This window comes from Equus asinus, unplaced genomic scaffold, assembly GCF_041296235.1.
Source record: "Equus asinus isolate D_3611 breed Donkey unplaced genomic scaffold, EquAss-T2T_v2 contig_176, whole genome shotgun sequence".
In the NCBI taxonomy this organism is placed as follows: domain Eukaryota; kingdom Metazoa; phylum Chordata; class Mammalia; order Perissodactyla; family Equidae; genus Equus; species Equus asinus.
In genome coordinates this window covers 42,895-114,983 of record NW_027224823.1, presented here as the reverse complement: position 1 = coordinate 114,983, position 72,089 = coordinate 42,895, and the positions used below count along the sequence as shown (strand labels likewise).

Sequence of the window (72,089 nt, the reverse complement as noted above, 5' to 3'; positions counted from 1 at the left end):
GCCCCTTTGCCCCAGCAGTGGCAGGTGGAACCTGTGACCAGAGGCTTCAGGAAACACAGCAGATCTGGTGACCTAGCCCCCACTGGTGGCACCCCCCAACACCAGCTCAGCAGCAGCAGGAGATACATATAGTTCTCCAGGTCCCTGGCAGGGATAGTGACACCTGTGAACCCAGCACCCCTGGCAGCAGTGCAGTGAGCACCTTCAGACAACCCAGGACAAGCATCACCGGTCATGATGGGGCAGCAGCATCCAAGCCTATGGGAGCCAACAGAAAGCCAGGGGGGTCTCAAATAGACCAGCCTCACTATACCTGGAAGACCTAGAAAAAGAATAAACAAAGCCCAACATCAGGAAAAGGAAGGAAATAATGAAATCAGAGCAGAAATAAATGAAACAGGAAGTAGAAAAACAATAGAAAGGATCAATGAAACTAAGAAGTGGTTCTCTGAGAAGATAAACAAAATTGACAATATCTCAGCCAGATTCAGAAAAAAAGAGAGAAGACTCGAATAAATACAATCAGAAATTACAGAGCAGTAACTACAATGGACACTGCAGAAACACATTGGATTACAGAAGAATACTATGAAACACTATATGTCAACAGACTGAATAGCCTGGAAGAAATGGATAAATTCTTAGAACCATATGACCTCTGAAAACTGAATCATGAAGAAATAAAGAATCTGAATACACCAATCACAAGCAGAGATTGAAACTGTTATCAAAAGCCTCCCAAAGAAAAAGTCCAGGACCATACAGCTTCTCTGGTGAATTCTAACAAACATTCAAAGAAGATTTAATTCCTATGCTTCTCAAACTATTCTGAAAAATTGGGAGGATGGGACACTTCTGCATTCATTTTCTGAGGCAAACATTATCCTGATATGAAAACCAGACAAGGATGACACAAAAAAGGAAAATTACAGGCCAATATCAGTGATGAACATAGACGCAAAAGTACTCAACAAAATATTAGGAAATTGAATACAACAATACATTAATTGGATCATAGACCACAATCAGGTGGGATTTACTGTAGGGGTGCTGAAATGGTTCAACATTAGCATATCCATCAATGTGATGTACCACATTAACAAAATGAAGAATGAAAATCACATGATCATATCAATAGATGGAGAGAAAACATCTGACAATTTCCAATATCCATTTATGATAAAAACTCTCAATAAAATGGGTATAGAGGGAAAGTACCTCAACATTACAAAGGCCATATATGACCAACCCACCGCCAACATCACACACAATGGTCAAAAAGTGAAAGCCATTCCTCTGAGAACAGGAACAAGACAAGGGTGCCCACTCTTGCCACTCTTCTTCAACATAGTACTGGGAATTTTAGCCAAACAAGTAAGGCAAGAAAAAGAAATAATAGGTATCCAAAAAGGAAAGGAAGAATTAAAACTGTCACTATTTGTGGTTGACATGATTCTATATACAGAAAACTGTAAAGAATCCAACAAAAAACTATTAGAAATAATCAACGAATACAGTAAAGCTGCAGAGTACAAAATCAACATTCAAAAATCATTTGCATTTCACTCCATAACGGGGGCCTGCAGTTTGCCAGTTGGGATCCTGGGCGTGGACCTACACACCGCTCATCAGGCCATGCTGTGGTGGCATCCCAAATAGAAGAACTAGAACTATTTACAACTAGGATATACAACTATGTACTGGGGCTTTGGGGAGAAAATAAAAGAGGAAGATTGGCAAAATACGTTATCTCAAGGCCAGTCTTCCTCACACACACAAAATCAGTTGCATTCCTATACACTAGTAATGGACCACCAGAAAGAGAAGTCAAGACTATAATCCCATTTACAACTGCAACAAAAAAGAATAAAATACTTGGAATAAATTTAACCAAGGAGGTGAATGCCATATACTCCAAAAACTATGACATTAATGAAATAACTCAAAGAAGACAAAGAAATGGAAAGATATTCCATTCCCACGCATTGGAAGAATAAACACAGTTAAAATGTCCATATTACCTAAATCAATCTACAGATTGATCTACAGATCAACCTACAGACTTAATGCAAACCCGAATGGAATACCAATGACATTCTTCATGAAAAGAGAAAAAAGAATCTTAAAATTTATATGGAAAAACAAATGACACTGAATAGCCAAAGCAATTCTGAGGGGGGAAAAAAGAAACAATATTTGGATGTATCATGCTCCCTGAACTCAAAATATACTACAAAGCTGTAGTAGTCAAAACAGCATGGTACTGGCATAAAAAACCCGGATATACAGATCAATGGAACAGAATTGAAAGCCCAGAAGTAAAACCACACATCAAGGGACAGCTAATCTTCAACAAAGGAGGCAAGAACACACAATGAAGAAAGGAAAATCTCTTCAATTAATAGTGTTGGGAAAATTGGACAGCCACATGCAAAAGAATGAATGTAGACCATTGTCTCACATGATACACAAAAATTAACTCTAAATTGATTAAAGACTTGAATGTAAGACCTGAAACCATAAAACTCTTAGAAGAACATATAGGCAGTACAGATTTGACGTAGGTCTTAGTAGTATCTTTCTGAATACCATGTCTCTACAGGCAAGGGAATCAAAAGACAAAATAAAGAAATGGGATTACATCAGACTAAAGAGCTTCTGCAATGCAAAGGAAACCATCAGCAAAACGAAAAGACAACCTACCAATGGGAAGAAAACATTTGCAAATCATACATCTGACAAGGCGTTACTTTCCAAAATATATAAAGAGCTCATACAACTCATTAACAAGAAAAAAGAATAATCCAATAAAAAAATGGGCAGAGGATACGAACAGACATTTTTCAAAGACGATATCCAGATGGCCAACAGGCACACGAAAAGATGTTAGACATCACTAATCATCAGGGAAATGCAAATCAAAACGACAATGAGATATCACCTCAGACCAGTCAAATGGCTATAATTACCAAGACAAAAAATAACAAACGTTGGAGAGGATGTGGAGTAAAGGGAATGCTCATAAACTGGTGGTGGGAATGCAAACCGGTGTGACCACTATGGAAAACAGTATGCAAATTTCTCAAAAACTTAAAAACGGAAATACTGTATGATCCAGCCATTCTGCTACTGGGTATTTATCAAAAGAACATGAAATCACTAATTCAAAAAGATATATGCACCCGTATGCTCACCACAGCATTATTCACAATAGGCAAGATGTGGAAGCAACCTAGGTGCCCATCAAGAGACAAATGGATAAGAAGGTGTTGTATATATATACAATGGAATACTAATCACCCATAAAAACAGACAAACTCCTCCCATGTGAGACAACATGGATGGATCTTGAGCAAAATAAGTCAGACAGAGAAAGAAATACTGTATGATTTCACTCCTATGTGGAATATAAGCAAACACATAAATGAGAATAGATTAGTGGTTACCAGAGGAAAAAGGGATGAGGGAGGATGAAATGGTAAAGCCACATATGTATGGTGATGGATAAAAACTGAATTATTGGTGATGAACACAATGCAGTCTAAAGAGAAACTGAAATATAACGATAGACACTTGAAATGTATACAAGGTTGAAAGCCAATATGACCCAATAAAATAATTATATATATATAAATACATATATATATATACATATATATATATTTAAATACAGACACTGACCACTAAAAATAGGCACATATAGAAAAAGCAAGTTAAAATGGAATTTTAAATAAATATTATTAACCCCAAAGAAGAAAAAAAGAGAAAGGGGAACAAAAGCCAAACGGAAAAAAAGAAAACATATAGTAAAACGGATGACCTAAATCTAACTGTCAATAATTACATTAAATGTAAAAGGATAAAATTCTCCAATTGAAACTTAGAGTTTGTCATAACAGATAGAAAAACAGCATTTAAAAAGAAACAAAAGAATATCTTAAATACTCAAATTCTTTGTTAAATTCTATCATATGTAGTTTCATTATTTTGAAAAATATTTTGAATGGCTGCATAGCACTCTAACTTATGGTATAATAGAATTAATCATGTTTAGATGATTATGATTTTATACATTAAGTTGGACAACATATCTAAGGTCTTTTCTGCTCTTGCTCTCTGTTAATTTAAGACATGATTTTACTCTCTCTTATGGCCACTAGCAATCCGACTTAGTACTTCTGTGGTTCATGAGTTAGAGGATACTAATGTAGGATGATCCAGAATTATATCAAAGTCATTAAAATTCATCGCATCCTAGTCAGCAATAAAATAGTCATATTTATCATTCAGGAATCCCTTACCAAGGACCATGATCCATATATTTTCAAGTCTTAAATCATATTGCTATTCAATTCCAAAAACCTCACAGAGCATTGGATCTCAGCCTCCAGAGATCGTTCATTGCTGGGCTTTATCACGTGTATCTAGAAAACTCACGTCTGTGAGAATGTCAGAGTCTTTCCCTGCTTGGCCAAATGGGATCTCCATCTCTCATGCAACTACAGTCCTGACACGGGAAGCTCAAATCATTTCTTGACAGGACTTAATTTCTTCATTCCTCCATTATAGCTCTTAATATTACTAAGTTGAACATATAGGAGAGAATAATCTGGTCAGTGAAAACATAAACACTGGCTAGAAGAGACTCGGCCACATAAGGAGGACTAGGTTATTTGGAACCATTGTTCAGTTCACTGGAATGGGAGGAACTGGGAAGCACATAATAACATGGGGTTCTTTTGGGTAGGAAGCTTCAGAACAATTAATGAAAACATTTACGTCCCACTATTTCAATGAGAAGGAAACACTAACTTACACATACCATGGTTGTGCACCTGCCAAAACGGATCAGTCCTCCTTGGGATTCCTCTACTGGGAAAGAACAAAGAGAATCCAGAGCTGGGAAAGGAAAAAGAGACCATGAGAGCAAGCATAATTTAGGGTTACCATGAGAGGAAGTAACATTTGGCTCCTCCATTCCATTTTGCATAATACCTCTAACTGTACAAACATAACAATATGAAAAAATTAGAAGGACTGTAGATAAACCCAAACTCTTCCCCTAATGCCCAGGAAACCCAAACACTTCAGCAGACAGTTTTCTGGCCAGACCTCCACTTTGGGGAAGCTGCTCTGCCCCTGAGACTAGGCTGCTCAGCCCAGCCCTGAACAGGTCCTCCTCCCTCCATTCACACCTTCCAGGACTGAAAAGGAGCCACGCCATCCAGGCACACCTAACCTCATGGCCTTGGGGTCAGGTGAGGTTGAAGAGGTTAGAAAAGACATAGAACTGGTCAGGAAATATTCAGTATTCCAATTCCAGAAAAACTGACTGTGATTAAACACATTACAACATATCCACGTAATAAACGTGAAGTCAGGAAAAATATCGTGAACATGGAAAGCATTCCGGAAACACTGTCAGTAGAAAAATCAGGTTATAAAACTATAGGTACAATATGATACCATTTGAAGAACATATGTGTATCTCAATATCAAACGACTGAAAAATCATCAGACTTCAATAGACAGAAAAAATCTAGAAAGTTTTACATTTACATGTTGACAGTGCTTATCTTTTGCCCCTGATGGGGGATTTTGTTTGTTGAGTATATCTTAACTTGCTGATTGAATGTTCATTTGTTAAAATATCTATGCATGTGAAGATTTGTTGTGTGTTAAGTGGAAGCTGTTTTCCAAAATGTGGAAAGTTCATTCTTCTAAACAGAGTTTAGTTGGTCTTGGGGAAATGTACTAAATTTGGGTTGTTTTATTAAATGGTTTTTGTTTCCTTCAGTTACCAGTGACACAATCTCCTCTCAGGTTTCTAGGCATGCTCATTGCTGGATTACTGTCTAGACAGATGGCTGAAGTCCCTGAGTATAGCTAATATGTATTGTTGCTGGTCTCGGGGCTACATCCTTTTGCAAGTTCTCTTCATGGAACCCGTTCCCATCCTGTTAGCCACGTCCTCCAGAAAGCTGCTCAATTATCTTATCCCATCAGTCTCACTCAGCAACCATCATCATCAGAATAAAAAATGTAAAGTAGGAGTTACCATGTGACCCAGCACTTCTGCCCTTAGGTATATACTGAAGAGAATGGAAATATGCATTCACACAAAAACTAGTACACAAATGTTCACATTTGTCACAGCCAAAAAGTGGAAGCAATACAAATGTCCATCAACAGATGGATGAAGAAAATGCCATTTATGGATATAAGGGAATATTACGCAGCCAGAAAAATAAGGCTATTTTGATACCGGCTCCTCATGGATGACCTTGAGGACACTGCACTAAGTAAAATGAGCTAGTCACGAAAGTATAAATTTTGCACGATTGCTCTACTATGAGGGTCCTAGAGAAGTCAAATTCATAGACACAGAAAGGAGAACAGTGGTTGCCAGGACTGGGAGGAGAGGGGAATGGGGAGTTAGTGTTTAATGGGACAGAGTTTCAGTCGAAGATGAAAAAGTCCTGGAAGTGGGTGGTGCTGATGGTTGTACAACAGTGTGAATGTACTTACTGTCACAGAACTGTACACTGAAAAGTGGTTAAAATAGCAAATGTAATGCCGTGTATACTTTCCAAAATAAAGTAAAAGAATGATGTGCTTATCTACCACATGGACGAACTTTGAAAACCTCAGGCTAAGTGAAAGGAGCTAGACATAAAAGGACACATACTGCATGATTCCATGTAGACTGAATTTCAAGACTCAGCAAATCCATGGAGACAGACGACGTGTTAGTGGTTTCCAGAGTATGGGAGGACGAGGGATAGGAAGTGACAGCTGACAAGGACAGGGTTTCTTACTAAGGTGATCAAATATTTTGGAATTAGATAGTGGTACTGATTTGTACAACCTTGTGAATATAGTAAAAAGTTTTCTTTTGAGTACACTTTTACAAGGTGAATTTGGGGCTGGCCCAGTGGCGTAGTGGTCAAGTTCAGCACATTTTGCTTTGGTGGCCCGGGTTCACAGGTTTGGGTCCCAGGCATGGACCTACACCACTCATCATGCCATGCTGTGGTGGCACCCCACATACACAACAGAGGAAGACGGGCACAGATGTTAGCTCGGGGCCACTCTTCCTCAAGCAAAAAGAGGAAGATTAGCCACAGGTGTTAGCACAGGGCCAAACTACCTCACCAAAAAAAAAAAGGGGGGGGAATTTTATGATCATGTATATATCTCAACTGAAAAAGTAAGGTAAAAATTTACAACATAAATTCCTTACCATCATGGTGCTCTCATAGGTCATCATAGTTTGATCGCAACCCGACAGTGGTGGCTGCAGTCAGAATGACATCACTGCCTTATCAAACACCAAGTCACATTATCTGAATCTCCCTAGTGGCCTTCAATGCATCTATTCCTATTCAGGGTTTACTTTACCTACCAGAAGGAACATAAGAGTATCAACAGTGTCATTTGAGTCTTTTTATCACCCCAAATACTAAGATGGCATGGTCTGGCATATGATAAGCATTTACTAAAAATCTGATTATTTTACCCCAAATTCTAGTTCTAGACATTTCTTAAGAAAATATTGAGATAAAGAAATGCATGTACGAGTATCTTCAATACAGAGTTTTTGACAGCCAAAAACTAGAAACACAAAAATCTAACAGGGAACAGGTTAATTAATTTGGTTCTGCTGTGTGATGGCATGTACAGGATTATTAATCAGGATGATACTGGTCCCAGTGTAAAGTACACACTCATAACCGGGGAATGGTATCCAGTTGAAACTTAAGACATAGATTCTGTTCTCAGATTTTCTAAATGTAACTGCTCTTAGAGTTCATGACATTTTAGTGTCTTGGGTTTTTCATCAGTAAAGGCAAGAGTACGAAGATCACTTACTTAGCATGAATATGTTGGAGAAATATGATCTACATTAAAACTTAGTAATATGTTGTAATCCCATATAAATATAAATATGTTAGCTATTTTTATTGAAGAACATTGCATGTCCCCTAATTGGGTATTATAAAAGAAACGATTCTCCTTCCTAGAGTAAAATTGTGCTTATCAGCCCTGCTCTGATAATGCTCACAAAAATAATGGGCAAAATTAGATCTTTTGCTTGAGAATGCATTTTTAATTCATACATCAAGAGTTTCTAGAAAAGAGGAGGAGGAAATTTCCCTCCCGCCGAAATGCAGCAGAAACAAAGAGACATTTGTGAATCACAACCTGCGCAAAGAAGCTGATGTGATCAAGCGTCTCATAAAGTGAGAACATCAGTAAGACTCTCAGTGCCCTGAAGCAGCAACAAAAGGCATGTGGGTAAATAAAATGATTCCTTATTTTCTTGTATTTCAATCAGTATTTGGAAATCTTTTTGGGAAGACAACTAAAAATCAGATATTATTCCAAAGTTTTGTTAAATTTTTCTTATATCAATAATTTAAAATCAGTGAATTTATGAAAGAAAGAAACAACTATCCTCAATGTTGATTTTTGCATGAAAACAATTCTTTCCCCTCCCCAAGGTTCTTCTTTGGGGTATGGCAGGACTGAGGAGGAAGTCACCAGGCACCAGGCTGTTCTTGGGGCACAGAATGACTCTCTTACACGACACTCTCCAGGTCCACACCCGCCCTGCTCATACACATAAACAGATGGAAAAGACGACAGAGCCTGGACTACGGGTATAGGTTTACAGCACGTTCCTGGGGTCCGAGCTCTGGGAACCCCGAGGCTCTGAGACAGTAGCTGCCCCTCAGAGCTCCCAAGTAGAGAACTCCCCAGGCTTTCCCAAACTAACCTCGGTGCCCCCTGGCTGGAAATCTTCCTTTAGGGCTCAATATCCTACTTTCCTCTTGCAGCCAAGTGGCTGTGAGGAGAGAAGAGGAGGAAGCGCCAGGGAGCCCAGAGCCACCAGACAGTGACGCCACAAAGCCACAGCCATCACACCCGCACAGGTGAAGGACACGCAACCAAATCCCCGTCACCCCAGCACAGCCACTCACCTGTCACAGCCTCGCAGCCACACCCACGGCACGGAGGCGCATCCCACCGCTCACTCGCGTCTCTCACACACACCCCGCCACACGCTGCCCGTCTGTCCCCACAGACACACACCGTCCTCTGCCGTTCATGCCCGAGAGTCCCCTGAGGACTGGCGTCCTTACTACGGGCCTCCACCCTGTGAGCGCTCCCGCTGCCACCCCACCTGGTTCACGTCGGGCTCCGAATTGACTCGCTTCACAGGATTCCCGCATCCTGTGCTAACACATCCACAAACGAGCTCCACTCACCTTGCAAAGAGGGAGAAGCGCGCGAAAACGGAATGGAAGCCGAAGATCTGGCGTGACCGCTGCCCTCTGGCAAGTGTCGCTCCAACCTGAACCTCTCTGGGCGCGGCGGCTCGTCAGACAGGCCGCCGAAGCGCGGAAGTCCCGGTGGAACTGCAGCGGCGAGAACCGCCCGGAGCCCGGCCCCGGAGCGCGCGATGCGAGGGCACGTGCACGGGCAAACGCCGCTGCGCCCAGGAGGCCGAGCAGGGCAGCCCGGCGCTGGTTCTGAGCCTCTGGCCTGTGCACGCAGAGTCGCACTGGAGTGTCGGGGGGCGGCCCCTGGGGCGCGAGCGCACGGCGGGTGTGAGCTCTGAGGGCGGGGCCCCGGGCGAGTCCCCTCAGGCGGCTGCAGCCTGGCGAAAGCATATGCGGAACCTAACTCCTGATACCGCCGGGGGCGGGCTGGTTTATTCAGAAAGCCTGTTAGCTGCGTTTAAACGGTGTGTAGGAGTGAAGTAACACATGTTTACTTAATTCTCTAGGCTAAGCTATAATAATAAAAATGGAATGAATATTTAATTGTAAAGGTGCTGTGGTGAATATTTTGTATATACTTTGCAATATTGATTTAGGGACAGATTTTCCAAGCATACCCAAAGAGAGGAATCTTAGTAAAATTCTAAGAGTTCACTGGATAATTATTGTAATCATCCTAATCACTTGAATGCAAATCAATTAATAAAAGTAAATCCTAGACAAAGATTTGATAGATTTATTTTAACAAATATAATGAGACTGCATTACAGCCCGCTGAATTAGAATCTCTGGAAAGCTTTTGTTTATGTCTGTGGAGGATTTTGACACAGCCAATGCATGGACTAAGATTTGAGAGTCAGTGCCTAATAACAAGTATAATAATGCAAATAATAACTAATGTATACTTAATCCATGCCATGAGCCATGCACCAGGCCAAGCACTTCAGATTATCTCCTTTAACATTCATAACAACCCAATGGTGTAGGTACTGTTACTATTCCTGTTTTATATGTGAGGGAATGGACGTTTAGAGGGGTCAAGTTACCTGCTTAAGGTCACATGGTAGGACTTGAGCTCATGAAACAGACAAACAGCTTTTCAGCCTCTAGCTGTAACCATCAATTATATACAGAGGGCCAAGGAACATGTTAAATGGCACCATGGGGATTCAATCAGAAAACTCCAGAATGTGGGAAATTCCATGACATAAATGACTTGGGTTTTTTTTGACAATCAAAATGGATGAAACAGAGAGGGAAGAGAGACTTGTAGATCAGCACTGTCCTATAACACTTTGTGCAATCGTGGAAATGTTCCGTATCTGCACTATCCATGCGACTATTTGGCACTTGAAATGTGGCTGTTGCAATGGAGGAACTGAATTTTTAATTTTATTTAATTTGAATTAATTTGTGTTTAAATTTAAATGGATACATGTGGCTAGTAGCTGCCATGTTGAACAGTGCAGTTATAGATCAGACTAAAGAGACAGGTCAGTCAAATGCTATGTGTAGACCTTATTTAAATCCTGAGTCAAACAAAATAATTCTAAAAAGATTTTATGAGACAACTGGGAAATGGCCACTGACTAGGTATGTGTTAAAATTTTTAAGTAGCATAATGGCTTTATAGTTAGGCTTTTAAAAAAGAGACTTTACCTTTTAGAGATACACACTAAAATATGTAAGCATGGGGATGATATGACATCTGGAACTTGCTGTATAAGATTCCTTTGGGGGCAAGAGAGAGTACTGGTTGGAGTATAGATGAACATCACTGACCGTGAATGGATGATTGTTGAAGCTGGGTGATGGGCACATGAGGGTACAACTGTCTTCTCTCAACCTTAGAATAGGTTTGAAATTTTCAACAATTAAAAATGTAAAAAGATATTTGCGTAGTGCTTTTCCATGTATTATCTCATTTAATCATCAGAACTTAGGAAGCAACTGGAACGACTGTTTACAGATGGAGAATCCGAGGCTCAGAGAGATTAGGTAACGTGCCTGAGGTCACACAGCTAGTTGAAGGCCTAGACTCAAATCCAAGCAATCTACCTCCAAATGTTGTGATTCCATCTCCTCATACTCTGTGTGACAACCTGTGTCATTGTCACGGGTTGCTTAACGGTGAATGAAGCAGGAAGGGTGAGGGAAACAGAGTAAACACCATGGCTCTCATTCAGAATGATGGCTCTGCAGCACGTGCTCCTCTAATTAGGAAGAGATGACCGTCAGCCACCAGCTGCATGAGCTGATTAGTGAGCACAGAGAGAGAATGCTGCTGAACAGGATTAATTTGTAAGTTCCAGCTGTGAAAGAGGCTTTATTAACCTTTTTCTATATACCACCAATGATGATAATAAAAGCCATTTAAGACATTAAGTCCATTGATTGCAATTGCTCTTCTCAGGACTCAAAGGTTATATTATGCTCCTTTTCCTTCAAAATATAGTCAATATGTGCTGAGGAAAATTTTCTCAGGGTAGTATCTGAAACAAAAGACAAGTAACTTGTATTTGATCTTGTTAATGCATCTATTCTCAAATTAAATGATTTTGGTCTTTAATTTCTTATACCTTCCTCAAAGGCCTTGGTTCCTATCGGCATATGATGACACGTTAACGTTTCCTACATAAAAGATTTCACAGCAGAGGCACAGCTCGGCCAATGCTTTTAGGCAATATTTTCACTCCTTGACAATTATGATACAGTGAAGTATCTTTCTTAAGCTAATAAATTAACCACTTAGTATCTGTGGGAACTACAAACAAGAGAGATGAATATACTAATTATTACCCTTCGTATCCGGACCTTTGTCTAGGCTTCACTGCTTACTGGTTGTAGCCTATGATAGTAGTCACTCAGCACTTGAGTGAAGAGTCACATGTAGCTTCATCTCTAAAAATATTTGCAAATATTTGCCTGGATCTGTTGGAATGTAATAAAAGGGACAAAAAAATAATGGCCTAATAATGACAGGATGCAGGAAAAAGGGTTATGAATTGAATCTTGAAGCAATTAAACTGTGTCCCGTAGAATTTTATTCCTGGGCTGAGAGTAACGGCCTTGAAGCACTGAGCCTTCTTGCTCAGAACAACTGCCTGCTTCCCAAGCAGCTGCTCTGAATCCAACATCTCCATCATCTCAAGCAGCCGTCACTCCCTCCTCAGGTCTGAGCTGACCCATCTCACCTGAGAGCTGGAGTTGCAGGAAGGCACGAGGCAGGAATTGGAGTCAGAAGGCAAATGGCAAGCGCAGATTTATGGAATGGTGAGTTCCAATAATTAAGTAACCAAAATGTCATACAGAAATGAGATGTGCCACACAAATTGTAACCATGAGTGCCTTAGAGTTTGCTGAGGACAGAATAGGATTACGAAGACTTTACCCTAATGGTCTAAGAAGGCTTTGAAAACTACGGATGTCTTTCCACGTGCTTTGAGTCAAGACTTGTTTTCTTCACGTTCTTATTAAAAAATCCACCTCTAGCCAAAAGGGTTTAAAGACATTACCGCCTTCTAAAGATCATGAAAATTGAAAATCAAAATGACTTTGCTTATGTAGGATCCAAACTTTTCTGAAGTATTTGAGTTCTCTTCAAAGGAAATTTCACACATAATTTGGAGGAATGCACGTGTTGAGGTAAAGATTCTTTTAGGGACATTTAGATGGTGAAAGAAAGTAAGCCCTACCCTCACCCCCACAGATAGTGCAATAAACCATTATTAGATCTTATACTGTTATTAAATAATATGTTTTACAAAAAAGATTGAACACATAAAATAAGAACATACCTCTGATTGTTCCAGAAGTAAAAATATCATCATTTTGTGTCAAAAAGCTCTTCCTGATTGACCACACCTGCTATGTTCCTTGTTCACTGTGTAGTTTATTGCTTATTTCTACAGGCCGGCTCTGCAGATGTCACGTCTGGTTATGCAACAGGTTTGGAGTTTTAGTTTATTTTTGGCTGGGATGGCGTGACAAAGTTTAATGTCTTGCATAAGCTTAACATTTCAAAAATTTTTAGCCTGAACTTTGTTACATCTAGGACTTTCCTGAAACTTTGACCTGATAATGAGGAGAAAGTGAACATTATTCAAAAGATGTAGGACAAGGAAGATAGGGAGAAAGGAGCATCAGTACTGAACCCTCCAGATCAATCTTCGCCCTCGACCTGATACAGTTATCAATGCTGCATTAGACAACCCGGCTCTGGGCAGTGAGCAGAAGCCTTTCAACGAAGACGTCTGGCTACTACATACAGTGTTTAGCATGGTTTCCCAATTGAAGGTTTCTGAATTTAATTTAACCTCACCGTTAGCCTCCCTTAATATCTGGCAGGCAAAGTGTTGCACAGTCTGGATAGAATCCTGCTGCAGGATTACCAGATTTCTGGACTATTAGTACTATTCTCTTTTAATGTCATCGTTGTGAAACAAAATGAACAACCTGAAAACTATATTTGCAAGTTAAGCTGCAGTAACCATTTACTGCCAAAACTAAACGTGACCAAAAACCTCTAAACATGACAAAACACACGCACACCACCCTACACCACACACACACACACACACACACACACACACACACACACACGGGCCAGGAGCCATAAGGCAATAGTTTGATAAATTATACTACTATCAAAATCATACAACTCCCAAACACAGAGGATACACACAAGAGACAGAAAGGATGTGGGTAAGAGGAATCCTCACTTACTACTAGGGAAAAGTATGAACTCTAGGAGACAACCACGCTGAAGAACACTTTACAATAGCCAGTAAGGAGGGTGCAGGACTCACAAACCAACAGCCTCCCTTGTAGACAGACACACTAGGGAAATCCTTGGACACGTGCACAAGGAGATATGTCAATGCAGCATTGTTTTTACTAAAGGAAAAAGGAATAATCTAAATGTTTATTAATTTTAAAATAGAAAAATATATTCATAAAAGGGACTACTATTCGGTAGTTAAAAGGAATAATCTCAATCTATATGCATCCACATGGATAAATTTTGAAGTCATAGTGAATAACCATGCTGAATTGCAGAATGATATGCACAGTCTGGTGCAATTTATAGAAACTTTATAATTTTAAAAAATTATATATATACATTTTTTAAAGAAACAGATCTGTGAAAAAGTATAAAACCATGGGAGTGTATTGTTTAAGGTGTTGTCAAAATCACAGGTGACTCCCTTGTTTAGGCCAAGCCCAATTTGGGTTCTTTTAAAAATAAGCAATGAGGTAGAAGTTTCAGAATATCCAAAGACTAGAGAGTATTCAGAAGTTTCTTTTACCGTCCTTTAATTCTTTCTGCAAAAACGTTCAGACATGAGCACATTGGTTCCATCAGCCTCCTCAGGAAATGTCTTCATTTTTCATGTGCCCGAGCAGATAGGAACGCCCCAGGCCCCCTGCCTGCAACCTTTCATAGAGGCAGACGTTAGAGCTTTGACCCCAGCTAAAATCTGCTCCAAAGTGGGCAGAAAGAGGTATTATGGCCTTTTTCAAATGAACCTCTCCTAGGGTCAAAATAAATTATTGTATAATATATAATATATCCAATCGCAACTCAACGACCTCCCTTGAGGCAAGTTTGACGGGCAGATTCTTCTCTGTTCTTTATTAGCAACATCAGTCAGAAGGTGGCACAGTTTGTGAACAGCTTCTCACGGGAACTTTGCGAGCCTCACTGTTGCAACGATGTGAACCTGGTCTCTCTTGGAAAGATGCTTGCAGATCCCGGGAAGGCTTACTTGAGAACAACTGTCCACAGACAATTCATTATTGCTGTCTTTTTTTCTTCTAAAAGACACAGGAAAATATTTAAACCTTTGGTGCATGTGAGGGGGTTTTCAGGTGTACAAAGGGTCTCCACAAATGATGCACGTCACCTTCGAGGTGGTGGTCACCTGTGGGGAGACGTGGAGAAGAACGGCATCAGTGAGAGTGGAAGAGAAGCTTCAGCTGTACCTGTAACATTTTATTCTTTAAAAAACAAAGGTGAAGCAAATATTGCAAAATCACGGTAACATTTTAAAACTGGATGGTGGACATATAGGTGCTATTATATAATTCTCTCCTGCTTTCTGTACACTTGAAATGTTATACTTAAAAAAATGATAAAGAAACAAAGCAATGCTGAAGGGTGAACAACAAACTTGGAAAAATATATTCAGAACATGTATGGGTGTGGGCCCTGTGGCCGAGAGGTTAAGTTCATGTGCTCATCTTTGGCAGGCTGGGGTTTGCTGGTTCGGATCCTGGGTGTGGACCTACACACTGCCCACCAGGCCATGCTGCGGTAGCATCCCACATAGAAGAACTAGAATGACTTGGAACTAGGATATACAATTACGTACTGGGGCTTTGGGGAGAAAAAAAATACAGGAAAATTGGTAACAGGTGTTAGCTTAGGGCCACTCTTGCTCACCAAAAAAAAAGGAAAAGCATACTTAAAAAAAAAAGGAACATGTATGAGAAAAGGGTCTATTTTCCTGATATGTAAAGACAAATCAATAAGGACAAGATAAATGACCCAAGAGAAAAATCTGTGGAGGATATGAATGGGGAATTTATAGAAAAATAGCTAATGAATTTATAAAATATATAGCCTAAATATATATGAATCTCTCTCCATGTGTGTCTATGTGTGTGTATACACTCATCAAACAAATGCAAATTGAGAAAACAATACTGCTTTTCACTATCATATTGGCAAAATTTCTTATATTTGGCAAAACACAGTGTTACTAATGGTGGAGAAGAAACATTCTCATGTGTTTTTGAGAAGACTGTATTGGTATAATCATTCTGGAAGGCAACATTTTTTACATTCCCTTTGAAAGACCAATTCCATTTCTAGGGTTTTTTCCCTTTGGATATAATTGCATGAATGCACACAGATATATGTATAAAGGTATTGTTTATCATAGTAAAAAATTGAAGAGAAAATAAATTTTCACCAGTGGAAGACAGATCAAATTGATGATGATACATCCAATTGCCGAATAGTCTGTATCAACAAATGAAGATCTCCACAATACAACATAAGTTTAGAATGAGCAAGTGGTGGAACCATGTATACAATACAATTCGATTTGCATGAAAGGCATGCGTTATACATACGTGTGCACCCAAATGTCTGAACGCAGCATCACAGTGATTACCTCCGGGGCATGAAACTGGAGGTTGGGAACAGGCAAGAAACCTTTTCTTTCCTCTTAGACTTTTATTGCATCAGTTAGGACTCTATGCTGCAAATGACGGAAAACGGAAACTCAACCTGCTCTAAGAAGTGGGTGGATTTGTTGGCTTAATGTAACTGAAAAATCTGGGGGGAGTTTCAGTTCATCTTGAATCACGGCTCTGCAATGTCACCAGGATGCTTTTCCTGGGTCATGACTTCATCTTTTGCGTATGTGAATGGTGTCCTCTAGGGGTGTGTACCTGATGGCCCTGATCATCTGGATAGCTCCCCTATCCATTACCAAAGGCAGGGGGGAATGCTTCCCTTTTCCAGAAGCCTCTACTTACTGGCTCTCAAGGGTTCATCAGTTCTAATTGGATTGTATACCAATCTTTGAATCAAACATCATCAATCGTGGCAACGGGCTTGTGGATCAATTCCAGGCAAACAAATTAACATAAAATGGAGTCTGGATGGTTTCCCAAAAGAAAGAGGGATGCTGGGCAGCAAAGAGCAAATATCCACTATTGCTAGATAATGTTTTCCCAAGGGCATGTAATTATCTGTCTGTCTATCTATCTATCTATCTATCTTTCTATCTATCTATCTATCTATCTATTTTATAGTCCACTAGGGCCTAGACTCTGAGCTCCACAGGAAGGGACTATGTTTGTGTCACTCATTATCTGTCCTTTGGGTCTAAGACGGGTTCCTGGAACATGATAGGTGGTCAGATAATATTTGTAGAATAAAAACAAGATGAAACAACCTACATTGCAACCTGACTCCTAATCACTGTCTACAGATTAAGAAAACTTAGTCACAGAATGAGCATCCTCAAGGCTATCTTTCACAATATTTTCATCCCAAGTGATCAGAAGAGAGGCTGATGTAGTGAGAGAGACACAATTTTTAGGAGAAACACTGATGGCTCTTTTAAACATTTGCTGATACTGCTTTTTGTTGATAGAAATTATTTGATACATTGTGTGAATTCATTACTCCTGAACTATTGCAATAATGGTTGAACTCAGCTAATTCACTTACTCTATTGTTCAAATAGCTTAGGGTCAGGCTAATTTAAGACTTTTCTTCTTCTTTCTCTTCCCTTTCCTTGGCCCTCCTTTGGGTACTCCCCTCACCGGGCCACCGAGAACTGCTTCTGCCTGTGCAGCTTGCCACATATTTACGGTTGCCAGATAAAATACAGGATGCTCAGTAATGTGTGAATTTCAGATAAACAGCGCATTATTTTTCAGTACGTGTATGTCCCAGATATTGCATGGGACCAGATATTACATGGGGTATGCTTATCTAAAAGATTATTCATTGTTTATCAGAGTTCACATGTAACTGAGCATCCAGTGTTTTTATTTGCAGTAATTTCTTATTTTTATTTGCTAAATCTGGCAACTCTACACATAATGCCGGCTACCTGCAACTACTTTCAGTTTCCCAAAGGGTAAACCCCTGGGCTTTCTGGACCATGAAATAGCTGATTATTGGATTTTTACTTGTTAGTATGGCTCTTTTATACTTAAAGAGCAATCCTAAAGTAAACCCGTGTGTAACCACCCCCCAGGTGAAGAAACATAGCAGAACGATGCCAGTACCTTAGCGCCATCTGTGGTTCTTTCCTATATCAGCATCCTCCTCCCTCCCTTGAGGGGTAACGACTGGCTTTTTTCATCATTCTCTGGCATCTCTTTAGGTTTGCCACCTGTGTAAGCATGCATAACGATATAGCTCCTTTTGACTACCTTTGATAGCTTCTTTGTGACTTGTTTCTTTCACCCAACCTTGCACTTGTGAGGTTTATCCATGTTTATGAGTGCCGCTGTGCTTCCTTACTTGTCATTGCTGCACAGTGTTCCAAAATGTGATCATACCCATGATTATCCATCCATTGTACTGTTGTGCGGTTGATGGTACAGTTTTAACTTAAGTTGAAAATTTTAGAATGTTTTAAATTTATTGCAGGAAACTAAAATAACTACCATAAAATAGTTTCATACCGTTTAGGGAAATTTCTAATACTTAGTACTCCTCTGAAAATTTCTGTTGCTATATTCAATAATTGGGCAAAGTTTAGAGGCTTATATAAATTGGTTCTCATTTATATTCACAAATTGTTTTTTATTGTGGAATAACAGACATATAGTAAAATGCACAAATCTTAAATATATATCTTGATGAATTTTTACATATGTATATACCTGTGTAACCATCACCCAGATCAAGATCTAGAACGTTTCCAGCATCCTTTTACTATGACTGTCTTGCAGCTCTTTTATTTCCTGTTGCTACCTACAAGATAGCTGTCTGTCTAAATTTTTGGACATGCCCAATACAAGTCTGTATGATGATGGGTTTTGGGCTTTCAGGTGCACCACATGGTGAGTCTGCACAATGCTAAGTGGTTCCTTTAGAGAAGGGCTCAAGCCATTCGATTTCCAAAAGGAAAAGTGATAATACAGATGCTGATGGGGCTAACAAAGTAGATGAACTAATGTTTCTATTAAATAAAAAAATATTTATCTTCCAAAAGGAGGATTTAAGATCAGGCAGATAGTAACATCACATGTCTTTATAGTTAAATTGAACATATAACTCTCTGCTTGTGTATTTATCATATAAAGACAAAACTGACTTATTGCAAATATTATCACCCACTAGCTGTAAAATGCCTTGAACCTGGTGATGTGTAGAAAGTATAAGAATAAAGTTACATGCAAGCAATTTATTCAAAACTTTGAACTTATTGATATATTTTTTATTACTATAATGTATTCTGTATACTGCTCTGTATTCTGACCACAAATTGCTGTGATTCCCCTCAGAATTATGCCACTCTCTAATGGCTACATAACAGCAATGTCTCTTAAAATATACCCAGTGGCACAGTGGTTAAGTTTGCACCCTCCACTTCAGCGGCCCAGGGTTCACCTGTTCGGATCCCGGGTCCAGACAAGGCACCACTTGGCAAGCCATGCTGTGGCAGGCATCCCACATATAAAGTAGAGGAAGATGGGCATGAATGTTAGCTTAGGGCCAGTCTTCCTCAGCAAAAAGAGGGGGATTGGCTCAGGGCTAATCTGCCTAAAAAAAAAAAAAATATATATATATATATATATACACTCTGAAATTTATTTATTTATTTATATTTTAATTGCAGTAACATCGGATTATAACATTATATAGCTTTTGGATGTACATCATAATATATTTCGAATTCTGTGTAGATTACATCCTGTTCACCACCCCAAAATTAATTATAGTCCATCCCCTCACATGTCAGCCTAATCACCCCTTTTGCCCTCCCCTCCTTTCCCTATGGCAACCACCAATCCAATCTCCATTGCTATGTGTTTGTTTGTCATTGCTTTTATCTTCTACTTATGAGTGAGGTCATACGGTATTTGACTTTCTCGCTCTGACTAATTTCACTCAGCAGAATACCCTCAAGGACCATCCATGTTGTCAGAAATGGCCATGTTTCATCATTTCTTATGGCTGAGTAGTATTCCATTGTGTATAAATACCACATCTTGTTTATCCATTCATCCCTTGATGGGCACCTAGTTTGCTCCCAAGTCTTGGCTATTGTGTATAATGCTGCAATGAACATAGGGGTGCATGCATCTTTATGCTTTTGTATTTTCAAGTTCTTTGGATAAATACCCTGCAGCAGAATAGCTGGATCATATGGTAGATCTATTCTTAATTTTCTGAGGATACTCCATACTGCTTTCCATAGTGGCTGCACCAGTTTGCACTCCCACCAGCAGTGTACAAGGGTTCCCTTCTCTCCACATACTCTCCAACATTTGTTGTTTCCTGTCTTGTTAATTATAGCCATTCTGACCAGAGGGAGGTGATACCTCATTGTAATTTTGATTTGCATGTCCCTGATAACTAATGATGTTGAGAACATTTTCATATGCCTGTTTGCCATCTGTGTATCTTCTTTAGAGAAATCTCTGTTCAGATCTTTTGCCCATTTTTTAATTGGATTGTTGGTTTTCTTGTTGAGCTGTATGAGTTCTTTGTATATTTTGGATACCAGCCCCTTATCTGGTATATGGTTTGCAAATATCTTCTCAATAAAGGAATACAGTCAAGTCGCAGGAAACAAAATCAATGTACAAAAATTAGTTGCGTTTGTACATACTAACAATGAAGCAGAAGAAAGAGAAATTAAGAATGCAATCCCACTTACAATTGCAATCAAAAGAATAAAATACCTAGGAATAAACTTAACCAAAGAGGTGAAAGATCTGTACACCGAAAACTATAAAACATTGATGAAAGAACCCAAAGAAGACACATAGAAATGGAAAGATATTCCATGCTCTTGGACTTGAAGAATCAACATCATTAAAATGTCCATACTCCTTAAAGCAATCTGTAGATTCAATGCAATCCCTATCAAAGTTCCAACAAAATTTTTCAAAGAAATAGAACAAAGAATCCTAAAATTTACATGGAACAACAAAAGACCCTGAATAGCCAAAGAACACCTGAGAAAAAAGAACAAAGCTGGAGGTATCACACTTCCTGATTTCAAAATATACTACAAAGCTACAGTAACCAAAACAGCATGGTACTGGCACAAAAACAGACACACACATCAAGGGAACAGAATCGAGAGCCCAGAAATAAGCCCACACATTTATGGACAGCTAATATTCGACAAGGGAGCCAAGAGCATACCATGGAGAAAAGAGAGTCTCTTCAATAAATGGTGTTGGGAAAACTGGACAGCCACATGCAAAAGAATGAAAGATCATTCCCTTACACCATGCGCAAAAATCAACTCAAAATGGATTAAAGGCTTGAATGTAAGACCTGAAACCATGAAACTCCTGGAAGAAAACATAGGCAGTACGATCTTTGACGTCGGTCCTAGCAGCATATTTTCAAGTCACACGTCTGTCCGGGCAAGGGAAACTAAAGAAAAAATGAACAAGTGGGACTACATCAGACTAAAAAGCTTCTGCACAGCAAAGGAAACCATGTGAAATTTCTGAATGCTCACTAGAGATACGTTGTTCAGACAGATCTCTCCAGTATTTTACATTTTCAGCATGGGAAGGAAAGAGAACTCAAGCACTGAGAGTTTTAGTGAATCTTAAGGAAAAGTATTCACGTGTTAAATGAAATGATTTTGTGTGCACATGCAATACATGTTGAAGAGGAAGAGAGGGAAGAAGAAAGTGGATGGGCACTGAACAATGTTTTATTTCTATAAATGTGGAGCTTACAATTGAGAATCTCTTGCAGGAAAGATTCCAGGTCAAGATGTACGCTGTGACACATGATTAATCCCCACTCTCTCATCTCCCACTGAAATTCCAACACAGACACTTTTCAAAATCACAGAACTATATCTGTAGAAAACGATTACAGTCTCGTCAGTGTGCCAGAAATTTTGAGGACTACCTGGAAAATAGAAAGCAAATGGGTTGAAATTTCCTGTAAAAATCAAAAGAGAAGAAATTGCATCTCAGGACACCAAAGCCAAGCCAGGTTCTTTCTAGGAAGCCTCAGATAAGCTCTAGGCTCAGCATCAGCGGATTCAAAGGGAGGAGCTGGCTGTGGAGCAACCATCAGTGGAGTTCCCTCAAGATGCTTCCTCGTGAGAGTATTTGGGCCTGAGAGAAAAACCAAAGCCAGACTTGTAGTAATGTCAGAATTTAGACCCAAAAAAGCATTAAAACAAGATACTTTATAATATTAAAGGGGGAATTTGCAATGAAGGTATAAAATCTCTGCACCAAATAACATAGCATCAATATCGATCAAGCAACAACTGTAGGAGATGCAAGGAGAAATAGAAACCCACTAGAGATGGAGCCTTCAGTTCACCTCTCTCGATCTATTTTAGAGCAAGTAGACAAAAGTAAGAAAATAGAAGAAAGTGCAGTAATGTCTTCAAAGGTCTAGGGAAAGACTTTTTGAATTTAGCCTTATTGTTAATTAAGCATCAGGATAAAATGAAGACATCTGGAAATTAAAAAGTTACCATTCAGTCTCCCCACGAGAAAACAATTACTTGAAGTTCTTCAGGCCAAAAATGGGAAACCAAGACATCAGATTGTACATAATGGTGGCAACTAAGTACAACCAGAAAAAATAAAAGAAAAATTTAAGCAGCAAACTTTTAATGTCGTAGCCTTCAGTTTCCTTCTAAATTAGTTCAATCGCAATGTTTGGTTTGCGGTGAATAATACTTATGTAATCTTAATATTGTACATGCCGTGTATTGGTTTTCACTTTTGGGTGTCAAACAATGTCAAAAGCACAGAAGATTTAATAATTATATTACAGAAGAGCAAGTAAATCTCATAAATCTTGGCAATTTAAAGATTACGTGGCAGGGTATCTCAGCCAACAAATTCAAGTGTATAAGAAATATCACTTTATTTTCTACATTTCAGTTTAATTTCCACCTCTGGGAAATATTCTCTTTCTCCCTCTACCTCTCTCATAAGACCTGCTTGATGGGAAATGTAACCACAGACATTCCTGGGCTTTCTCTGCCCTCCTGGGGTCCCACCAAGGTATGCAGTTGCCAAATATTCAGAGAGAAGGGCGCCCCCCAGGCTTCAGTGATCTGCACACCCGGGTAACCGGGAGCCTCCATGAATGACTCTTTGCAGCGCAGCAGATCTCTGCTCCTTTGGGGCTCCACGCGCGGCATGGGAGTCTCAGCTGAGGTTGGAACCCTGTGCTAGGGTCCTGCTTTCCCCAAATAGCTGACACCACTACCTTTTCTGAGGTTTGCCCCTCCTAGGGCTCCACCATGGAGCAGTGTTTGTTTCCCACGTAGCTTCTCAGCACCGCTCCGGCCCTCGCGGACCTCCGACGGGGGAGCCTCTCCTGCCCCTGCTCCTCCAGGGCCCCTGCGTCCTCCTGAACGTCGTGTGCTCCTCGCTGAGCTCAGGTGTGTGGACAAGTAAAACAGGCAAACATTTGACTGGCTAACTCTGCCCTCCTCCCTGCCCTGTGCCTCTCCTGAGGCAATAAAATTCACAGCATGTTACTGCTTGAATGGAAAAATGGAAAAGGGGAAACATGAATTAAGATCACACAGTATTTTTCAGACAATATTAACATAACTGAGAACAATAGGGAGGTAACTAGAGAGAAGAGGAGTAGAAGGGTAGTGTTCTTGCCTTTCATTGTGGATACTGAATCCATAGTAAATTTGATAAATCAAGAATTAAACATTTATATATGCTATTTAGAGTAAATAAGGCAATGACTAGAAAATAAAAATATAAACAATATAATCCAGAGGTGGAAGGGGAGTTAAATCATGATAAATTCTTAGTCCCTCAGAGTGGAATATCAATAGATTCTGTATAAACTTGATAAAACTTGAAGAAATATGATATAAAACTAAACTAAAAACTATTAACAGAGGTGATTTCTGGGAAATGAGTTAGGGCCTAGGGAGAAGAGGAGAAAACTGGGAAGAGGAGGGAGACTTTGTTATTTTCATTTTAAGCTTTTTTATTTTAATTTTTTTAATGATGCAATCCTTTTCTAACAAAAATTAGGTTAGTTAAAAATAAATGACTATTTTAACACACTGCCTCATCAACATTTATAAGACATACTTAATAAAGAATTCACACATTAAAATGTGCCTATGGGCACTAGGCCTTTACTTTAAAAATTCACTATTAAATTCCTTCCCATATTAGGAAGAGCTGCTAAAAAATCCACACCGAAAAACAAACCCCCTTAGCTTTATATAGATAAACAAATAATTTAGCCAAAAAGAAATACTTGAGAAACGACTAGAAGGAAACACTAACAAAAATTAGCAAGAGTGACAAGGCAATGGTAATGAGCACGCCGTCTTTCAAAAGAAGAAATCATTCAAAATATTTCTTTATCAGAGTCGCAAAAAAAATCATGTCCTCTGGTACAGTAAAACCACTTTAAAGATATATTCCAGCACCCTGCTAAATTCCATCAAAGTTCCTGTATGTAATCTCTATCAGTGCACACTACACTATATATTTACTCCTGAGATCTAAACTTCATGTAAAACTACACATCATCCTGAATAAGAGAGAGTGCAAGATGGCACAGGCAAGCACACAGACTCAGTGCCCTCTTCACAGTCTACTTTCCTTCAGAAGGTGGGCAAGTTCCTTTACCTCCAGCTCTTGTTTTTCTCCTCTGCCAATATGGAACTTCCAAATCGAGGTCTTATGAGGCTTTCCACATATGCCAAGAAGGAACCCAGCTACCAGGCAAAGAAGTCCAAGAGAGACCAAATGGAGAATCTGCTGGGGAAGGAAAGCCTAACCAAAGGGAGAGAATGGCCCCACTTGATAGTCAGCAACTGGGTCCACAAAGATGAGCGAGACGGCCGTGGATTCTCTCACTCTAGTGGGAGAATGAGAAGAGAGAATTAGAAAGGGGATCAATACCCATCCCAGCCAGTGCCTGGCCCTTTGAGCCAACCCAGCTGAGAACACAGACATGAAACACAGATGACTTGTTCCACTGAGGTCTGCCCAAATTCCTGACCCACTGAATCAAGAGCAAATAAAATGGTGGTTGTTTTATGCTGCACATTTTGGGGTAATCTGCTACAAAGGAATAAGTAACGCATATAGTCCCCTTTGTGTATTCTCATTCATGATACTGTTTGTGTCTTCTTTTTTTGATCAATCTTGCTAGAGTTTTATCTATTTTAATTTTTTCAAAGAATGAAGTTTTAACTTTGTCGATTTTCTTATTGTATCTTTACTTTCTATTTCACTGGTTTGTGTACTTTCTTTTACTATCTTTCTATTTTCTTTGACTTTACTCAGTTATTATTTTTCTAATTTCTTAAGAGGGACACATATTAATTTTAAGATTTTCTTCTTTTCTAATATAAGCATTTAAAATTTCTTTCAAAATTCCTTTCAAAGCACCTAATCCCACTAGTCTTGATTTGCTTCTTCATTATCTTTTGGTTTTAGACATTTACATTTTCCATCATAAGTTTCATCTTAAACCCAGAAGTTACTACACAGGGATTTTAAATTTATTTTTCGCTTTTAATTTCTAACTTTCTTGAGTCTATGCAGTTTGTTGAAGTTTTCTTCATGGCCTAGTGTGTGATCATTTGTAACTCCTCCATACGTGCTCAAGGAAAATATGTGTTCTCTGATTATTGAATGTCCATTCGGTCAAGTTGGTTAATGCTTTTGTTGAGATCTTCTTTATATCGTTGCTGAATTGTGTCTGTTTGGTCAATCAGTGCTGAGAGAGGTGTGTTGAATCACTCACGATAACGGCGGATTCATCATTTTTTCTCTGTAGTTCTGTAGATTTTTGCTTCATCAATAGTGAGCCTATTTTATTAGCTCCATACATGTTTAAAATTGCTCTAGCTTGGCGAATAGAATGTTTTATCATTGCACCATGACCCTCTCTGTTCCTAACAATGTGCCAGCTTTCTTTTGGAAAACTGCTTGGCAATTTCTTATAAAGTTAAGCATACCCAGAATGACCCAGAAATACCACATCTATATTTCCCCAAGAGAAATAAAACATGCCCACAAAAAAGACTTGTACAAGAATGTTTATAGCAACTGTTGACCTTAAACAGACAGTCAGTTATTTCTCCAGCAAAAATGGGTTTATGGGGGACCAGGAAAGAATTGCAGTTCAAAGTCTGAAACCATCTCGAGCCAGGTGCAAGTCGCTAGCAGCATGGAGGAGAAACTCTATTCTGGGAGGAAGAGCAAGTTGGGACGGCCATTGTAAACATGGAGTCCAGAGGTATAGCAGCGTTTCACTAGCTGAGTTGTGATAGTCTCTCATTGGCTGAGCTTCTTGGTCAAGAAGAAGTCTGTCTTCTTCCTGTTGGGCTCTGCTAGAAGGTAGGGTGTGAGAGCTCCGCCTTTGGGCCCCAAGACTCCAATTTAATGAAGTTTCTATTTATTAATTTCCACACAACTTTATTCATAATCGCTAAAAACGGAAACAATCCAGATGTCCAGCAATGGGTGAATGGGTAGACAAAGTATTCGATGGAATACTTTTCAGCAATAAAATCCAACTCCTGATCACGCAACAGTAGGGATGGATCTGGAAAGCATGGTTAGAGAAAGAAGGCCCACCTGGGAGAGGACCTACCCCCTTTATGTGTGTGGTGATGGAAATCAGAGCAGAGGTTGGCTGCCTAACAGTGGGCGCCTGGAAAGGGGATGAGGGAACTCTCAGTGATGGAAATACTCTGTATCCCGATTGGGTGGTGCTTACACAGCTGTTTACGTTTACCAAAACTCATCAAATCACACACTAAAAGATCAATCCTTTCCACGGTATTTAAATTTTACCTCAATAAAAAGCGGATGGGAAAAAAAAAGCCTGGCGATGTTGGAAAGTAACGCTAAGCGATGTAAGGAGAAATCTGCGGTAGTAAACCCTTTTTAAAAAATATTAAGTGAAGAAAACGTTCCAATAAGCTGAGCTGTATTTGTGTGACTAAATAAGGACGTTAAAAAGCCCTGCAAACAGTGAATCCCTTCTGCTCCGAGGAGCGCTTTCATTTTTCCTCGGATGCTGGGGCCCTGGAGCTCCGGTCGGATTAGGGACCCTAACGCCTCACCTGCGCCCCGGCCCCGCCCCTCAGGCATAATCCCGTCGTACCCGCCCATCCTTTGAACCGTGCGTTCACCTTTCAATCAGTTCGAATAGCACAGGGAGAGAACCAATCGCAAGCCTCGTGGGAGAGAAGGGGCGGGCCCCTTTCCCGCAGGGGTTGCTCAAAGGCCCTCCAATCAGAGGCTGGGTGTGGGAAGTTCGGATTCTGGGCGGCTGAGGTGTAGGCGGCACTGCTCCGAGGCGGCGGCGGCGGCTCTCCAGACAGGGAGCGTTCCTTTCCTTTTGGTTTGACTGAGGTTTCACGCGACAGGCTGCCTGAGGAAGGTGAGTGCTGGGAGCTGGAGGAAGGGCGCTGGCTCGCCTCCTCCTAGAAGGTCTGGAAGGGTCTGAGGTGGGCAGTGGCGAGCTGGACGCCGCTTGGGGGAGGCTCCTCTAGGACCACTTACCTGTCCTTCCCGCAGCCGATGGCTCCGTCCTCCAGAAGAGTAAGTATTTGTTGCCATAATCTATGCAGCAGTCAGCGTTTCACCACTGGGCCGTGATTGGCCTCTGGGGCGGGACGATGCTTAGCATCCTTGGCCCCGACCTTCAATTCCAGTAGCTGCTCCCAGAGCCAGCGACAACTAAACCCGCCCTGGTTGGGAACCTCTAGGCAAGCAAGACGAAGGCATTCTAGACTTTCAAGCTGGAAGAAACTCCACTCAGCCAAGAGGGGAACTTAGATGTCCTGTATGTGAAGAGCCAGGCTGCGGGGCTTGAGATCCCAGCTCCAGCGCCTGTTGGCAGTTCTCTCCCTCACCTGTGTAACAGCGATGACACTAACCACCTGTGCTGGTTTAGGTGACAATTAAACACGCCTTTACTATTAACTCGAGCTTTTGCACACACCCTGTCTCTCTTTGTGGAGCATAGTCCTATGCAGTATTTTAAAATAACTAATGGTTTATTGTTTAACATTTAGCACATTAATACTTGCAGGAGGTGGCAAGTCAAATAGTAGAGGAGCATGCTTACTGAAAAGTAGAGTCCTTTGTCACTTCCCCTGGGCTCTTACAGGAGAATGTTATTAGCATCCAGGTCAGAAGAATTCTCATTTTTTATATACTCTGTTGATTGCTTAAAATCATGTAACATTTTAATGGGTTGCATTTCTTGTGCAGATTTTTCTTTTATCTGGAGTTTTCTAGTGGACTGTCTCAGTTATTCTTGTTGTTGAAGAGTATAGTGTGCTTAGAACTTTTCTATCTTCCTATTGCAGACCTTCCCCTTTTTCTTTCTTTTTTTTTTCTTTTGAGCCAGCAACACTTGTGGAGAATCAGTCATCTTTCTCCCATTGGGCTTGGTTCTTTTCTATACCAGCTGCATAGGTGACTCCCTTAGACTTTCCACTTTCCTTTATTCTTTTCCTCATTTGAATGAAGGATTTCCTGGAACACATGGCATCCTGTTTCTTGTCCTTCTCCCTTGTTTTGCTTGAACACGTTCTCAAGAATCTTTCTAAGAAAAGAGTATGGGCCAGGTAAACAATATGATTTTTCACATGGCCGAAAATAATTTCATTATGCCCTCAAATGGCAAACTATGGTTATCCTTCTGTATCACCATGGTAGTTCTTCTAAAATCCCATCTTTTGCTCAATCTTGTATATCCAACTGCCTGCTTATCATCCCTGTCTAATAGGCATCTCGTGTGTTTGGTTTGTTTTGTTTTTTGGCTTGAGAAAAAATGCCAGGCTGCCTGCCTTCATCACAGGGAAAGGTTAGGAAACGATTCTGTATACTGTCCTTCACTTACTTTCCCTATTCTCTCCTTTCCTTCACTCTTGTCACTTTGTAATGCTGTGCGGTGAGCCTAGAGCCTCTTGTTTGTGTTATGGCCCACAGCTTCCTGGGCTTCACTTCATCTGTCAAGCAAGGCCCTATGTAGAAGCCCAAAATAGATCGTACTATCTTTTGATAACTTTCTTCCCACTCTGCAGTGTCGTATATTTATTCCATTTTGTACTGAAAATTTTTTATTTCAGAATGCTCTGAGGTGGGGCAGGAGGTGAACTGGAATCTTAATTTTTTAAATAATATGAAAATCTATATAAGTTGTCTACCTTTCTTTTCCCTGGCAGGATGGCTGCATCACATTTTGCCAGTCAACTGAGAAAGGATTTAAGTATTGAGATGATTAGAACTAAAATTGCTGAGGAGAGTTTTCTCTCTCAGAAAGCAGACAGATATGATAAATATGAACGAAAAAGACACTCTGGTTTGACGGATGTCAACCTTCCAACCTTGGAAGGTAGAAATCTTGAATTAGAGGAGACATCTCAAGAGCCTATTCCAGAAGAGATGAGTGTGAGGCAAAGTAAGTAAAGAGCTATTGTAATTTTAACTGCTTTGAAGAGGGGAAAAAAGTTGGTTTAATACCTGAGGTTAAAAAATCCTTGACCAGGGGCCAGCTGGGTGGTGTGGTGGTTAGGTTCACATACTCTGCTTCTGCGGCCCGAGGTTTGTGGGTTCGGATCCTGGGCGTGGACCTACATACTGCTCCTCAAGCCTGTGGCAGCATCCAGCAAACAAAATAGAGGAAGCTTTGGCAACAGATGTTACCTCAGGGACAATCTTCCACATCAAAAAAAAAAAAAAAAACTTACCAGAAGACTGGAGTTTTGAAATACCATTCTAAATAACTTGATATTTTCTATGACTAAATACTTCCTATTTAAGGTAAAGGCTGTGAAAGTTCCATTCGCTTGTGGAGTGTTGTAAGTTCTGACTTCTGGAGTTTGAATAAGATAAGTGTTGACAAGATTAATTGATAAGGGACATTAAAATAGAAGTTTTGTAGCTAAATCAGGTCTCAAGTTGTTTAAATGTTCACTGCTTCAATTTTGTCATTTTCCAGGACCAGTGAAATATGCAGCCCAAGGGCCTTCTTTACAGGGAGACCAGCTTTACTCTGAGTGACATGAGAAGCCATTATTGGATTAGTGTGTTTATAATCTGCTTTATGTTTTAAAGCATCACTTACGGATGGTAGGGTGACCAGCATGGCCTCCAGAAGACCAGCTGGGAGATAACTGCAATAATTTAGCTCATGGTTGACCACAGTGGGAACGGCAACCCTGGGTGGTTTCATTCTGGTTACATTTTGAAGTTTGAACCAATAGGATTTCCTAATAGAGTGGATGTAGGTTGATAAAGAAAAGTCAGGATGGTTCTAAGGGTTTTGGCCTGAGCAACTAAAAAAATGGAGTGGCCATTTACTAAGTTGTAAAATACTGAGAGAAGAACTTGCCATCTATAGATGGCAAGTCAGGGTGCTGTCTAGTATGGTCTGATGATGTGAAATATAAAGCTGGGCTGTTTTAGTGAAGAGGAAGAAATAATTGAGAAACAGCAATGAGGGACCACCCCCCACCCCGGCCCGCTTCAGGCCCAGTGATATGACCTTTGTGGGAGAAGAAAACAGTCAACCACTTGAGAGGACAACTAGGGGAGCGTTGTCTTCAGGGGAGAGCCAGGTTACGGTTAGATCAAGAGATGAAGGGAAGAGGAACTTCAGGGAAGTTGAGGATATAGGGGTTTCATCGATGATTAACCACTTCATCATCTGAGCTTTCGCATCTTCTGTTCTCTGCCTGGATTATTTCTTTTAAACAACTTTATTGAGGTAGAATTTGCATACCATAAAATTCACCCATTTAAGTAAATGCCTTTTGTTTAGTAAATTTACTGAGTTGTGCAGTCATCTCCCTGGATTATTTTAAACCCTCACCCAGTGGGCAAACGCACTCTCATTCTTCAGAAACCTTCTCGGGTATTCTCTCTTCTGACAAGCCTTTCCTGACCTCCCCAGACAGGTTTATACTGATTCTCGATTGTGCATTCTCGTAGTCTTCATTCCATGCTAAACCAAATTGAAACTGTGCTCATCTCCCCCACGATACTGTGAGCCCTTCAGGGGCAGAAATTCTCTTATTCTTACTTCCTAAAAATGTCTGGTACATAGTAGCCACTCACATTTTTCAAACAAGTTTAAATAAACATGAAAATACATAGTAGAAACCTGAGTTGAGAATCACAGGTGGGAGATAAGGAATCTGACAGGTCAAGGTGTCATCCAGGGATGCCTCTGAAGCTTGACTGAGGCTGGAGGAGCTGTTTCCAAGATGACTCACTCACATGACTGGCAAGTCGATGCTGGCTTTTGGCAGGAGGCCTTAGTTCTTCGTCATATGGTGTCTCCATAGGGCTGACGCGGGGTCGGTGAGCCGAGGAGTCGAAAGAAAGATTTCTTAGACTCTCAAGATCTGGCAGTAGTGCTCTTTTATTTAGAGAATAGTGTGGAATAGCATGGGGACAGGACCCATGGGCAGTCGGAGCTTCTGCTGCTGCCCCGAACTGAGGGTTGGGGCCAATATTTAAGGCATAGGTGTGTGAGTTATCTCTTTATTAGTGCCCGTTTGGTCTGGCCATTTGGCGGTCCCACAACTTTTAGATAAGAATCAAACCGGATTGAGTAAATGGCAGAAGTCACCGCTCAAATATTATCCTCGGCTAAAGACAAAGGAGGATTTTGGGGTGGGGGGTCAGTTACATGAGGTTGCCAGACAGTTTCCAAAGATAAGGCCATCCCCCCTTCCTCCTGGCTCAGAGAGGGAGGCATCTTCACAGATAGAGGTTTCCCTTAGAAATGTAAATGTTTTCCCAACAAGGGGCAAACAAATTCCAGAGAGGGAGGCATGAAGATTTCCTTTACAAATGCAATTGCCTCTGATCAAAGGGCAAACAAATTCCACTCCTTGGAGCCTGCTTCTTATCTGTAGTTTTAAAAGTAACCAGCCTAAAAATCCTCATCATAAACTGTTTTAAAATTAAGCAGCCTAAAAATCCCCATCAGGGCTGCCTGAATCTCCTTAAGGCTCCACATGGCCACTGACTTCCCCAGCGCAAGTGATCTGAGAGAGAGCAGGGCCAAGCTGCACTGTCTTTAATGATACAGTCTTGGAAGCCACACTCCATCATTCCCACACTTTTCTTGGTGACACAGCTCAGCCCTATTCTGTGTGGAGGGGACAACACAAGGGCATGACTACCAGGAGGTGAGAATTGTTGGAGGTCAGCTTGGAGGTGGGTGATCATAGAAGTTAATTAATTTAAAAGTGAAGTAATGGATGCCTAGGGGATGGCAAGCAGTTAATTTGTGAACAAGAGAAGGCAAAAGGGAGAGAAATTTTGAAAGAACAGGGGTTGAAATGACTTGTGTGGTTAGCGTGCTAAGGAATCAATACGAAGTTACTGAAAGTATTGCTTAGCAGCTGTTGAAGTTAGATAATGGTATTTTAGACATTTGGATAACTTTTTATTTGAATGTTTTATATGCTATTTTCCCCCCTGCTTAGGATCAGCAAAGTCTCTTCTAAGTGATCAACGAAGACAAATGTTCCAGAAATACCTAGAGGAAAAGCGACTGAAAAAATTGAGAAACCTTCAGCGATGACCATTTATAGTGGGTGTTTATAGACATGATAAGACTATTTTTCTTTCATGAATACCAGCACACCAACCAAAAAAGGTAAATTTAGTATCATAACTTGATATTCAGGAATAGTTCTTAACCAGACTTTTCTTTAAGAGATTATACTTGATCTTAGCCAAGAGGCCAAGAAGCGATTATTTGAGAGTTTAAATGACTAAAACAACCCTTTCCCTGTAGTCCCTTTATTCACTTAGCTAGTTGGCAGGAGCTGGGAGTGACATCCTAATAGTTCAGAAGATGGAGATGAGGTCTCTCGGTGCAGCCATAGGTAGGTTGACACGGGATAAAACTAGCAAAGCAGTCAGAGCCAGGCTGGACGGGCAAGGCCGGGCGAAGGATCTGGCGTCCACCCTGTCGGATGCGGAGAGTCAAGAGAGGCTTATACATGAGCTTGTACCATGATCAGATTAATAATTCAGGAAGATTACCCTAGGCTGGAAGATCGTAGTCTGGAAGGGGAAGAACTTATAGGTAGGAAGACTGTAGTGAGACTGTCGTGATGGAATAGATGAGACAGGATAAGGGGACTGGGGCAGTGGGCTTAAAGGAAGAAACAGGTGTGAGACATCTCAGGAGATAAATTTGACGGGGACCAAGCAGATGGTGAGGGGTGAAGGAAATTGAAGAGTCGGAGATAAGATGATTCTGAAGATAAATTAGTTTGAGCAACCATATAAATTGTGCTGCAGCTAAAAGAGGGGTGGAAGCCAGGAAAAGGAACATGCCTAAGTGGGTGCATATTGATAATGCTTTTCCTGCTTTTTCTGCAGCTCATTTGGGCCATCTGGATAACAGGCAGTTGGGAATAAAAATTTGAAAATCAGGACGGAGATCCATGCTGAGTGGTGGATTTAGGATATGATATTGGGAGTATGGATGGGGGTTTAAGCTGTAGGGCTAAATGAGACCACTCCAGTAAAGATATACACATTGTGAAAGAGTGAGGACTAGAGAGCACCTTCAAGTGGGCAGAAGTCAGGTACCAGTGATAGGTCAGATTGGCAGGAGAGCTAAAACAGGACAGAAGCTGGAGGAGGGGTGATCTAAAGAAGAGAATGATCCATGAGTTAAGGGGGATGAAGTTTGAACACAGGCAGCTGGATTTGTAAATTAGGTAGTCACTGGTGATTTGCTCTTTTCAAGGTAGTCTCTTGTTGGCTGTGTATTCATTCCTGATTTAAATAAGAATTGAATAATATAAAAGCTCAAGATATCGCCTGTTTTTGTTTGCTTCAGGAATGTCATTGATTTGAGAGACCTTTGATTACTCTGCATGTGACCTTAGGATAAGGTGGAAGTGACCAAAATTAGTAGAATGTAGCTCAAGGTGGAAAGATACAGAAAAATATGGTGTGTATGTGTTCGAGGAGGGCGAGATTGTTTCTGTTTGGAGGAACATCAGAGAAGACCTCTTGGAAGGGGCTGAATTTAATCTGGCTTCTCAAGAGTATGTAAGGCACCAGTCATTGGTCTAAACTGTAAACAGCTATTTACAAAGTGTTATATGTAGGGGGAAAAAGACACACATTGTTGTGTTAAATACTACGATTCACCAGTAGTTTTTTATTCTACTTAGACAATAGCCATCGCTGAATATTGTTTACTTTGTGCCTCGTTTCTTCAGCACTAGATCTTCCCTGAGATTTGGAGAAGCAAGTGGCTTCTAATCTACAGAAGAAGTCTGATTGTGCTTCTTCAGGAATTTTAGAGTTGATAAATAACTTATCACTTTTAATCAATCCTTCTCTTGCTGGATTTCTTCCTTGCTTTGTGATCAGGTCTCCATTTTCTTATGGACAGAGGACAAGTGCACAATCATTGGATTTGAAGGCAAACTGTCAAAGCTAAGAAAGTAAGCTGTGCAGTATCTTTTCATAAACAGGAGAGAAGAGATCTTAATACTCTAGTTTCTTCATTGACCCCTTCCAAATATTTCCAGTTCATCATATTAACAAGGATTCTAATACCTGGAAAATATAGTATGAAATTTCTCCTTTGTGCTCACTGAGAAATATGAGTAAGTTTTGAGGCTTTTAAGCATAATTTAAATCAAACCAGAACCAGAAAAGAGAGTAATTTAAGTTAGCAAGTATCTTTTTGCCATAAATGATTAAGGGTTGGATGACTAAGGGTAAAATTTAACTTTAAAATGGAGACTTTATTTTGTAATGAGACATGGAAGTAAATTATGGCAGTTCATTTTTTTTAACTTTGTCTGCTTTTGATTGTTTTAATGCTGTTCCATCTTGTATGGATTGCCAGGTCAAAGGCCAAAGCCCAAATGGAGCTGACTAGGGTGAAGTTGATAGTAGATAATTGTTACTAAAATGATGAATCGTGCTCCTTTTCTCAGAGTAAGTAAATTCATTTTAAATCTATTATCAGCTTCAATCAGAGTGATTATTTTACTAGAGTTAACAGTACCAAACTCCCTGTTATTGGCATGGTGACATAGAGCAGTTTTGGCTAGATGCTAAGGAAGTACTCACTTGAAATATTCATTGCCAAACATCCCTTATGAGATCTATACCAACTCTGTGTGTCACTCTGTTTGTTTACTGGGCTCTATTATGCATCCATGTCACTATAAAATGCAGATAGGGATATAAAGCACGTAGGGTGGGGGATAAACTTACGGGTCTTCAGAACACCATTATGGACAAAGTTAATAGGACGATTACTAAAATAAAGTGAAGTGGGCAAGGAGGTAAATAGCATGTCTCTTTATCAGGTGAGAAGGCTCCGTTTCACGTATTCAATAAATTGAGTCACTGCCATGTTCCTCTAGGCTCTAGGATATAGTAATGAATAAAGCAACATTCCCTGTTTTCATGGAGCTTACATGTGAGATAGGCAATGAAAAGAAAAATATATAGTATGTGATGGTCCTAAGTATTATGCGGGAAATAAAAAAAAAAAAAGGCAGATGGGGAGTATTGAAGCTGGTACAGGGTGAGCTTCCGATGGGGCCTCACTGAGACGGTGGCGCTTTGAATGCAGTCTCCAAGGAAGTTGCAGAGTGCACTGTGGGAAGAGTTTTCTATCCAGGAGAAGATTTTTCCAGACAAAATTCAAAAGTTTTGAAGCGAAAACATGCTGGTATGTTTAAGGACTCTCAGAAGATTATAGTCAGCTATTTAGAATAGCTTAGGCTATTGGCATTTTCAAAATTCTAGGATTCTACAAAAAGTTTGTAAGGAAATCTATATAATGGAAAACTTTTTTCATCTCATCTTATTTGGGGTGGTGGATTTTTTGCTGGGTCATTTACAATAGATTTCAGATGAGGGGTCAAAATACCGATTGAAAATGTGGTAATTTGATTCATCAAGCAATTAAATCACATACCACCTAATCTTTTCAATAGATCATTAATAGGAGTGATGTTCGAGCAACACGATCTGGTCAAAGACAAACCTCTGAAAAGAAAGTGTCCAACGAGAAAAAGGTAGCTTATTATTATAAGCTCTGACGTTGCCGCAACAATGCTTTAGTAATTACCGAAAGCATTTAATTTCATGGTTCCCGCAGCAGGGCAGCCTGCAATGCCCACGTGCGTGAGAACCACTCGGTCGATGACTCAAAGAGCGAAGCAGACCTCGGGGGCAGGCACCGCCAGTGCAGCCTCTGCGGGAGCAGCCTTGGCTGTGCCGGCCACGCGAGCGGCACGTGGTGAGAACTGTTCCTTCATCAGTGGCTGAAGTAGAATGCTCTGGTCCCTGAGGTTTTTCGTGTTCAGTTTTTAAAGTCATCGTGTACTTCTTTGAGTAGGCGAGGAGGAAACGGGAGATTCCAGGTCCCGAAGACAGGTTCAGTGCCCCACCATCCAGTTAGCACACAGTGGGCGCTCAAGCGGTGAAGCATGTGCACCGGTGGGCAGCGCCACAAAGTGAAGATTAATGGCCCCAGTAAATTACAGCCCATTTGTTTGGTGGAATACAGTGTAGCGTTTAAGAACGATCCTGTGAAAGACACTTCATGACATGGTCCAGGATGTATTAAGTGGGCAAAGAAAACAGGTCCAATTCTGAACAGTGTGATCACAATTCTAAAATATGTATGTGAATATGTGAACATAGGAAAAAAACTGGAAAAGCATACCCTGAATTGTCAGCAGTGATGATTTCTGAATAAGGTCATCTTGAGTGATTTTTATTTATTTATTTTTTGAGGAAGATTAGCCCTGAGCTAACATCTGCCGCTAATCCTCCTCTTTCTTGCTGAGGAAGAGTGGCTCGGAGCTAACATCCGTGCCCATCTTCCTCTGCTTTATATGTGGGACACCCACCACAGCATGTTTTCGACAGGCAGTGGGTGGGTCCGCACCCGGGATCTGAGCACCTGGGCTGCCAAAGCAGAAGCGTGAACTTACCTGCTGCGCAGCGGGGCCAGCCCCTCTGGGGTGATGTTTTTTGCGCTTTGCTTTTCCTGATTTTCTATAATAAATATGCATTTGATAGTCAGAGGCAAAAGGTAAAATACTTTAGCACCTTTGGTTTTGTAAACAGATATCCTATACTTGGCAGGAAGTTTTATCTGTATTTATCATATTTAAATAGGGTATTTTAAATAGGATATTTTAAAATGACTTTTAATCATAAAATCCATTAAGGCATAGATTCATATTGTTGCCTTTTTTTCTTTCCCAAATTACCTAGTACTTTTTAATTTTTTTCGAGGAAGATTGGCCTTGAGCTAACATCTGTGCCCATCTTCCTCTAGTTTATATGTGGGACAGCTGCCACAGCATGGCTTGATAAGCAGTGCATAGGTCCATGCCCAGGGTCTGAACCAGCAAACCCCGGGCCACCAAAGTGGAGTGTATGAACTCAGCTGCTATGCCACTGGACCGGCTCCTTACCTAGCATTTTTAATGCAGAATTTTCTATCTAGTCAAAATGGATCTGTTATGTCATTTTTATTTTAGATAATATAACAGAAAGAAAAGTACCAGATCAAGGAAGGCCTGCCAAAAAGATCGAAGAAGAACCAGGCAAGGTAGAGTATAAGTATCTGTTTATTTCTAGACATTTGGAAAATCTCATTTTTATTTTCATGAAGCTGAAATTAAGCTTACAAAACTGCTTCAAGAGGTTAACCTCCACGTGTGTGAAAACCTCTTGAAGCACAAGGAAGCGTCAAGAGGGTTTACTGTTATGGTTTGTGAGGTGTCTCATCTTTAAAACCTTATAGGTAGAGAATGTGTAGTTTGGTTAACAGAAGAGAGAAAATAAAAACACAGCTGACGGAAACCTTCATGTGAGCATCGGCTAGGAGATGGGTGCAGTGGGTGAAATGCGTTGACTCTGGATTCAGCTAGGCCTGAGTTTGCCTATTGTCTCGCTTCCAATTGGCTATATAATCTTGGGGAAGCTATGAGTTTGTTCTCCCAGCTGTAACATGTAATATCTACACAGAGTAGTTTCAAGAATGAAATCACCTGACGTTTCTGACAGCATCTAGCATAGTGCCTGGTAGAGTCTTCAAAAAGAGCCACCATTTCGAGGACCCAATCCCTTAATTTATAATCCATGCTATAATTCCTTAGCCTTAAAAAAAAAAAACAAAGTTATGCCAAAGTGTAAGAAACCTGGCTAGGTTCTTACCAAAAATCAGACATAGATCCTCCAAGGAAGGCAGTACAGGGTGATCTTCACAGGCGAGCAGCTGGACCTCACAGCTCCTCCCTCAAGGTTGGTTTTCTCCTTAAGGATTATCGCTAGTGTCTACCTTTGCAGCCACACAGGCCTCAAGCACAGTGTTACCCTTAAACTCTAGTCCGGGTAGAAATACGTATCTCATTAAAACTCAGAAACGTAGAAACCTCTAAAAATTATGTTGAAATGAGTGGATTAAATTGGCAAAGGTGGTTGAAAGGTACAAACTTCCAGTTATAAAATAAGTAAGTAGAGAATGTAATGTACTGCATGGTGACTACAGTTAATAATATTGTATATTTGAAAGTTGCTAAGAGTAGATCTTAAAAGTTCTCATCACAAGAAAACAAAATTTGTAACTGTGCATGGTGATGGATGTTAACTAGACTAACTGGGGTGATCATTGCACAATATACAAATATTGAATCATGTTGTATACCTGAAACTAATGTAATGTTGTATGCCAATTATATTACAGTAAAAAAAAACTACCAAATAACAAATTGACTTGAAAAAGAAAATACGCTTCACATTTTATATGGTTAATCTTATTGTGCCACATTGAAAAATAGTTTTGCTCATATGATAAACTTATTTATAATAATCCAAAGTTATTAAAAAAGATTATGTCCTTGACAATACTGGTAATCCAATAAACATTGGATTTCTGATTCTCAAACCTTTGTAATTATCAATATAATTTAAGTAAAAAGATACGTATTTGTTAGGTGAGTGAATTTTTCCACCTTAGTTTTCATATATTTTAATTTTTGGTAATACCTAAAACCTATTACATAGTTTTTTTAATATGGATTGGTTCTCCCTCTTTCTGGACCATAGCAATGGTTTATGTAGCTGGTCTTCTGACTCCATGTAAACATTTAATTGTATTTGTTTTTGTTTCTTAAATTATGTACGTGGGATATATCTCTTAACTTTCACATTTTCGGGCCTAAAAAATTGGTGGAATATATCCCAAGAAGAGAGACTCTCACTCTATTCTGTTTATTCACATCCAGGTCATGTCTTTTAAAGTTGATAGCGAAGTAAATACTTTGGAATCACAAACCAGTGTGACAAACGGAAGGGATCCAGATGGAGTCTTATCCAAAGTGGAAAAGTTACCTGAGACAAATCCTGCAGAAGTGAAAGGGAGGCCATCCTTCGCACCAGTAGATTTTCTGTTTCGGCCACCAGATGGTCTGAAGAGCTATGACGTAACACCTAGACTCCAACAAGCACCGCTACTTTGACAGCCAGTGACAGAATGAGATGTTATTAATGAATTCCTTGCTGACATGGAGAACGAATGCCTTTCTTAAATTTGGCCTGTGCTTTTTAAGTTATTTAGTTAGTAAACTATGTTCATTACAAATCATGAAAATTTGACCTCTCCAAAAAATTTTTCAGAAGGATACAATAATGTATTTGACAGATTTGATATTTTCTGTGCATTATTATTTTCACGATTCAATTTGCTTTTTTTTGCTTTTAAGAAGTGACTTAATTGCAACACTTAGAAATAAATTTTTAGAAAGAAGAAATTGCTATACTGCAGCTCAGACATGGTTTGGATTTTTTTGTTTGTGTTTTTTTTACTGAGTACTACTTTATAAAAGCTATCTCAAAAGACAAAATGATTAACTTGTAAAGTGGGGAGAAAAAATCAGTTTGAATCTTTACAAGAAATGGCAAGGTTGCTTTCCAAAGGCTGGCTGGCGGCAGATTGACCGAGAACTGCTCTGCGGCATCTGAGACTCCTAAGTGTGTATGTCCGGTTGAGAGGGCTTTGCATCTGTGGATCTCATCACAGGGGGCAGAGACGGGCCTTCCCGCTGGAGGTGTTTACGGTTTTTCCCTCTAGATTAGACATGTTTTAAAAAACAGAAACATATTTCTATTTTATCCCATGTTTTTAAAAAACAACATAATTTTGAAATCCTTCAGTGAGATGTATGGGTTCATGTTTTACGAAGTGTATTTTTGCTCTTGCTTAGTGATGAGGCTCCAGAAGTAACAAAAGAAATGTTGGCACACAAAAGTGAAACTTCAGTACATCAAGATTCCGACGAATTACGCCGTCCTTTGAGTTCTCTGACAGTTGGGAGCACAGGTATGGTATTTTCATGAATTTTTTACTTGTTTCTCTGGGTTATGGTTTATCAGAGATCGTTTAGAGTCTTTTCCACCATGTGTCTCACCATGTAGCTCAGGGTGTGATCTCAGGGTCAGAAGAGACGGAAAAGCATGGGGAGGGCTATCTGGAAACAGAGCTGGAATGAGGACTGCAGACTGAGAGGAGGACCGAAATGTAAATTTCAAGAGATGAAGAACATTGAGAGACACTGTAAAAGGAGATCTGATGAATGAAATCTTTGAGGCAGAAATAAAATTTTATTTAAATTTTAAATTTATTTACAATTTTAAATTTCAATGTTGAAAAAATTGAAGGATTTAAGAAATTTGTCTTGTGGGGGATGTCATTATAGGAGTTGCTGCTTTGAAATGTATATGTAATGTTTTCTTTAATCTATAGATCGTGTCTTAAATAAAAATGAAACTACTACTGAAAATTTACATGGCTTTCCAATAAAAGAAGTCCCATCACTTGAAATAAAGGAGGATCAGACATCTCAGCAGCGACATGTGCTGCATTTCAGGTCTGTGCGTTTGTTCCCAGTGTAAGCATTTTGTATTAATGTCTAGACATTTAAAACCAAAATTAAACTATTTTAACCTTAATATAATACGTAGATGAATTAGGAGGAAACTGACCTTGAGTGATTTTTATTTATCTTTTAAATTAAAAATCTTTTTCAATGGCTAGTATATTCATGTGGTTGCTAACTTAAAAGATAGAAAGAGGTACAAGTGAGAACTCCCAACCCTACAGTTCGAACCTTCCACAGAGGCAAGTGTTATTCATTTCTTGTGAATTCTTCCAGAGATACATAATGCATATGTAGATAAACTTTTTTTAAATGTAAACAGTAGCATACTATTCTGTTTTCATTTAATGTTAAATGTAGGAGATATTCCATTTGAGTCCTTTAAGAACTTTCTCATGCTGTTTTTGTGTGTGTTTTAATGGCCGCATGGTATCCAATTGTATGGCTACACCACGATTTACTTAGTAGGTCCCTGTTGCTGGTTGTTTCCATTGAGTTCAGTCTGGTAGTATTACTGTCAAGCCTGCAAAAAACAAGCCTGGATGCTTTTCAATCCTCTCCTGTGCAAATAAATAAAGACCTCAATTTACATTCCCTCAGCAAAATATGGGAGTTCCTATTTTATCATACCTTTTTTTTCAAACAAAGAAACTAAGTTAATGTTTATTTTACAAAAGAAGGATAGAGGGAGATGATGGTAGGCTCCTTGGCCCACTAAATCATAAGATAGGATTATGTTTCTCCAACTATGAAGACTGAAAATTAGAGTTCCTGTTTGGGAACCTAAAAGCCATGTCACCTAAATGCCTTGGACACAGATCAGAGGACTGCATCTGGAGAAAGGCCCCAACGCTCCACATCACACAGGAAATGATGACATACTATGTTCTTGAGTGAATGTAGCAAGGAGATTCTCACATCTTTTCCAATACAGTACTAACCACTTTTTTGGGCTTTGACAATCAAATAGAGGAGAAATATTATCTTCCTATACTTTTAATACTCATTTGTTCTATTATGAATGAGTATATTTCAGAGCCACTTCAGCTGTTTGTAGAACGTAAGGTTTTATGATTGTAAGGGATTTTAGAGATGAGCTAGTCCACCGTGTTGTTGGACTGAGACATTGAGATAATAAGCAATTTACCCAACTAAATAATGTCGGATCTAAGACAAGTCTCCTTTCTCATTAATTAAGTTTTCATTAGATATAAACAGCTAATTTTTTCTTCTAAGAAAAAAAACTATCCTCAGTTTCTCCTGCTAAGATGCTTTTTATAAAGAGACAGATTCAATTTATCTTGGGCCGGGGTTTCTCAACTTGCACTACTGACATTTCAGATTGGATAATTCTTGTTGTGGGGCCGTCCTCTGCATCGCAGGATGTTGTGTAACGTCCCAGACCAGTAGCACTCCTCTTGTTTGTGACAAAGGTGCTCTAGACACTGCCAGATGTCCCCTGGGGGGCAAAATTGACCAGTGTTGAGAACTACCGCCCTTGGACAAGCAAAGCCTACTAATTAGAATCTGTGAGGCCCTGACACTGTAATTCCAGTCTTACAGGGTTTAGCTTCAACTTACTCTGGGCAGTTGGGTTGGTCTCAGTTCCATGGGCAATACCAGAAGTAAAGACAGAACTCAGGCATGTCTGGTTCTTTCTGTTTCATCTCTGATAAATGAGAACGGAAAGAACTAGAAATATTAGCTTGGAAAGTTGCTCTTGGCATTAACCATCCACGTAAGTTTTAGGTGTAGAAAGATGGACATGTATAGGATATCAACTTGTATTTATGGATTTTAATATATCACAGTTCATAAAATAAGCATCAGCTCTGGAAAATCGCTATTGTATAAGTGTCATATTGCTAATACTTAGATATTAGTATGAGAAACATTTGTAAAGCTGAAACATGTCATAATTTTAGAAAGATTCTCTGATATGAAAGAGAGGAATTAATATTGACCGACTGCCTTGAGTGGGAAAGGAAGCTTGAAGTATAGATTCCAAACAAAGGGGAGGGAACATTTATGTTTTTTGTCTTAGCTTTGTTTATTTTATTTTATTTATGTATTTATTCTTTTTAGGAAGATCGGCCCTGAGCTAACATCTGTTGCCAGTCTTCCTCCTTTTTTTCCCTCTCCCCAAAGCCCTGACATATAGCTGTATATCCTAGTTGTAGGTCATTCTAGTTCTTCTGCGTGGGATGCCAGCACAGCATGGCCTGATGAGCGGTGTGTAGGTCTGGGCCCAGGATCTGAACCAGTGAACCCTGGGCTGCTGAAGGTGAGTGCATGGACCCAACCACTTGGCCACCAGGGTGGCTCTGCATTGTTTATTTTAATATGTCTACATTTATCTGAAACAAAAATCTAGTGTTGCCGAACTTTATAGTTTTGTTAATCAAAATAGCAAGACTTTTCATTTCTCAACATACGTTCACTAGTATCTCTGTGCTAAAATGGTAGATGACTTATAAGGTGTAAGTAATTAGAATGTTAGCAATCATTCCTGGGAGTTAAACGTTTGCCTATTTATTGTTAGATTTTTTATGACTTTTTGAGTGACATCTATATCTAGTATTGTTTAATTATGCAAAATATTTTCTGAATGAAAATGACCTAAATAAATATGGAACAAATTTTCTGATATTTCCTTAATCTTATTTGGAGAAGCTTTTTAGAAAAAATCATTTGTGTGCTGTGTGAAGTCCTTAGATGCTGATGTACAGTGAGTTGTTTGAGGTTGAATTCTTGTAAAATACAAGGTGAGCAGAATGCTGTTTACTATGTAGCAACATATATGAGAATGAATATTGCTACGTTTTAGTGGGAACAGAAGCAGACAGTTAATGCTCAGTATTGGTATGACAAAGTTTTGTAGTCGATGTTTTTTTGTTTTGCTTTAAGGTAAGAGTTTGATTCTGGAAGCCCCAGGATATTTGGGGTGAGGTCGTCTTATCAGCTGGCTGACTTGCAATCAAGGTCCTGTTTTGTTCTCTAGCTTTTAAAAATCTCATCTTTTCCTTAGCAGAAGATCTTATTCCCCTCGCAGTTGGTCAAAAAAGACTCCTTAAGGCAGAAATATTCAAACGGCTTGAAGAACTGGTGGACAATTTGGAATACAAATGAGGCAAAAAGGATACCACCTGTGCAGACCTGGATGGGTTCTGGAACATGGCCAGCCTTCAGGTATGTGGCCAGGATTTGGAATGGCTTAACTTTCGAGTCGCATGTTTTTGGAAGTGAGGTAACAGTAGTAAAATGGGAGTAGTAGAGGCTGCTTAGGTATCTGTAATATTAAAGGAGATATTAGCCCCTTTACAAACTGTAAAGCACTGTCTAAATTTTATGGCTGCTGTCCCCTCCTCCTGCATACTGTCAGGGTAATTTCTATATGGGTTGGAAATTGAGATTCTATTCAGCTGTTGCCTAGTCTGTGATGATTCCATGTGTGCGAAAATGAGGACGAGTCTTCAGTAGCTGGGTCCATCGAGCAGTTATTGTCCCTGCTGTGTGTCAGGCGTTGTATGAGGAGCTGACAAATAGGCACATTCTCTACCCCAGAGGAGTTTATAGTTTTATCAGAGTCAGACATAGCCCTCATACCAATCTGGTGTAGAAAGCGCTGATAGAGGCCGTTACTAGGAAAATCAGTGAAGGTAGGGAGATGACAATTTCTAGCTTTTTGAGCTTATTTTAGAAATAAGCATATAAAATACTAATTCAAGAACCAGTGGCCAAGAACCATGAGACATTTGCAGACAGCCCGAAACCTGGAAGAAGGGGCCGCAGCAGCACAGGAAGGAAGCTGTCTGGATGAGGCCGTGGGCTGATCCAGGAGAAAGAACTTTAAAAGCAAGTGTTAATATGCTCAAAGAGACCAGGCATTTTTTCTGCCAAATGAGAACAGCTATGCAAAAAAGAACATTCAGAGAACGACAACAAGAGCTCTTTGAAGTTAAAAACTATATGAGCAGAAATGTAAGATTCACTAGAAAGATGGAATATGAAGCTGAGATCTCCCATAAATTAGAGCAAAAAGAGAGAGATAAAAGAGGAGAGACTAGATAAGAATATTAAGGGGACCAGTCTAGGAAGTATAATATCCAAATAACAGGGATTCCAGAAAAAGAGAACAGAAAAAATAGTGGAGAGGAAATGATCAATGAAATAGTTTGACATTTTCCTGGAACTGGAGGACCTGAATTCCAGATTGAAGGAGCCCATTGAGTGCCTAGCACTGTATGTCAGTGTAGACACACACCAATGCACAATGAAATATAATTGTACAACTCTTGGGATGAGGAGAAACATCTAGAAACTTCCAGAGAGCAAAAACAAGTTTCATACAAAAGGTCAAAAATCAGAATATCCCTAGATTTCTCAACAGCGACATCGAAAGCTGGGAGAACAAGGCCCTCGAACTTCTCGGGGAAAATAACACTCAGCCTGGTGTTGTATACCCAGCCAGTCACGCTTGAGGGTGGAAAGGCATGTTTCAGACACACACAGTCTGAAATTTTACCTCCCAGGCACCCTTTCTCAGGAAACTGAGAACGGCCCTCACAAAAATGAGGGAGTAAGCCAAGAAAGGGGAAGGAGCTGGGACAGATCCCCAAAAAGTCTAAGGGAATTGTGGCTGAGGTGAGTAAAGAGGGTGAGCAGCAGGCTTAGGAAGCAGCTGTTCAGACTGGAGCAGGAGGCTGGGGCTCGGCGAGATACTGTCTCTGAGGCTGAACGGAACAGAATACCCGAGTGGTTTGCTTTTCTAGTTGTATTAAGAGGGAATTTATACATACTGTGCAGACTTTAGAGGCAAATTGATGATAGATACATTAAAAAACTAAGCAAACAAAAAGCAAAGCAATGATGAAGTCTAGAGAAAAATGTGAAGAAACACAATATTCTGGTAATTATATGGCGCAGAAGTGAATAGTGTTTATGGAGTCACTTTATGACCAGTTGACATAATAATGAGTTGGTTCACTAGCATCCTTCAATGGTGACCAATTAATTTTGTCTTTCTTAGTATCATAATTATTTTATGGATTTAAAAGTATTTGTGTTGGCATCTTTTACAGTCATTATCTTTAGTGATGCTCATTTCCCAGTTTTGGCCAGTGGGAGCCTCTTCAAGTTGGCTCCTGGGGCTTTTATTTATTTTAAAGAGCTATACTGAGGATAAACAATCTACATATGATAAAATCTGCCCATTCTAAGTGTAAAAGTCAATGATGTTTAGTAAATTTACAGAGTTGTGCAACCGTCGCTGCAATCCAAACTTAGAACGTTTTCCTCACCGCAGAAAGATGCCTCTTGCCTGTTTTCAGTCAGTTCCCATTGCCACTCCCAGTCCCAAGCAACCACGAGTCTCCTTACTGTCTCTGTAGATTTGCTTTTTCTGAACGTTTCATTCTAAGAATCACCCAATATGTGGTCTTTTGTATGTGGCTTCTTTCCCTCGGCGTGGTGTCTCTGGGGTTCCTCCATGTTGCAGCACATGCCTGTACTTTGTTCCTTTCATGGCTGAGTAGCGGTTCATGGAGACATCAGTCTGTATCGTCCAGTTGATGGACATTTCCACTATTTGACGATTACGAATAATCTATGAATATTCACTTACAAATCTTCATGTGGGCATGTTTTCTTTCACTTGGGTAGATATGGCTGGATCATGTGGTAAATTTCTGTTTAACTATTTAAGAAACTGCCAAACTGCTTTCCAAATTGATTACACCCTTTCACGTGCCCGCCAGCAGTGTGTGAGAGCTCCTGTTGCTCCGCATCCTCACCAGTGCTTGCTCCTGTCTCTCTTAGTATTGGCCATCCTGTGGGGTGTGAACTGTCATATTGTAGATTTGATTTGCATTTCCCTAATGAGTAATGATGATCAGCATCTTTTCATGTGCTTATTATTAGACATTTGTATGTCGTCTTCGGTGAAATATCTATTCAAATCTTTTTGCCCATTTTTAATTGGGTCTGTCTTTTTATTATTGAGTTGTAAGTGTTCTTTGTATATTCTGGATACAAGTCCTTTATCAGAAATATTTGCAAATATTTCCTCCCAGTTTGTGGCTTGTTCTTTAATTTTCTTAATGGTATCTTTTGGAACACAGCTGTTTTTAATTTTGATGAAGTTCAGTTTATCAATTTTTTTAATGTTGTGATTTTGGCATTATTTCCAAGAACTCTTTTTGCCTAACCATAGGTCACAAAGATTTTATCTTATGTTTACTTCTAAAAGCTTTATCTCTTTCACTTAGGTCTGTGAACATTTGGAGTTCATTTTTTAAAAAAATTAAGTTGTGATTAATTATTTTTTGCTAGGAAAGATTTGCCCTGAGCAAATCTGTTGCCAGTCTTCCTCTCTTTTTTTTCCTCCCCAAAGCCCTGGTATATAATTGTGTATTCTAGTTGTAAGTCCTACTAGTTCTTCTGTGTGAGCTGCCACCACAGCATGGCTACTGCTAGACAAGTCATGTGGTTCCACACCCAGGAACTGAACTTGGGCTGTCAAAGCACAGCATACTGAACTTTGACCACTAGGTTATCAGGGCTGGCTCTGGAGTTCATTTTTGTGTATGGTGTAGGAAAGAGCCCAAATTCATATTTTTTCTTGCAGATATCCACTTTTCTCAGTCCTGTTTGTTGGAAAAAACTATCTTTTCCTCACTGAATTGCATTGGCACTTTTGTTGAAAATCAATTGGTCATAAGTGTAATCCTGAGTCTTTTTGACATTTAAATTTTTTTGAGAAAGGGAGATTGAGAGTACCTATTTGTATAAATGCAAATAGAGTACCTATTTGTATAAACAGAGACTCAAAGCATATTTACCCAACTGTTGACAGTGGTTACCACTTTGAGGAGATTGGAAATACCAGAAGGATGGGATCATACATTCCCATCCTGCTAGTATGTATATTATTTGAATCCTTTAAAATGAGATTGTGCCAGGGTCAGCCCAGTGGTATAGTGGTTAAATTTGGCACACTCCACTTCATTGCCCCAGGGTTTGCGGGTTCTGATCCCAGGCATGGACCTACACCACTCATCAAGCCATGTTGTGGTGGTGACCCACGTACAAAATAGAGGAAGACTGGCACAGATGTTAGCTCAGGGCCAGTCTTCCTCAAGCGAAAAAAGAAGAGGATTGGTAACAGATGTTAGGGCCGATCTTCCTCACCAAAACAATAAAAATGAAAATAAAATGAGATTATGTCAAGAGAAAGAGAAGGCAAGCTACAGACTAGGGGAAACTTTTGCAAAAGACCTATCTGATAAAGGACTGTTTTCTAAAATATACAAAGAACTCTTAAAACTCAACAATGATAAAACAAGCAACCTGATTTAAAAATGGACAAAAGAACTGAACAGACAGACACTTGATCAAAGAAGACAGATGGATGGTAAGTAAGTGTATGAAAAGATAAGATGCTCAACATCATATGCCCTTAGAGAATTGCCAGTTAAAAGTAAAATGAGACACTAGTACACACTTATTAGAATGGCAAAGATCCAAACCGCTGACAGCACCGGATGTTGGTGAGGATGTGGAGCAACAGGAGCACTCATTCATAGCTGGTGGGGGTGCAAAATGGTGCAGCCACTTTGGAAGACAGTTTGGCAGTTTCTTACAAAACTAAACAGAGTCTTACCATACGATGCTGCAGTCACGCTCCTTGGTGTTTGCCCAAATGAGCTGAAAACCTGTGTCCAGACAAACATGTGCACAGATGTTTATAGCAGCATTGTTCATAATTGCCAAGACTTGGAAGCAATGGATATGCTCCTCAGTAGGAGAAGGGATAAATAAACTGTAAAAAAAAAACAAAAAAACAAAAAAAAAACGGAGAGATTGTGTTCACACTGTATAATTTAGGATATCTCTCCTACCATTTTAGTCATCAAAATGGTTTGGGAGTTATTCACATATGACATCCTTTATGTAGATTTTTAACATAAAATAACAATGAACAATTTTACCATAAGAATTCATTTGAATACAAAATTGACAATGACAGTCTAATTTTATGTCACCAGTCCAAGTCGTTGTCAATTTGTTTGAAGCTTTTGGGCATTAATTTGTAAATTTAATATGGTTAGCATTAATCTGATAAACTTGTGCTTCATTTATTAACAGATACAGGATCTACGCCAGAAATTCAACAATCTGACCATACTTGAGGAGTGTGGATGGGAGAAAGCCAGCAATACGAGCAAAGATGTGTTTCAGGTAAATTTGTGGATTTCTAATATAGACTTTTACTTTAATGAATTTAAGCTTTAGAAACATTTAGCTTCAGGTTTTTCATTTCACAAAACGTGTCATCTATTACAATGTCCTGATTGTCTTGAAGAGTGAGGAAAGGTCAACACAAAATTCAGGATGGTTATTTCTGGCGGGGGAGGTGGGGCTGAGATTGGATTTGGTCCTCCTGAGAGCTTCTGAGTTGCTAAGTAACGGTATGTACCAGTGTGTTTTATTCTTTAAACTGTACCTATACATTGTTTTGCAGTAATAATAGCAGTAGTACATAATTTATATAATGTGCCAACTATGCTTCCCAGGCCCTCACACACATTGACTCAGTTAATCCTCACAACAGTCCTGTGAGGTGGGTGCCGTTATCCCCGGGTGGGGAATCTGAGGCCAGGAAGACTCGAGCACGTGCCCAGGGTGGAGCTGGGTTTCTCATTCCAGAACCCATGTTCTTAACCCACAGGTTATGCCATCTCTGCTTTCTATACTCTTGTGTGTGATATATTTCAAAATGAAAGAACTTTTTAAGTAGAAAAGAGGAACAATGACTCTTAGACTCTCTCTCTTTTCCCAAATTTTATCATGTAAAATTTCCTATTTTCTCTGTAAAATTGGCTTTGTTGACATGATAGATTCCATTCTTATCTATTTGTACTAATTTTTTTCCCAAAATATTTTAACTCCAAGCTTTTGGTTCAGAATTGCTACTTCTCAAGCCAGCTTGGAGCCCTGCCACTTTTTCTTTTAGATTTTAGAAAAATGCCTCTGGTTGTAAAATCAGGTTTCTAAACTGGTACTTTATTATGCTGTGTAATCCAAATAAAAACTCTGTTTTGAATTCTGTCTTAGGAGTTTAAGATGTTAGAGTATTAAAGGATTATTGTAGGATTGTTTTACTAATGAAGTCTCCTTATTTTACTAATGAAGTAATGTCTTAGTAAGACGTTAGTAATGTCTTACTAATGACAAAGGCCCTGAGGACAGTGACGAGATTGATTGAATGAATTTCAAGTCTGTTAAACAGGAAGGATGCTGGGACATTTGGACCTGCCGTGCGCATTTCTTATCGGGTGCTTAGTCCTGGGGACATAACACCATCAGTGACGCAGATAACGGCTGTGTCAAGACAGCATTATGTCGGAGCCTTGTAATTCTGCCCCTTACCACCAGTGTTTCTCTCCTACATTATTTTATAGGCCACCGTTAAGACTACTGAACAGTTAAAATCAAACTAATCTTTTATCTATACTTTGGAACCATTCCCCCAGATCTCTTATTCATTGACCTCTCATCCCATCAGTTAGCCTTGTTCTCTCTTTTCCATCAGTTTTTAGACATGTTGAAGGGTCCTATCTTTGTTTACATTAAACGACAACCACAACTAACTCCTTGAGGGCAGGAACTTTGTCCTTTACCTTTGACCCCCAGCATGTTTAGCACATACTAGGAACTTGATAAGCATAAGATGGATGTGTGAAATATTTTAGGCATGCTTTATTCATTTTTCTTATAAGATGGTAATGAGTTGCTTTAGTAAATGTCATAATTTCTCTTTGTAGGAAAAAGTTGTCTCGGGTATAGCGAGTGAACCAAAACATGATGATGCTGGGATCGCAGATGGGGGTCGCCTCGCTGCTGTGAAGAAGGCAATGAGAGAGAGGATGCAGCCGGGAGAGCGTGCTGAGGCCGTGGGCTCTGCGGTGCCAAAGGAAGTTGATCATAAAGCGTTTGACACTGGATCTTTTAGAATTGAAAGTCCCGTTAAATCATTCTCAGGTTAGTTTTTCTGTTGAGACTACTTAAGAAACGTACTTGGGTTGGATGGGAGCTTGTACAGGAGGTGAAAAAGTTTTCACAGGAAGCAATATAAGCTGTCTGTGATTTCTGGAAAATAGACCACATCCTCACCACCAAACACTTGCAGATTTTGTTTGATGGATGGGATTAGATTACCTGAAGTGACATATCTCCTAAAGTTGCTTTTCTGTGTTTTCTAAGTGACTTCACTTCCATTATTAGCCCCTAACCCCACGGTCCTGGGAGGAAGGTCCCAGGTCCCAAGAGGGAAGGGCGATGAGCATGAGGAGTGAGGTGATTTCCTTCAGGTTGGTGCCAGGCTGGATGAGAATTTCAGCAGGAAAGGAAGCTTAGGCACCAAACCATCACACTTCTCTGGCTGTTCTTAAAAAATGACGCTTAGGGAAGGTGGGTTTGGTTTTATTTTCATTTGTATCAAAACTTTTGCCCAGATCTTTTTGAAACACAACAGGCCAATCCACAGACAGAAAGGGGACTCATGGTTGCCAGGGGCTGGGCGTGGGGAATGGGGAGTGACTGCTACAGAACCCGGGATTCCCTTGTAGGGGGATGTGAATGTTCGGGAACCAGACAGTGGTAATGGTTGTGCAACACTGTCTATGAAATAAAGGCCCCTGAATTGTACATCTTAAAATGGTTAAAATGCTGGTGGAACTTTATGTGAATTTTACCACCATAAAAAGAATGAAAGTATCTGCAGTATGATTTAGTTTATGTACAATTCTAGAAATCCCTAATCAATAGTGACCACAGGGAGCCTGGGGCTGGGGGCGGGAGGGATGAGAATGAAGCAGAGTTTAGGGGCCAGTGGAGACGCTCATCATGCTGACTGTGCTGACGGCTTGACAGGCCCACTGGAGCTCACCAAACTGTCCACAGCAGACACCCACTGCTTCTCACCCAGCAACCGTGCCCGGAGAAAGCCGCCAAAGAAGTAGAAAAGCTACACAGGTTTCAGCTCGTGGGGTCACTTTCATGCTCCCACACGAACATGCAAAGCGAGGACCACCTCGCCAATGGGGAGTGATCGCCACCCATAATGTTCAGAGAGAACACACCCAAGCATAGAACAGCATGCTACTTCTCATCCAAGAAAGGGAAGAAATTAAATATGTGTGTACATACACAGATGTATATTTGTAGGTATTTGCTCATATTAAAAAATAAAGGATAAGCCAAATTTATGAAAACTGTTACTTATGGGGGAGGAAGAGAGCAGAGTTGAACAGACAGGGGTAGACTCTGGACTTATGGGAATATATCTGGTTTGTGAGTTTTGACCTTGGAACCATGTACGTTTTTACATACTTATAAAACAAAATTTAAAAACATACTTTAAAAAGGCGATCTCTAACAGAAGAGAAGGGGACACTTCCGATCTTCCTCTTGGACCAGTGTTACCCTAATACCAAAACCAGACACAGGAATCACAGGAAAACTGCCAGCCAGTATCTCTTCTGGATACGGACACAAAAACCATCCACAGAATACCAGCCAGTGAAATCCAGCCACGCAGAAAAAGGACCACACACGATGGCCAAGTGGGATTTGCTCCAGAACGCAAGGTTGGTTTAACATTGGAAAAACCAACTCACGTAATGCACCTCATCCATAGAATAAAGAACCAAACCACACGGGCCTCTCAACAGACACAGGAAAAACATCCGACCAAGCTAACATCTTTTCTTGATAAAAACGCTGACCAAACCAGGAATGGAAAGGAAGGTCCCCAACCCGATAAAGGGTATCTGTGAAAACCCACGCTCACAGCATGCTTAGCGGTGAAGGACTGGATGCTTTTCCCAAGGGCAGGATCAAGAACCTCCACTCTCGGACATCAACACCACACCACGCTACAGGTTCTTCCCAGAGCAGTCGGGCGCGACGAGGAAATAACAGATCCACACCGGGAAGGAAGAAGCGAAACTATTTCTAGCCGCAGGTAACATGATCATGTACACACAAAATCCTAAGGAATACGCTAAAACACTATTAGAACGAATAAATGAGTTCAGAGGACTGCAGGATACAAGATCAGTACACAGGAATTAATTGCATTTTTATACACTTGCAATGAACAAGCTGAAAATAAAATTCAGAGAAGCATTCCAGTTATAATAGCATCAAAAAGAATAAAATGCTTCAGAACAAATTTAACAGAAGATGTGCAAAACTTATACTTGAAAACTACAAAACATCTTCGAAAGAAACTAAGACCTAAATGAGTGGAAGACGTCCTATGTACACGGATGAGAAGACAGTAGTAAGACGGCCATACTCCCCACACCGATCTACAGAGTCAACGCGAGCCCAGCAGAACCCCAGCTGGCGTCTCTGCAGAAACTGACAAGCTGACCCTAAAATCCATAAGGAGTTGCAAGGGTCCACGGAGAGCCAAAACAAGCTTGAGAAGGGACTCACACGTCCCATTTCAAAACCGACTACAAAGCAGCAGTAATCAAGACAGGGTGGAACTGGCATAAAGACACAAGGACAGGTCAAGGGCTAGAATCAGAATCCAGTACTAAACCCTCATATTTATGGGGAACTGATTTTCAACAAGGGGGCCAGGGCCGCTGGACGGGGAAAGAATGGTCTCTTCAGCCTTGGTGCTGAGACAACTGGATTTCCAGACGTAAAAAATGGAGTTTGACCGCTGCATCACTATATTCAAAAATTAACTCAAAATGGATCAAAGACCTAGACGTAAAGGCCGAAACTAGAAACTCTCAGGAAAAAACAAAAGCAAATCTTCATGACCTTGCATCTGGCAATGATTTCTTGGATATGACAGCAAAAGTACGGGCAACAAATGAAAAAACAGATAAAGTGAACTTTATCAAACAAACAAAAACTTTTTGGCATCATGGAAGACTATCAAAAACTGAAAAAAGGGGTCAGCCTGGTGGTACAGTAGTTAAGTTTGCACACTCTGCTTCAGTGGCCCAGTGTTGGTGGGTTCAGATCCTGGGCACAGACTTACACACCGCTCAACAAGCCATGCTGTTGCAGCAGCCCACATCCAAAATAGAGGAAGACTGGCACAGATGTTAGCTCAGGTCCAGTCTTCCTCAGCAAAAAAGAAAAGGTTAAAAAAGACTCAGGTCAATTCTCAGTTTTTCAGGTGCTGAGTACATATAATTAAAAAAAAGAAAAAACAACTCAGAGAATGGGAAAAAATGCACACCAAGTATTGGATAAGGGACTTGAATCTAGAATATATAAAGAACTCTTACAATTGGACAATAAAGTGACAATCCAGTTAAAGAACGGGCACAGGATCTAAACAAACATTTCTACAAAGAAGATGCACAAATAGCCAATAAGCAGATGAAAAGCTGCTCAACATGACAGTCTTCAGGGAAATGCGAGTCAAAACCACCAGGAGACACTTCGTGCCCCCTAGGACACGCTGTCTACAATCAGCAAGACACAAGTGCTGGCGAGGGTGTGAGAGATCGGAACCCTCCTACGCTGCCGGTGGGAATGCAAAATGGGGCAGCTGCTTTGGGAAATGGTCTTGTGGCTCCTCAAAGCGTTAAACATGGTGTCGCCATGTGTCCCAGCAATTCCACTCCTAGGTGTGTATATCTGAGAGAACCCTACACCTGCACACCAAGACTCGCACACGCGTGTTCCAGCAGCCCTGTGCACCACAGCCCAAAGGTGGGCCAACCCAGACGTCCATCAGTTGATGAATGGATAAATGCACAACGGGACGCTGAAAGGACGTGCCACTGACACACGCCCCAATACAGACGAACCTTGAAAACACAGGCTCACTTGTATTTTTGCTTTATTTTGCAATAAAGCACTTCCTTTATTGCTCCTCGCTTTACCGCGCTTTGCTTTATTGCGTTTTTCACCAGATGCTCCACCAGCAAAGAGAAGATGACTTGCTGAAGGCTCAGGTGCTGGTTAGCATTTTTTAGCAATATGGTATTTTTTAATTAGGGTATGCACTTTTCTTTAGTCATAATGCTATCACCCACTTAGACTACAGCATAGCATAAACCTAACTTTTATCTGCACTCGGAAACCAAACAATTCGTGTGACTTGCTTTATGGTGACATTCACTTTGTTGTGGGGGCCTGGAGCCGAGCCCCCAGTGTCGCCCGGGTCTGGCTGTGTGCTGAGGGAAAGAAGGCAGACACAAAAAGCCACACATGGTATGGATCTGTTTACATAAGATGTCCAGGATACTCGAACCTACAGAGACAGGAAGTGGATTAGTTGGGGGTGGGGGAGGGGGGATGACAGCTAAAGGGTACAGGGTTTCTTTTAGGGGGTGACAAAAATGTCCTCCAGTTGACTACGATGATGGCTGCACAACTCCGGGCATACACTGCATTGTGCTGAGTTGTACGTTTTAAATGGGTGAACTGTGGTCCGAGAGTTATATCTCAATAAAGCAGTTCCAACAAGAAAAGAGGACAAGCCCTAAAAACTGCAAGCAAAAGGAAGCACGTGAACCATTCAGCAGGTGGAACAGAACCTGCTCACAACACACATGGACGGAGGGTCAGCATCCAGAATAGGAAGAGACATTCCAGAGGGGAGGGTGGGGATGAAGAAAGAGAGAGAAAGCACCCCGGAAGCACAGGGGCAAAGGGGAAGCACAAGCACCCCAATGCGGCCTGAAGGCGGAGCTCAGGAGCACAGCCCAAGGCAGCCCGATCCATGGGGGAGCGGGACGCGTCAACGCCAGCACCCAGGAGGGGCCGTGCCAGCCGCCGGCTACACGGGAGCCTTCCCACGCGGCTGAGGCGATGTGGGAAACCACGATTGTGCTCGTCTACGTGTGTCTACACATGTCAACATGGATGGCCTGGAGACATGCCACCGAATTTCAAAACCAAATGGTGAGACAATGCACGGGGGATCATGTGTTAGGCTAAGTTCAAAATCGACATGTTGCTGCGCATGGACTGTGGGTCCACTAGCACCCACCCTACACAGGGAGAGACACGGGGCAGGAGGGCGGAGAGGAAGGCCCAGGCTGGACCTCAGGGGATCAGTTGCTTAAAAAATGCAAAGGTGAACGCTGCTCCATCTGGGAGGGCAACAACGCACAGGCATGTCTGTCTTCAATATTTGGCACAACCGTTAATACAGAGTCTCCACTGTGTTTCAGATCCTGAAAACAGAACACAAGCACCAACCCGTGAACGTGGTGCTGCCCAGAGGCAGCACGCAGGGCACCCACCTTGGCCACCTTGCCCATGTCCTCCATGGTGGCTCTCTCGTGCGGAAACTGGGCGAAGGTCCGCTCAATCTTGGCGATGACGGCATCGACGTCCACTGTCCCCTGCGGACGGCCTCGGGGGAAGTAGAAGGTGGGGATGCTCTGGCTGCTGGCTGGTGGCAGGGGCTCCTCCTTTGTCTGGACCTGAGAAATGAGACAGGTGGTGAGGACTTGGGAACAGGAAACATCGTCCTCACATGAACCCGTAACAGACAGGGGCGGCACCGTTCTCAAAGTGAGCGCACGGGGCCACGGAACCCCAATGTGCACAGAACGCCAGACAATCCTGGGGGCCAACTCCAGCCATGAGGCCACCCGCATCCGAAAGGTCACACACCACAAGAGAGCGTCACATACCACTGATCCACACTGCTGAGCCTCCCCCAGCCCTGCCTCAGTGTGACCCCGCAACAGTGACAGCTGACGGCCCAGGCTGCCAGGGAGGCTGGCACAGGTCCTTGTGGGGAGCCTGCCCCGCAGTCCTCCTGGGGTCAGGGTCCTCCAGGCGGGCCGTCAATGGCGCTCGCTCACAGCCAGGACAGGTGTGGCCTCTCTTTGGGGCCCACACCTGCAGTCGCTGGTTCCCACGTGTGCCTCCCGGAGAATGGGACGTACGTCTGTCACCTGACCTGGGATGGCCCTCCGGGAAAGGATCTGGCCCTGCAGCCTCTTTCTCGCCAGAAGGCAGAACGGCAGCTGAGCCACCCCAAGTGAAGCCAGCACCTTCAGCAGCAACTACTTCGGAGAAGTTTGACCTCCTGACATGCTTTCCAAGACACAGTGGTGTCGGGACGTGCCCTCGGGGATTCAGGGAGCTGACCTGCTGTGGGGCTGTCGTTACAGGCGGAAGGGGGGACTCTGTATATAAAACACGGTTGTTTAAAATGCCCCCAAGCAGAAAGAGCTGTTCAGTGGACCCGGTTAAGGAATGACTGCCGAAAGTTGGCCCCAGGCCGGGTCTGCAGCACCGAGGGGGGAGAGGCTCTGAATCTCCTCTGAGGCCGAGCCCATGAGGCTCGCTGTTCCCACTACGGTGGGCACGGTCGCCCAGCAGGACTCAGCAGCATCTCCCTGCTGACTCAGGAGAGGCCTTCTGGGGCCAGAAACAGCTCCTGGGAGCCGGGTCGTAGACGGCCGCCGAGGACCAGGCACCCGGTCGGCCTCGACGGGCAGTGACGGGGAGGCACAGTCTGGCCCATGGACGCATCTCCGGTCTACACCCTACATTCTCTAGGGCTGGGGACACGAGGCCACAGTCTCAGGAGGCAGGAACAGCCCAGCGTCCTACTGGGGAAGGACTGGACTGAGCAGCAAAAACCCAATGCCTGAGGCCACGGGGGCTGATGGGGCCGGGAGTGGGCAGATGGTCAGGAGAGTGCACTGTGAGGGTCCCCAACTCAACAAGGTCTGGGGAACCCAATGCACACGGGACACCACGGGACCACATAGGACCTGCAGACCCTGAGCGTGCAGGAGACACACACACAACACAGCAGGCCGAGGAAACACCACAGAGGGTTCAGGGCCGGCCCAGTGACCGGGCACAGCGTGGTTCTTACCCAGAGGAATGGCACCGCCAGCAGGCCCGAACGCCCAGGTGGGGGGTCCCCTCCATGCGCCACGGGGCACTCACATGTCAGCCACCCTCCCCAAGGCCGAGTGACAGAGCACAGCTCATGCAGCCACCGCCTCATGCCACAGGGACCAGGGGCTGGAACACCAGACACCAACAGCACTACCAATTTGCCACCAGGATACACAGTCAACACGGCTCCCCACTGAAACCTGCGGGTGTCCTACACATCTCGTCCTGCAACGGGGGCCTCTTCACCACCCAGCTGCAGCCTCTGGGACCGGCTAGTGTCCTCCTCAGTCCATCAGTCCATCTCAGGGACGGCCCATGTTCTCTCAGTCACGTCTCGGGATGGCCCCACGTCCCCCTCACTCATGTCTTGGGGTGGCCCCCCACGTCCCCTCAGTCACGTCTCAGGATGGCCCCACGTCCCCCTCAGTCACGTCTCAGAACGGCCCTGCATCCCCTCACTCACGTCCCGGGACGGTCCCTCGTCCCCCTCACTCACGTCTCGGGAGGGGCCCATGTCCCCCTCAGTCATGTCTCAGGGTTGCCCCGCATCCCCTCAGTCACGTCTCAGCATGGCCCCATGTCCCCTTCAGTCACATCTCGGGACGGCCTCGCGTCCCCTCAGTCATGTCCCGGGACGCCCTGTGTCACCTGTCTGTTTTCCCTCCAGCACTAGGAGGAGGAGTCACTTGTAAACGCTTTCTGTCCTGCCCCACTGACGTGACCCACAGACGACAGCAACACGTCCAGAGGTGTTGCTGTCCTGAGTCTGCTGTACTGGGGGGCTATGGGGAGAGCCTGCAGACGCACGACAATGAGCCCTGTGATCACAACAGGGCAAATAAAACAGTCAGGGGTTTGACGCAGGGTCACCTCAGTGCTGAGAGCCGAGAGGCAGATGTGGACGGCACGGTGATCAGAAAGGAGAGGCTGCAAAGGGCGGCCCTGAGGTTCTGGCACCTATTGCAGGCCGGCTGTGCTGAGCGAGGTGGATCTGCCATGGACGGTGGGAAGCACGAGGACCACACTGTGGACTAAGCCTCAGAGCAGAGCAAAGGCTGGACGATGACCTCGGGCCCACCCTTCACGAGACTCGGCCCGAGTCAGCACCCAGGGACACAGGCTGATCCCCCTCCTCCCAGCCCGGGATGTCCTGTTCCACGGGGATTGGGTTACAGTGTCAGAATCACTGAGTCCTGATGTGACAGCCCTGCACAGCAGCACTGAGCCAAAACCACACCCACCGTGGCCCAGGGACAGGCGGGAGGGGAAGCCACACCCAGAGCTGCCTCCTTGGAAGGAGAGGGTTCGGTTCAACAGATCTGCTGGGGGTGCCCACGATTCGCTTTGAGGAAGATAACTTTTCCCCTCGATTTCTGGAACAAAGACTGAGGGCCATTTTTCATTTTTTTAATTTTTTGTGAGGAAGACTGTTACTGAGCTAACATCTGTCCCAATCGTCTACTACTTCATATGAAGGAGGCCGCCTCAGCGTGACTTGACGAGCGGTGCTAGGTCTGCGCCTGGGATCCGAACCCGCGAACCCCAGGCCACCGAAGCGGAGCCTGTAAACTTAACTGCTGTGCCCCCGGGGCAGGCCCCTGAGTGCCTGTTTCCTTGCCTTGTGGCGGTGGTTCCGTTTTCCCGTCTTTCTCTTTTCTTCTCTCCCGCAAGGCGGAATGAATTGCGAGCCCAATGCCCTGAGCTGTCGGCCACAGTCGCTGCCCTTGTACCTTTGTGCAATACGGTGTTGGTGTTTCCTGAGCACCGACCACATCTTCCCATGAGCCATCTCACTCAACTGCCGCGTTCAGGACAATCTGTGACTGACGTGCCACCAGCATCCTGTATTCACGGTGGGAAAACTGAGGCACAAGGAGTCTGGCGCTCCAGGCAGAGGGCAGGGCACCTACACTGTGGGGTGGCTGCCCCTGGGCTGGTTCTGGAGCCGTTGTCAACCATGTGCCTTCTCCCCAGTCCATGGCTGGGCTGACACAGACCCCTGGGCTGCTAAGTCACAGGGACGTCGTTCGCTGCTGGTCAGCGCTAGGAGGCCGCGCACCTGGTCACCTGGGAAAGGACAAGGAAGAGGGATGACAGCGCTGCTACGCCTCCATGCAGACACACTGCTCGGCCTCTCGCCTACGACCAGGTGTGATTCCTGAAAACGAGGTTGCTGTCACCGTGTCAGCCGGCTTCTGCCAGACCCGTTACACAGTTAATACTCAGGCCGGTCCTGAGAAATGGACTTTGACAAAATGGACAGAACGTGACAAAGAACTTAAATCAAATCTTCCTGCGGCTGTCAGTGCACAGCAATCCACCACGAGGCTCACCCTCGCCCCCCTGGCTGGCCCGAGCGTCCCCATGGGTGCCCTCCTCCCCCTGGATGGCCACAGGCACACTCCAGCTGGCGACGGCGTGATGCTGACTCCACCACACGAAGCCCTGAAAGCAGCGGGGTGGGCTCACTGGGGCGTCCTGGACATGTGGTGTCAGGCCCTGTGTCGCTCACGCCCACTATCTGTGCCCCCCTCCTGTGGAGACATAGGGACATTTCCTGCCCAAGGGCTGCCAAGCGACAGCTCTGGAACCTCGCTGGACACTCACGAGGAAGTCTGTCTTCATCTGCACAAGTCACGCGTGGCGACCAGACCTCCTCATGAATCCGCAGTCTACGCAGATGCGAATCCAGGCTGGGATCCGCGAGCAAGGCTTTGCCCTGGGGTCCTGGTGGCTCTGCCTGGGGAAGTAACGTGGCCTTTGTGCCCTGGTGACCTCGCGGTGACCCGGCCGCCACCACACGTGAGGGGAGGGCGGGAGGCCAGCATGCCCCTTTGTGGAGCAGCAGCAGCAGCAGCGAGTGCTCGTGGCTCCTGTCCTAGGCGTGAGGATACATGCAAGCACCTCCTGAGGGGGCTTTGGGGGCCTGGTGTCCCTGGTGCTGGTGTCTGCACACACCACAGTCCTAAAGGTGGGCGGTCCCCACCACGGGCTAGGCGCCTGTCCTGCGTTGTTTAAAGGTGAGCGAGTGCAAGAAGCTTACAAAGGCCCCAATCTGAATGGGAGCACAGGGAGGCAGCCGGCACGGCCTCAGCACCGCAAGAGTGTGGCTCGTCCACGTGCTCCTGCGGGAGGAGCTCCGGGGGCCACCACCATCTCCGACACCGCATTCCCTCCTGCCCCGTCAGCAGAGGGCGCTGTCAAACTGAGGTTCCGCCGTCTGGGGGAACTAAGACACCACACAGGCATCATGCTCCACCCCCACCGTACTCTGAACCAGGTGGAGCATCTCCTCATTTGTCTAAAAGGCAAGGACACCATCTTCCCTGCCCCTTCTCTACTCCACGCTGTGCCGTCATTTCTGTTCCTCCTCTGACCATTCCCAGGGCGGCACGTGTCTTCGGCTTTGTGAGTTTTGTCCTCCGTCCCCAGGCCCCACGTCTTTTTATTTACTTTGTGACGTCTGTCACCACACGGGAGTTTTTAGATCACGTTTGTAGTCGGCTTCATTCTCTCGTTGGTCTAACAGATGGTCCAAGGCAGCACTGGGAGCTACTTTATGACATCTGAGCACGTGCCCTGTGCTCACGAACTCAGAACGACCGGCACCACGGGGACAACGTCTGAGGTCTGTACAGTGGCCCATCGACCCTCCCATGGCCCTGCTGGGCGGGGAGGCCTCGGACAACAGGAGAGGCCAGAGGTATAGAGAAGGACATGGGGGGCCAGTTCCAAGGAGGATGGACACCGGGCCCCCGTGATGCAGGCTCGGCCGCAGTCCGAGAGGGAGAAGCTGATGGGCCACCCGGGCAGAGGGGCCAGCCTGGGCCAAGGGCACGGGGAGCCCCAGGTCCTGTGTGGGCCTCGCAAGGGGCAGAAACCACGCGTCAGGAGCAAGTTCACCAAACCTCTGTGGGTGGAGACGCGCCAACGTGTCTTCCGAAGCTGCAAAGACTGAGCACTCTAGGAGGCAGTATTCACACTGCACGGGATGAACCACATCTGACGGTTTCTACCCGCTTCCTGAGCACATGGCGCAGAGATTCCCACGACAGCGATGGCACCGGCTCAGTCACCTGTTCCTCCTTCTCCATCCCCCACCGTCTGCTGGTCCGCTTGTCTCCAGGGGCAGGAACAGGAAGGGGATGGGGCCCAACAGCCAAATGGGCCTCCCAGTCAGGACTGGCGGGGAAGGGCCTGCTGGTCGCGATGGAGACACACACACAGACGCACACACACGCATGAGGCCTCCACGCCCAGGGCTGCCACGCGAGGGCCTGTCTCTGCCTCAGCTCGTGTGTCTGTTCCTGGGGGTGGACACACAGCTCGCTGATCTCCAGGAACCCCTCGCCTCGTGCGGCAGCCCGGGTCCTTCTGACCCTGGAACACAGCAGAGCTCCTGTCTTCCTCTGCTCCGGGCCCTGAGGCCTGGCCCCGAGGACACACGCATAGCTCCATGAGACATGACCTTCTGGACAGCGGCACAGGACGAGCAGAGTGGGACACGAGCGAGCTTACTGCCTGGGGAGCTTGACCATGGTGGAGGGAGGACGCCCACATGGGCTGCGCAGTGAGAGACGGCCCCTGTGGTCAGAGCCATGCGGACGGGGGGAATTTGGGGGGAATTTGGCAGATGGAGGGAGGGAGGAAGGGAGACAGCTACAAACTTAGGGGCAAAGACACAACCACAGGTCTTTGGTGCTCTTGACAGCGCCCTGCAGACACCCCGCATGGCCACACTGGCTGCTGCCAGCAGGAGGGCTTCCCTTGAGGGTGCCACACGTCCCTTCCACCAACACGCTGGTACAGGAGGACGGTCCCCTGGGTCAGGAGTTTGAGAACCACTGCACCACAGCTCCCTGGGGCACAGCGGGTGTGTGGAGGCGCTAATGACTGCCCCTGTCACTGCCCACCTCAGGGCCTTTGTGCCTACTGTTCCCAGGCGCCCCACAAACACTGCCTTACCTCATCTAAGACCATGATCAGATCCCACCTGCCACTAGCATGTCATCAATAGACAACACAACACCCCCCGCCTGAGCCCACTCCCACCTGCCGTCCCCTCACACCAACCATCACCCCAGGTCACAAGGTCATCCCTGACACACCACACATCCCACCCCACCTGCCGCCCCCTCATAGTAACCGTTACCCCAGGTCACAAGGTCATCCCTGACAGGACAAACATCCCACCCTACCTGCTGCCCCTTCACAGGAGCCATCACCCCAGGTCACAAGGTCATCCTACACACCACACATCCCACCTCACCTGCAGCCCCCTCATAGGAACCATCACCCCAGGTCACGAGGTCATCCCTGACAGAACACACATCCCACCCCACCTGCCGCCCCTTCACAGGAACCTCACCCCAGGTCACAAGGTCATCCCTGACAGAACACACATCCCACCCCACCTGCCGCCCCCTCATAGTAACCGTTACCCCAGGTCACGAGGTCATCCCTGACAGAACACTCATCCCACCCCACCTGCTGCCCCCTCACAGGAACCATCATCCCAGGTTACAAGGTCATCCCTGACAGAACACACATCCCACCCCATCTGCTGCCCCCTCACAGGAACCATCACCCCGGGTCACAAGGTCATCCCTGACAGAACACACATCCCACCCCATCTGCTGCCCCCTCACAGAATACATCACCGCAGGTCACAAGGTCATCCCTGACAGAACACACATCCCACCCCACCTGCCGCCCCTTCACAGGTACTGTCATCCCAGTCAGGCTCTGTAGGCTTTTCTGTCATCCCAACTAGAAGGTGCAGCTACCCTCCAGTGCCTGGCACAGAGCAGGCCCCCAGCAATATGCAGTGATGGAACGCACATCCCAAAGAGCTCCCCTGAAAGGAAAACACCTTTCGCTGTGTTCGGAAAGCTGCTACCTCAGAGAACTTGGCCACATGACTCTGTTTCCCTCTGTCCACAGTGAGTCTCTCCCAGCCTGGAACCTTCCATGTCTCTCACACTCATGGGGAAGCAAGCGTCTCCCACCAACTCACTCCCTGAGGCACAGCGCAACACTGGATGACCCAGTTCTGGTGCTGGACTTGCAGGATCGACTCAGGGAGAAGTAAATGCTAACATGTGTGCTCTTTCTGCGGCCCTGTCAAGACCCAGGTACCCGGACCAGCCCTTCTGAGGAAGGCAGCTGGAAATGCTGGGGAGAGCACTTGACAAACATCTTCCTGAGTGCCTCACGGACTGGCAAGAGAGGAAGGACTCTCAGGGCACGGACGCTGGGAAGGGGCACCCAGCGAGGCCAGGAGAGGCTGGACAGGCGCTGCCTTCAGGGAGTGCACTCAAGGGGGTGAAGTGACCGTCACCTCACAGTGTTGCAGAGCTCGGGGACAGGAGGCAACATCCAGCATCCTCGACGGAGGCTGCCCCCTGAGCGGGATCCTGGGGGCTGCCCCTGCAGCGAGAAGAATGAAGTGGAAATAAATCCCCACCAACCTCTGACCCCAGGAAGGAAAGGACAATCATAGGCCTGAAAGCTGGTGCTGCATCAAGGGGCTGCGGGCAGGGGTGGTGGCAAAGCTCCCGAGAGCTCACAGCAGACTCCCAGTCAAGTGTGCAAACCAAATGTACATCCTGTGCCTGGTCCCCAAACCCTCCAGCCGACGACGTCAGGCTGCCACAGATCAGCAGTGCCCGGAAGCAGCAAGATGTGCTGAGGTGAACCATCCTCAACTCGGGACTCAGAAAACGCCCCAAGTTCCAAGGAAAGTGAGGCGTTCATGATCAAAATGCACAAACACACATGAAAGGAAGGCACCATGAGGGAGAGCCGGCAAGCAGGGAGCAGCTGGGCTGGCGAAGACTCCGGACTCTGACGTTGTTGAGAATGAGAGCCGACACGCTTCATATATCAAGACAGGGAGAGGCTTGAAGATGCAAGAGTGAGGAGACTTAAGACAGCCCCAAATAAAACGTCCAGAAGAACAGGAAACACACTTGCTTTCTGGGTTGGAGAGCAGAGCAGCACAGCTGGGAGGGACTCGTGCCCCGGGAGGGAGGAGACGCAGGTGCTGAGCCTGCAGCTGCAGAGCTGGAGACACATCCTGAGACCCGAGGCCCAAGGAACCCCAAGCAGGAGTCCTTGGAGCGACCCACACTGCACACCAGACGACGAGACGGGACAACACCCAAGACAGCGGCAGATCCTCAGAACCTGCCACAAGGAGACGGAACGGAACAGAAAAGGGGACCGTCTCCAAAGGAGCGACCCAGGAGCCCTGCAGCCAGCTTCTCGACAGAAATGCAGGGGCCAGAGCTGGAGGAGAGCGGCTGCCCTTTCGCCCAAACGCCACCTCCCGGGAGGTGTCTGCCACACAAAACCAACATGGAGACAGTTTGAGACCAAAACGGAAGAAAAGCAAAAGCGAGCCGGCCACTGTCAGCAGACGCTGGTCCAGGATGTGCGGGGGACCGTGCGTCAGGCAGAAGCCAAGTGCTCCTGACGCAGGTCGGAGATGCAGGAAAGGGGCGTATGGGGGGCAAATCTCAACACGCTGACTGTGTGAATCATCATAAGGCGGCGATTTTATTTCTTTTTAAAAACCCTCCGAAGGCAACAACAGCAGTATAAAATGAATGGGGTCATGGAATGGAAGTGTCTGAGAGTTTTGTTTTTTTTTGTTGAAGAAGATTAGCCCTGAGCATCTGCCGATCCTCCTCTTTTTGCTGAGGAAGACTGGGCCTGAGCTAACATCCGTGCCCATCTTCCTCTACTTTATATGTGGGACGCCTACCACAGCATGGCTTGCCAAGTGGTGCCATGTCTGCACCTGGGATCCGAACTGGTGAACCCCGGGCCGCTGAAGCAGAACATGCTCACTTAACTGCTGCGCCACTGGGCCAGCCCCCATCTGAGTGTTTTGAGCTGGAAGGCAAAGGTATTAATTTTTCACCTGGAAAAATCCAGTAGTGGCCATTTCTAGGATGAGCAGTCAGCTAGGAGCAAGGGAATACTCCAAAGTAGGAGAGGAAAAGAGAAAGAGGAGGCAAGAAAGGACAGGACGAAAATAAACCAAGATGGACGAACAGTCATAACACGTGGAAACAGACAAACGGCACAGTTAAAAGATGAAGATCAGAAGGAAAAAGAGAATCGTGTCTATTCACAAGAGACACACATAAGACGTAAGGGTGCAGAGGGTGAACATCTTCTCAAAAGACGGAAAAGGGTAGAGGGGCCGTGGGGTGGCTGGACTGACGTGCACACAAGAGGTGGAGGTGTGGACAGTACTAGAGAGAGACAGGGACCGCGTCAGGGCAGGCGACCAGGGGAAACGACATGCCTCAGAGCTGGCCGATGCCGGCCCCAGGAGCCCCACACGGACACGGCAGACGCTGCAGGGAAAAGCAGAGGTCCAGCCCCCAGGGAGGCCGGGCCCAGCTCCCCGGAGCGATGACGGAGCTGACCGGACAACGAGAAACAAACAGCCTGCTGCAGACACGGGAGATTTACAAGTTTAATCTCCGGGACAGAAATAGATGCGGCCCCAGCACAGCTGCAGCTCTCACATTCTTTTCCAACACACAGGACGCCGTTGGGGGCTGGCCACCTCCTGGGCCGCAAAACAGGTCTCAGCAGGTCCTGCAGGGACCGTGGGGCGCATTCCCCGACCTCCAGGGGACGCGGCCAGATGACTGGAATGAACAAAAGTGGCAAAAACACACACGTGTGTGTGTGAAAGGAGAGTCCTAAAGTACGGCTCAGGCCTCTTAAAAAATGGCAACCAGCCGACCAAGGGGCATTCGGGTCCCCAAGCCTCTTGCCTGGGCTCCCACCCGCCCCGCCCCACGCAGGCCCCCTGCAGCCCCGATCAAGGGGCACGGCCTCACGGAGAGCTACTTCTGTAGAGGGCCCCAGCCGCCTGCTCCCTGACTCGACCCCACTCCTGGGACCTCAGACTCGCCCATGGGCCTCCCAGAACACACAGTGGGGCGGAGCGGTGCCCCCACGACCAAAATCCAAGCCCTGGGATAAAGCAAAGGCATCTCTTCTCCCGCAGAAGGGTGTGGGGGAGCCCAGCAGAAATCCGTCCAGCTGTGTCTCTGGGGTCACACCTCCCAACACCAGCCTCGGACGGTCAGGTCCCAGAGGGGTCAGACGGCACGTGCTGGGACATCAGATGGGTCCCTCCGACTCCAACGGGCCAGGACAGGGCACAGGTGGCAGAATGAGAGCAGGCCAGGCAGGGACGCTGGGCCGGAGCGGCCAAGCCCAGCAGCGTCCTGGGCGGCCCCGTCTGAGACCGGATGCAGCAGCAAGGCCGGGACGGGGCCCTGGACGGGGCCAGGGAGCTCAGGGGGACAGCCTGTGGATTCCAGGTGAGCCCAGGCCCCAAAGATGCTGCACCCAACAGGAGGCCCCTGTGGGCCGCGAGCTTTCTCCTCGGCTCCCGTGGACCCTCCACACCAGCTGGCAGGAGGTGCGCCAACTAAACGCGTGAACGACACTCCACGCTGACAGATGGGAGCCAGAGGTCAAAGTTTAACACAGGGGAGCCAAAGACAACAACGGGGGAGCCAGGCCCTGCACACGGGTTCGTGCGAAGGATCTCCCTCCAGCACAGGAGGGGCCGGGCTCACTGTGGAGGCTGCTGGGCCAGCCGCGTTCACAGGAGGGAGCAGAGCTGTGTTCCCAACACTGACACAGACGGGGGAGCCCGGCTGAGCGGGGTCCCCGGCCTGGACACTGACTGTCAGCCTGGCTCTGCACCTGCCCCACAGGACGGGCTCCCAAGGGGGCGTGTGTGCGGCTCTGGAGTGGCCTGTGAGGGGAACCTGCATCCACAGCCGAGTGGACAGAGGGGCCGCTTCCAGCTGCCAGGGTCCTGGGAATGTGGATCAAAGGGGGTATTCATGACCCTTCCTGCAGGGTACTGTGACCCCACCCAGACTAGGACCCCAGACTGTGGCCCACTTGCCATCTGGGACAGGCAGAGCTGGGAGGCCACGCTGTCACCCCAGGGAGGGGAGGTCAGCTCAGAGTCCAGGACTGTCCCCAGGGGGTGGCCACACTGGGGTCTGGAATGACGCTCAGCGGGGTCTGTGTGCCCTGAAGGACCCTGCAGGGAGGCTGGACAGCGTGTCCGGGCCCACAGCAAGGTGACAGAGTGGAGGAGCAGAGGCGCCCGTCAACTGTGCCTGAGCCTGTTTGTGGAGAGTGGGCGAGGGGACCCCCGGGGTACAGGACGCTCAGGACCCCTTCCAGCGGGGCGAACCGAGCATGTCCTGGGCCTGAGAGAGCCTGCAGTGACCACCGGGAGTTGGCGCTGCTCGGCGCCCAGAAGGCCCGAGAATCCCTGGGCAGGGTGGGCGGGTGGACATGGGAGGCGGGAGCAGGGATGGCTCCACTGTGGATGGCACAGCCGTGCCCCAGGGTCCTCTGCTCCGGGCCAGGGGGGCCCACTGAGCGGGTGGCGTGGCCGTCAGGCTGAAGCACCACCTCCCTCCCTCCACCCCCAGCCTCTCCCTCTACCCCCAGCCTCTCCCAAAGATGTTTGCTGACCCCCCCCAAGGCTGTGTCCCGAATCCGCCCTCCAACATCTTGGGGTGAAAGGAGCCAGGAGAACTCTCCTTCTGCTCCTCCCACAACCCCCATGAGAAAGACCCACTGGTCCACCGCCTGCAGCCCAGGGAGCACTCACGTTACGCAATGCACATCGTCACGGCTGAGAAGCAAGGTTGAGACATGTTTTCTGTGACAAGAAACAACTTCCCATGAAATGAATTCATAAAGTTTGATTCCCAAAAAGTGATTTTCATTTGATAAGCAGCAGCCCTAAAGCAATGCAGACTTTCCTGCATGGGCTCTGTGGGGAGCCGGGCCCCCAGGCACGACCATCCTGGGCGAGGCTGGAGGGATTTCCGGGTCTCCCACACAGCCCAGTGGACCATCAGGAGAAACCCTAACTGCCCCACATCTGTTTTCCTATCGTCAAAGCAGGACCCGCGTGGGGCAGATTCCACTCCTGGGTCTCCAAATGCAGGCACTTTCCTTAAAATCTAGGGACAGACTCACACCTTCCCCAGCTGCAGACAAAACTTCAGAAGTTGGAAGACACAAGACAGGAAAAATTCCCAAGCTGTGTAAAAGCTGAGATATGATCCCAGAAAAACTCCCATTAAAATATCAGCAGAAGGCAGGTCTTTTTTTCCCCCAGATGGCCCGGTCTGATTGGATGTCATTTTTTTTGGCCACAACAGGACGTTAAGTCCTGGCCTACAGAAAAAGTGCGGGTGTCTAACTGCAAGAGGTGAGGCGTTCAGGAGCAGGAGCCCCGGCCCCAAGCCCTGTGGCCCTGCCCCCAGCACCGGCCCAGAGCTGAGGCGAGGACAAGATATGCCACGGAGAGACCCCTCGAGTCACAGACAGACTCTGGGGATCACGGGCTGTCTGATGCTTCCAAACGACTGGGTCCCTCAAACTAACTCGTAACACGTCCAAGGTGTAGACACAGCAGGTCTTACTCCTCTGAGCACACACAACCATGGAGAGGGTGTCTACACGCCAACTACTCACTATCAGCACCGAGCCATCCACTTGCCCGGCCCATGTGTGCAGATCCCCACAGCCCAGTAAACACCATGTGGCCGAGAAGGCCAGGCGTCCCACAGGGCCGTGTCATCACGGAGATGGCCGTGACCATGGGCCAGGCTTCCCACCGGGACCACAGGGTCAGGTCCCCACCCGAGCCAGAACCTGTCCACGCGCCGGGGGCTTGCATCCTGGCCACACCGCGGCACCTGCCGCCAAAACTCCAGCAACGGGCGAGCTCTTAGGAGCTCTCCCAGCGACTTCACGCGGGACCCACGCTCCCTGCACGGGTGGGTGCGAGCAGCCCCCGCCCCCCCCACACCAGGGAGGGACTCGGGAGGGACCCGGGTGGGCCGGGGGGGTGACATGCGGCAGACCTGGACCTGCTGGAAGGCCTTGAGCCTCTTCTTGAAGCGGGAGGGCAGCACGAAGTCGCAGCCGCGGGCCAGTGAGGCCAGCTCCTGCCTCAGGCTGGGGTCCTGGCACAGCGACGGCTCGTGGAGCCGCATGTCGGCTCGCGTGGGCCGCCAGGGCCCGGGCCAGGCACCTCGCTCTGGCTCTTGCTCTCGGGGCTGGGCCTGGCTGGGGCCGCTGGGCTCGGGGCGGCAGCTGCGCCCGGCAGGACGGTTGGGGTGGCTGGGCTCAGCGCACTCCGTGCGTCGCTGGCCAGGCGCTGTGGGGGCCGGCCCAGGCGGCGCGCGTTCCACAGGCTGAGGAGGGCACATGGCTGGAGGAGGGGTGGCAGGCCACCCCTCCCGCGGGCGGGCGGGCCGGTGGCTGTGCAGGCGGGAGGGGACAGCTGGCGCGCCCTGACCGAGCAGCTCTCTGCGCGACTGCTGAGGGTGCGGGAGGCCTTGCAGGGGGCGGTGTCTGCAGGGACCCCGGCTGTGGCTCAGTGTGGACGCACAGGGCACAAACAGGTCAGCAAGGACAGCTGATCTGGGGCAGATCTGGGGCCGCCTGCCAGCGCTCGCACAGCGGGGAGGTGGCGCTCTCCCCAGAAGCAAAGCCTGCCCGCCCGCCCACGACTAAAGGGGACCTGCCACAGGCTCCTCGCGGAGGAGCGGGTTCTACGCTGAGGCCCCAGCCTGGGACCCAGATGCAGCCAAGCAGCTGTTCCCTCCCTGAAAACGCACTGGGAACAAAGGGGTCTGCCCGCCCCAGCTTCCCCTGCTCCTTAGAGGCTGAGAAAACATACTGAAGCTGCAGAGGACACCGGAAAGTTTTCTCTTCAAAAATCGGGTGAGGGGGTGAGTATTCTGGCTTCTGTAGTCTTGGTGCCGGTTCCACACGACAAAACGTAGAATGTCAGGACAGGGCAGAAAGTACCACAACATACAAGGTAACAATATGGAACGACAGTGTGGAACGTCACGACAAAGTACCAAGTAACCAGAACGTCCAAAATAACGACAGTGCACAAAGTACCAACAGGGCAGAACGTAACCACAACGCAGGATGTAGCGCTAACGCACACCATAAGGTAGGAGCCAGTCACATAAACGTCAACAGGGCAGCAGACAGCAGGTGCACTGAGGATGCGGCCAGCGGACACACGGACACCCGGCACCTCCGCCCGCTCCCGCAGGAAGGACCAAGGCTGCAGTGGGGGCCGAGTCGCCTGGGCCCACGCAACTCAACAACAAAACATCAAACAACCCAATCAAAAAATGGGCTGGAGACATGAACAGACATTTCTCCAAAGAAGATATACTGATGGCCAATAGGCACAGGAACAGATGCTTATCATCGCTGATCATCAGGGAAATGCAAATCAAAACTACACTAACATATCACCTTACACCCGTTAGAATGACAAAAATATCTAAAACTAATACTAACAAATGTTGGAGAGGTTGTGGAGAAAAAGGAACCCTCATACACTGCTGGTGGGAAGGCAAACTGGTGCAGCCACTATGGAAAACAGTATGGAGATTCCTCAAAAAATTAAAAATAGAACTACCATACAATCCAGCCATCCCACTACTGGGTATTTATCCAAAGAGCTTGAAGTCAGCAATCCCAAAAGTCCTATGCACCCCAATGTTTATTGCAGCACTATTTACAATAGCCAAGATGTGGAAGCAACCTAAGTGCCCAGCAACAGATGAATGGATAAAGAAGATGTGGTACATATATACAATGGAATACTACTCAGCTGTAAAACAGAACAAAATCATTCCATTTGCAATAACATGGATGGACCTTGAGGGAATTATGTTAAGTGAAATAAGCCAGCAAGAGAAGGATAATCTGTGTATGACCCCACTCATATGAGGAATTTAAAATTATGGACTAAGAACAGTTTAGCGGATACCAGGGGAGAGGTGGGGTGGGGGGTGGGCACAAAGGGTGAAGTGGTGCACCTACAACACGACTGACAAACATTAATGTACAACTGAAATTTCACAAGATTGTAACCTATCATTAACTCCATAAAAAAGTGTTAAATGTATATCTTTTTTTACTTATCAAATACTTAAGGGAAAAAAAGACTACCCATTGTAGGACAACTTACTCTGAAGTAGACACTCTCACATATGGACAGTGGTAATAAAAGGATTTAGAAAACAACTTGGCAATAAGCCTTTGATCTCTTGAGTAATTCTGCTTCTTTTTATCTATACAAAGAAAATAATTC

General features: G+C 44.6%; 1 protein-coding gene and 1 long non-coding RNA gene across 2 annotated transcripts; one reads left to right on the top strand and one right to left on the bottom strand.

The window, feature by feature from the left end:
- Window positions 1-14,586: 14,586 nt before the first annotated feature.
- On the bottom strand, window positions 14,587-71,069 carry LOC139039735 (uncharacterized; the record flags this gene model as incomplete). The annotated part of the gene is made up of 4 exons (XM_070503443.1): window positions 14,587-15,211; window positions 56,260-56,442; window positions 69,826-70,476; window positions 70,926-71,069. Coding segments are annotated over 4 exons (1,035 nt in total), but the record flags the coding sequence as incomplete, so codon positions are not given.
- On the top strand, window positions 32,611-48,460 carry LOC106836962 (uncharacterized). The gene is made up of 3 exons (XR_011500219.1): window positions 32,611-32,679; window positions 37,571-37,641; window positions 39,320-48,460. It is a non-coding gene; the product is annotated as an uncharacterized lncRNA (long non-coding RNA).
- Window positions 71,070-72,089: the final 1,020 nt, after the last annotated feature.